The sequence below is a fragment of the Aethalodelphis obliquidens genome, unplaced genomic scaffold, assembly GCF_003676395.1.
Source record: "Aethalodelphis obliquidens isolate GAN/ISIS:26980383/991018 unplaced genomic scaffold, ASM367639v1 scaffold12, whole genome shotgun sequence".
Lineage (NCBI taxonomy): Eukaryota > Metazoa > Chordata > Mammalia > Artiodactyla > Delphinidae > Aethalodelphis > Aethalodelphis obliquidens.
This window is the reverse complement of record NW_020837956.1, coordinates 19,924,569-19,995,878: the sequence shown is the minus strand read 5'-3', so window position 1 is coordinate 19,995,878 and position 71,310 is coordinate 19,924,569. Positions and strand designations below refer to the sequence as shown.

Genomic DNA, 71,310 nt, shown 5'->3' with positions numbered 1-71,310 from the left:
TCATTAATGGTTACACAGCTCTAAAACTGTACCATGTGGGTGGCTTTGTGAGTGTTACAACTTGCGGGTGGAGATTGCTGTTAAGAATTTTGGAATTAAGGAGCAGGCCAGCTGCATCTTAAATTAAAATCAGATCCCTGGATGTGAGCCGAAATTGCATTTGTATCCTGGCCTCCTGAAAGGGGGAGAGAGAGAAGAACCCGGCATGAACAAGTTTCCTGGAACACCACTGGAAAGCAAAAGGGACGTTGTAAAGATGAGGATGAGACTGGAATTACAATTTCTAGGAGACAGCATGGTTCAGAACTGGCTGTTCCAAGTGGAGAACGACTGTGTGAGTCACTAAATGGAGGAAATCTCTGAGACTCCCTTGCGGAATCGGAATTGGCTGGTCAGGCTAGTTCAGGGCCAGCAACCTGCTTGCCCACCAGCCACTGCCTTGGGGACCAAATATCTGGGAAGCACAGGGTTGAACTGCTTTCCACTGGGAAGATGCACAGGGAGCCCTATGCTGGGGGGAAGAGGAAATGTTTAAGAAGGGGTTGGAACGTGCTACAGAAAGAGGACGAGGATAAACAGACACCAGAGCAGGGAGATGCCACCACCCACCCAAGTGAGCATTTCCAAGGCCCCACCCAGAGCAGTGTTGGCAAGAGAGCATTTCTGGGCGGACGGGTCACCTTCACTTCTCTGAAATAAGCATATGGCAGGGTAGATAGCAACTGGGATGGGTACATCAAATTCATAACCTTACAGCTGGGACTTGGGGAACATTGACATCTCCCCAAATGATTGCAGTGTGCTTTCTGTCTGGGACCCAAAGAGCAAGGCACAAGGGTTCATGCACACCCTCCCTGAGTTCCTGGGCCAATGATATGCAGCCAAAAACGAGTAAACCACAGGGTATTGGCCCTCAATGTTACTCTGAGGTACCACTGAATGTGAGTGCCCGTGAGCTGAGGAAGAAAGAAAAGACACTCCAGCAGCCAGCAAGAAGCAGGACTGAAAAGTGGCGCTCAGGTCTGATGTCCAGGCTGGCGTGGCTCCACCCTTTGAGGACAGATCCCTGATGTTCCAGGTCTCAGCGGGTGTGGATAAGCAGGTTCCCCTGCCCAGGGCTCTCAAGTACTGAGTATAAGTCTCTAATTTGCTTTCCATGTGGCAAGATAAGGAGTGAGAACAATGTACTCCCATCATTCACCTTCAGATATTTCACCATGAGATTGGAAATGGCTTTGCATTAGTTGTCTGTCGCTGTGTAACAATGTGGCCCAATACTTAGTAGCTTAAGACAATAATGATTTATTATCTCTTGTGGGTACCAGGGCTCAGATATTCAGGCCAAGCACTGTGAGGAGGGCTTGTCTCTGCTCCACCAACTCTGGGGCTTTAGCTGGAAGGAGTGAAGGCTGGGGCTGGAATGATGGGAAGGCTCATCCACTCACACAGTTGACTGTTGAGGCTGACCACAGGCTGAAGGCCTAGCTGGGCTGTTGGCCAGAAAACCAACATGTAGCCTCTTCATGTGCTTTGGGCTTCCTCAGAATATGGTGTCTGGGTCCAAGAACAAGGGTTCCAAGAGAGCCAGGCAGATGCTGTATCCTCTTTATGCCCTAACCTTGGAAATCACATAGTATCACTTCTGTCACATTTGTTGTTGTTGTTGTTGTTGTTAGATTTTGTTGTTGTTGTTAGAATTGAGTCACTAAGTCTAACCTGTACTTAAGGGGAGGTTTAGATTCCCTCTTTTGGAGAGAGGAGTTTCAAAGAATTTGTGGACCTATTTAAAAACCCACATAGGCCTCGTAGTTACATAGATTATGACAAATAGGGATTGAAAGGCTGCTTGCTCTCCACAGTTCCTTTTCCTTACCATAACTAAGGTGTTGAAGCTTGAGGGGACTAGGAATTGAAAGGTATCATTAAGACTTTTGCTGTCCAATCCCACTACTGGGCATATACCCTGAGAAAACCATAATTCAAAAAGAACCATGTACCACAATATTCACTGTAGCTCTATTTACAATAGCCAAGACATGGAAGCAACCTAAGCGTCCATCGACAGATGAATGGATAAAGAAGATGTGGCACATATATACAATGGAATATTACTCAGCCATAAAAAGAAATGAAATTGAGTTATTTGCAGTGAGGTAGATGGACCTAGAGTCTGTCATACAGAGTGAAGTAAGTCAGAAAGAGAAAAACAAATACCGTATGCTGACATATATATATGGAATCTAAAAAAAAAAAAAAAGTTTCTGAAAAACCTAGGGGCAGGACGGGAATAAACATGCCGATGTATAGAATGGACTTGAGGACACGGGGAGGGGGAAGGGTAAGCTGGGATGAAGTGAGAGAGTAGCATTGACATATACACACTACCAAATGTAAAATAGCTAGTGGGAAGCAGCCACATAGCACAGGGAGATCAGCTCGGTGCTTTGTGACCGCCTAGAGGGATGGGATAGGGAGGGTGGGAGGGAGACACAAGAGGGAGGAGATGTGGGGATATATGTACATGTATAGCTGATTCACTCTGTTATAAAGCAGAAACTAACACACCATTGTAAAGCAATTATACTCCAATAAAGATGTTAAAAAAAAAAGATTTTTACTGCCATGGTGCCATTCCAACCCCAGCCTAGTATGTGAGAAGGAGGTAAAATGGACTCATTCAGCTCTAGCCAGCAGTGCCCAAAGAATCCCCAGAGAGGAATTCAATATGGTCCTAAGAAGATTATGATGTAAGAAAGGGAGGTTCTAGCCTGTAAACAGGGGGCGTTAATAGGAGGCATTATTAGACATTGGACATCCCCTTGGGAAGGTCCACAAAAGAAATCAGCAGAGGGGAAGGGGAACTGGACAAAACCTATTAGCATGTGAGTAGGAATCTCTCTAATGTCGTGGGTTTGACCCTGGCCTCTGCAACATGCTAGCTATTTAAATTACAACTGCCTTAACCTAGCTACTTAGCTTGTATGAGCTTTGGTTTCCTCAGCTGTAAAATGTGAGTGAGAGCAGCACCCATCTCGTAGGGTTTGCGTGAGAATTAAATACAGGTAACCTACAGTGCCTGGCACCTGGCACATCACTGTCATGTTGTTGTTGTCCTGTCTCCAGCCTTTCCCCTCCCACCTCTAAAGAAGACTCAGTTTCTTCCTCTTTCTGAAGCTGAGGGGTCTTGTCTTGCCAGGGAAGTTTCTGTGAGAGGAGGGAAGGACCATGAGGAAGGGAAGAGGAACCGGGACTCAACGCTGAGGGACAAGTTTTTCATGGAATTTTGAAGAATGAAATGCAGGATAGTTCAGGGGTGTGAGCCAAGAGAATAGGAGAGAGAAAAAAAAACAGGGTTTTCTAAGACAGATCCTTCATGTGGTTCAAAAAATATGAATATGAACTTGAGTTCGTTTTTAATTACCTTTTGGTTGTCGTGGCTATTTCTTTGATCAGGACATTGCTCAGAATCTAGACCGTGTGGAGACAGTTTTGTAGGTGTTTGTTACACATTTTGAACTAAAACTAAGACTCAGAACTATAGATATAGCTTGACTCTATTTGTGTATGCTTTTGCATAGAAAACTTCTGGAAGAAATACAAGCCACCATTAACAGTAGTTTTCTTTGGGCTGAGAGAGAGACTATTACTTATTTTGTACTCTTTTGTTCTACTAACTTTTTCTTTAACATGGGCAGATATCACTTTCTGGATCTACTTGACACAAATTAGGTGTTTGTTTTTATAAATAGCCATTTATTAAATACCCATTAAATATCTGTGTTAGAAATTTTATATGTGTTATATCTGATCTTCATAACAACTTTACAAGATTGATTCCATTATTTCCTGTTTTATAGATGAGAAAATTAAAGCTTGAAAGATGAAGTGAATGTTTTAGTTAGGAGATACACACACACACACACACACACACACACACACACACATATATGCATATATATATAGAGAGAGAGAGCCAGAGAGAGAGAATTTTTGGCTCACATGATTGTGGGGCTGGCAAGTCCAAAGTCCATAAGGCAGGCCAGCAGGCTGTCAGCGTGGGTAAGAGCTCATGCTGCAATCTTGAGTCTGAATTCGGCAGGGCAGCAGGCTGGAAACTCAGGCAGGGTTTCTATATTGCAGTTTTGGGGATAATTTCTTCTGGAAACCTCAGTCTTTGCACTTGAGGCCTTCAACCAATTGGATGATATGTTTATATTAAGTTGAGTAGTGATAACACACTACAAAATGTCAACCAATTGGATGATATGTTTATATTAAGTTGAGTAGTGATAACACACTACAAAATGTCACTTTTTTTTTTAACAAAAGCAAGGAGGTGATTCTCACGAGAGTTGGGACACTGCTGCCTTTAGGAAGGAGTGAAGAATTGTTACCAGAAAGGACAGGAGGGGGTAATATTCTGAAGTGCAGGTAATATTGTTTCTTGACCTGGAGGTGGTCGCACAGATGGTCATTTATTCATGAAAGTCTTCATAACATTTTTGTTTCATATACTCTTATGTACATGGCTATGTTTTACAACTTTAAAAAAGTTTTCAACAATCAACTTAGTTGTTGCTCTCATTTATTTATTTTATTTATTTATTTATTTTTGGCTGCGTTGGGTCTTCGTTGCTGCGCACGGGCTTTCTCTAGTTGCAGCGAGCGGGGGCTGCTCTTCGTTGCATTGCGCGGGCTTCTCATTGCGGTGGCTTCTCTTGTTGCAGAGCATGGGCTCTAGGCACGCAGGCTTCAGTAGTTGTGGCATGTGGGCTCAGTAGTTGTGGCTTGCAGGCTCCAGAGCGCGGCTCAGCAGTTGTGGCGCACGGGCTTAGTTGCTCCGCGGCGTGTGGGATCTTCCCGGACGAGGGCTTGAACCCGTGCCCCCTGCATTGGCAGGCAGATTCTTAAACATTGCACCACCAGGGAAGCCCCAGTTCTTGCTCTCTTGATGCAACTGAAGACTGGAGATGCTGGGAAGGACTCCCCCCGCCCACCAGGCAGAGTGCTTCAGCTTGGAGGGCCAGCTCCCAGGTCGGGCTCTGCTGCCTCTCCCTGCAAGGACCACCTCCTTCACCTGCCTCTCAGCCCATTTAGGGCTCCTGGAAATTGCCCCTCCCGCATTTCAGGGCTCCTGATCAAGAGGAGACACATCTCATTGTGGAAAATTTGTTCTGTTTCACTTAAGAAACAGCATTTTCTTCCCGTGTCTGATGTGTTGATTAGATTTCAGACAGGATTAGCAGGGTTGATGGCATTAAGTAAAAAGTCATCTCCTTTGGAAACAGCCCAGGAAGTCTGGATTCCATTTTTAAAAGTGTTGGATCCCATTAAGATGAAATATTGAGAACCGTGTGGATTCCGATTTGATGGGAGAAGTCAGAACTCCAAGTACTGGCAGGCCCGTGTGAACACCTCTGGGGCAGAGGGAGGAGGGTGGGAAATGAGGATAACATAATTTGTCAGTAAGAGCAGAGAATTCTCGGCAACTCTCTTCCTCAAGAACAAGTGATCAACACATCAAATATGACCCATCTGCCACCTGCTGAATGAATTACGGTACACCTGTACCATGAAATAATGTGCGTCACTGAAAATTTCAAATTAGAGTTATTATTAAATGAGAAAAGCAAAATATTTTAGCTTTTAAAGCATCTAAAATATGATCCTATCATATAAAACCATGACAAACAACCTCCCCATTTATGACATGAGTACTTATGTACATGAATATGTGCCTCTATATGAGTCTACATATATGGAGAAAAATATGGAAAGAAACATACAAGATTGTTAATATCCGTTACCCCTGGCAGGATTTGGGTTTGTGGTAGGTGCTGAAGAGGGTGGGGGAGAGAGGAAAGTTGGAACCAAACAAAAGGGAACCATAACAAAAAAGAGCCAACGAGTCTGATGTGATCACATTTATGTGTTTATGTAAAAATGAATAAGGGGGAGGGTGTTAAACTATGTGGTGCATCTCTACTGCCTCTAGCCCTGCCCTGGGCGTTGTAAATAACAGAGGAAGGCTCTGTCCACTAGAAGCTTACACCCCCTTTGGGGAAACAAGGCATAAACACTTGCAGCACTTGGAGTCAACATAATCTGACACTCTGATCTCTGTCTCCTGTGTTCTTGCTTATTTAACAAGCATTTCCGGAGCCCACACTAGGCGCTAGTCATGGTCACTGCCCTAGGGAACATACCTAGTTGTGGAAAATGCAATATAATTAGAGATGGATACATAGAGGCGCTGAGTAAATATTCATTGCATTGGGTTAAAATAGCTATAATTTGGACATAGGTGCTATATAAGATTTTTGTCATTATAGTCAAATCAAGATCTAAAGGGACCTTACTACCTATCCAGTCTGACTTCCTTATAATTACATATGTGGAAACCGAGGCAAGTAGATGAGAATAGTCACTTGTAATGTACAGCAGAGCTGGGATGCCAACCCACAGCTCAAGGACCACTCTTATTTCTTTCTGCCGTAGTATGAAGTCTTCAAGCAGAACTGAGAACAAATAATGCCTGAATGAAGCATTTGACATTTTAGTCATGTTTCAGATGAGGCAGCTGATATAATGGGGAAAACATTGTGCTATAGGTTGAATTCTGTCCCCCCAAAAGATATGTTCAAGTCTTAACCTCTGAAACCTGCGAACATGAGCTTATTTGGAAATAGGGTCTTCAGATGTAATCAAGTTACATCTGATGAGGTCATACAGGATTAGGGTGGTCCCTAAGTCCAAAGTGACTGGTATCCTTATAAGTAGAGGGAAAAAACATAAAGGAAGTTTAAATACCTATTACAGAGTGAAAGAAGTCAATCTGGAAACCCTACATACTGTATGAGATTCTGGAAAAGGCAAAATGATGAAGACAGTGAAAAGATCAGTGGTTGCCAGGGGTTAGAGGGGAGGGATGAATAGTCAGAGCACAGAGGATTTTAGGGCAGTGAAAATACTCTGTGTGATATCATAATGATGGTTACATGTCTATACAGTTTTTCCGAACCCACAGAGTGTACAACACTGGGACTTCCCTGGTGGTCCAGTGATTAAGACTCTGTGCTTCTACTGCAGGGAGTGCTGGTTCGATCCCTGGTCGGGGAACTAAGATCCTGCATGCTGCATGGTGCAGCCAAAAAGACCCCCAAAAAAACAAACAAAAAAACACAGAGTGTACAACACCAAGAGTGAACCCTAATGTAAACTATGGACTCTGGGTGAACATGAGGTGTCAGTGCAGGTTCGTTGATTGTAACAAATATATCACACTGGTGGGGTACGTTGATATGGGGGAATTTTGTGTATGTGGGGAGCCATAGGGTATACAGGAACCCACTGTACTTTCCACTCAATTTTGCTAAAACTGCTCTAAAACGTATAGTGAACCTAAAACTGCTCTAAAACGTATTGTCTATTTAAGAAAAAAAAAAAGAGAGACACCAGTGCTCATCTCTTGATAGATTGAAAAATGCCTCTCACAGATCTCCTGCCTCTGGTCACCACCATTTCCTGGTAGCAGTGGCCAGTGGGTGGGATTACAGTGAGGCCAGGTGTAGGAAAAGAAATATGCTGGCTGCCTTCAGCACTTGTTAGCTTGCAAACAGAGAGCTTTCCCTCCTTGTTTGACCAGGGGCCAGGAGGGGGCGCTCCTTAGCAGGCTCATACACCACTGCAATGCTCCCGTTGAAATAGGAGCGTGATCTTATTTTTAGCAGATCTGTGTGTCAATGTCACCCTGAAATGAAAGTGCCTGGATGGTGGCAGGACATCATGCTGGGGGCTAAGGGGCCAGTAATTCCAGGGCTGTGACTGTGGGACTGGATGACAAAGTATGACCCAGAGTTGAGGGAGGGGAAATGTCACAGTGCCTTCCATCCCCCCGACAATAGCCTGTGTCTTGAAGGTGGTGAAACCAGGAGGAGGGAGGCAGCTGTGGCAGAGAGGGGGTTGCCTCCCCCCTCCTTTCCCTCCTCCTTATCATTTTGGAGCTGTGCTAAGCACTTCACATGCATTTCTTTATTTCTTTCTTTTTTTTTTTTGTCTTGCTATTTTCTTTCTTTAAAATTTATTTTATTGAAGTATAGTTGATTTACAATTCTATGTTAATTTCTACTGTACAGCAAAGTCAGTTACACATATACATTTATGTATTGATATATATGTATGCATTCTTTTATTCTTTTTCATATTCTTTCCCATTATGGTTTATCACAGGATACTGAATATAGTTCCCTGTGCTATACAGTAGGACGTTGTTTTTTAATCCATTCTGTATATAATAGTTTGCATTTGCTAATCCCAAACTCCCAATCCATCCCTCCCCCACCCCCCTCCTCCTTGGCAATCTCCAGTCTGTTCTCTATTTCTGCTTCACATGCATTTCTTTGTCTCTGATTTAGTGTCTAAAGGTGACCCCTCTCCTTTTATGAGCTGTGGGCCCCTGAGCCTATCACTTAACTCTCTGAAGCTCAGTTCCCACGTTTGAAGTGGGGACATTAGCACCTGCGGGGGGTTACTGAGGGTGTGGGGTAGTGGAGACAACCCAGGCTTTGAGTCAGGCGGCCCAGGGGCAGTTCCTGAAGTTCTGCTCACCAGGTCCCTTCTTCTCCTTGCACTAACAAACAGAGATGATCATACCCCCTGCATAGGATTTAGGGGAGAATTTAAGGAACTTAATGAAAACCTACCACTTGAATGTCTGCCCTGTACCAGCCATTACACCAGGGCTCCAACACACACTCATTTAGCATGACACCTGATGATAGCATATGAGAGATTAAGCTGTTCCCATTTCACAGATGAGGACACCGAGGGCAGAGAGGTTAGGTCTCAGAGCTCGGACCTAAAGCCAGGCCTGGGGTGCACTTTCTAAGATAAGTGTCTGTACAGCAGACACTGACCCTTAGCTCACAGGGCTGACGTAGGAATCAAATAACAAGGCATTTGTAAACAACGCAATGAAAACAGTGCTTTGTAAATATAGGCAGCTTAAAACAAAAAAGTACTTCTATTTTTTAACTTGACATTTAAAACTTGGAGAACATCACAAATGTTATATTCTTGTGGATAGTCTTATTTAGACTAAAATTGCAAAAAGTGTTCACCAACTGAAAATATTTTTACAGCTCCCCCAAACTGTTTACTAACAAGCATCCACAGGTTTGTTTTTATGGTACTGATGTAGTTTTGAATGTCAAATGGCAGTCTGCTGGGATGGAGAATCAAAATAGGGCTTTTTGTTAAAAAAAAAAAAAATAGGACATCATTTAGCCCAAGTGGAAGATACTCAATAAAAAATTTTAAAGTACACTTTTTTTCCCTGGTGGCTGTCACATACAGTCTTTCTCTCTCTCCCTTCCTCTCTCTCTGTCTGTACTGCATTCCCTCAACTTTGCCTCCTCTGAGCTTCTGCGCTGGCTCTTGGTTTCGTTTCTTCTGTTCTCTCTTCACTGGGTGTTGACTGCTGTTAGTGACTAGTTGTGCTGCGGACGGAGCTCCCTAGGATGGACGCGAGGGCTGCAGGCAAGGTCCCCTGGGCAGGGCCAGCTTTATAGACATGTGGCCAGTGCAGTCACACAAGGCCCCGCACTCCTAAAGGGTCCCTCCACTCTTGGTTTAATGCTCTGCAGTTGCTGTCTTGAAATTCTTAATAATTCTCTCTTTGAATTTGTGTTTTTGAGTGAAGTCTGATGGGACAGTGGAGCCTGGTCTCATTCATGGTCCCTCCCCTTGCCGCCTCCCGGGGACCCTCTTCCCTGCCCCCTGGGGCTCCAGGCCCTGCCTGCCTGCCCCTCCCCACCCCTCTCCTGCAGCCACTGCCATTCTCTGCCCAGGGGTGACCAGGTCTCACTGGAGGGACAGACCCATGGACCTGATTACAGGTATGGGGAAGGTCATGGTCAGGCACATGCCCTGCTCCCACCCTGCCACATCTCAGGGTGGGGTTGCCAGCAGCCGTCCTCCTTCAGGGCTGGCATAGGTGGCCTGGCTAGAACCTCCTGCCGACCCCTGATGGAGGTACAAGTGCATCTGGGTGTGAGGATTGCAATCCCTTGAGGTCACCTGGCCTCTGTGGCTTGAGGTGGTAGCCCTTCAGCTGTGGGAGGGGAGAATGACTTTCCTAACCCAGCAGGGACCCTGAACTTTTATTTTGCATGGGGTCCCCAAATTATGCAGCTGACCCTTCCTCGGGGGTCTCTCTTCCAGTACTTCAGTGGGCACCAAGGTCCCAGGTCTTGTTTCATTCTTTTCCTGCCTCCTGGATTCCTCCTCCCCACCGTCCTTCACCTGTTTCCTCCCGTTCTTTCAGAACTCAGTTTAGATGCCATCTCGGTGGGCCCCCCCGCCCCGCCATTCCCAGCCCTCGTTGGTGTCGCTTTCCTTTCTCTGCCTGTGGCACCCAGTGCAGCCTCTGCCATCAACTCTGGCTCTAGGCCTTGTACCCTTGACCTCTTTGGACCTCAGTTTCCTCTTTATAATGGGGGAGGGAGGGTTGGCGAGCTCTTGGAGGCCCCTTCCAGCTCTGCCTTCCAGTCCGTGATTCCACAAGTGTGGGTCTCGACCCCCAGCAGGAGTGTGAGCAACGTGCAGAACGAGACCTACCCTTCCCCTTGTCTGTGCCTCAGTTCCCACCCCTGTGCTCAGCACATCGCAAACACCTGACAAATGTGCATTGAACTGGATTGTGAAAGTCTGTAAAACACTCAGTTCCTTGGAACAAAGGCACAGCAGGCCTTTCGGACTCTCCTGCAAAGGGATCTCTTCAGGCATGTGACCTGGTGTGGCTTCAGGCTTTCAGATCCATCTCATGTCCATCCAGCTGCTCCCAGTGGGCTGAGGCCATCATAGTGCAAAGCCTGGGTCAGCCTAGAGGTGGCCTTTCCTGGCTGTGTGTCCAGCAGAGGCCACTGCTGCCCCAATGTGGGTGCCCTGTGTGAGCTTCCCTGATGGGCTGGTAACTGTCTACTCAAGCAGGGTGTACCCTTGACCTTTTGCCCCAGCCTGAGAGTCAGCTGCCCTTTGCCCCTGGCAGCCAACTGGCAGCCACTTGGCCAGAGACCAAGGGGGACGATAGCTTGACGACAGGCAGCTGGCCTGGGAGTCCAGCCTTCAGATGTCAGCCCATTCCAGGGGGAGGAGCACAGGTGATGGGAAAAAAGCAAGAGAAAATCACCTCCTCCAAAGGGCATCGATGTCAGAGATATAGTACAGATTTGAACACATGGGGTGGGGAAAGGAAGACCAACTCTACTCCCTCGGACTTCTCAAACTTTAGAGTGCAGAGGAAACACTTGGACAGAGTATTTAAAATTCAGATTCCCAACCTCACACATGAGAGAGTCTGACTCAGTAGGTCTGGGGTAGGCCCTGGAATCTGCATTTGTATACTGTCATGGAAGAAGGTGGGCTTTGGAGAGTCTTGGGATCAAAGCCCAGCTCTGGGGTTTAACTTTGTGTCCCTGCACCCCTCACTTTATCCACTGGAGTTTGATCAGAGAAGCAGAGCCACGATGAGTGATACCAAGTAAAGACATTTGGGGGAGAATTAGGCATCACACAGTTGCGGATCTGGTTAAGCAGTCTACATAAAGTCATTGTTTCTGCATCCAGTGTTGGGCCTGAAGTCCCCTGGGCCAGCAGTTGGGAAGGAAAGATAAATGTGAAGTAGGGGAGAAAAGGACAAACTGGAACCTACAAAAATGAACTGGGCCCCTCAGGGAGAAACTGCAACTTGCATTTGTCTTGCTTCCTTTCAGTGACACAGGTGACTTGCAGGGTTAGTTGGTGACCCACAGAGCCACACACACAGCTGGCCCAGGATTTGGAGAAGCAGATGGAGAAGACTGGGCTGGAGCAAGAGGGACAGTGGACTCACAGCTGCCACACACCAACAAGGTGAGCCAGGAGCCCAGCATCAGCCTGCGTGGCGGGTACTGGTTGGATGGGGTTTAAGGAGTGCCCTTTATACAAACAGATTTCCCTCTCCTAAAATATATTTTTAAAATTTGACAAGAAAACCTGAAAATATAGAAAGGATTAAACAAGGAAATAAATAAATAAACCCATAATTAAATAATCCACAGCTACTGTTAACATTTAGGGTTTTGTCTTTTACATATTATTCTATTATATATTATATACACACACACATCTGTATTACATATAGTTTCACAATTATAATTAATTTGTGTATGCAGTTCTGAATCCCACTTTTTTCTCTTAACATGATTCTTGTATTTGCCCAGTGATTAAAGTTCTTGGAAAACATCACTTTTATTTATTTTCTTTTTAAGATTTTTTTTTTGATGTGGACCATTTTTAAACTTTGATTGAATTTGTCACAATATTGCTTCTGCTTTATGTTTTGGTTTTTTGGCCACGAGGCATGTGGGATTTTAGCTCCCCGACCAGGGATCGAACCTGCACTCCCTGCATTGGAAGGCAAAGTCTTAACCACTGGACCGCCAGGGAAGTCCCCTGAAAACATCACTTTTTTTTTTTTTTTTGAAAACATCACTTTTAATGGATATCATTGTCCATCATAAAGCTGTAGCATAATTGTTCAACAATTTCCCTATTGTTGAACATTTATGCTATTTTCTGTATCTTTAGTGGCAATGTCATGAACATCTATATACACCTTAGTTCCTATCCCAGAATATGTCCTCAGGAAGATGGAATTACTGGTTAAAGAGCACCAACATTTAATGCTTTACCCCACAAAGAAACCATAACCCAAACATATAGAAAAAATATACAAAGAAGGTGTTTCTTCCTACTCTCAACCCTCAAGCCAGGAATGCATCCAATTTTGACCGTTTGCCTAGTACTCAGTCAGGAATGAAGAGTGGTTCAGTGATACCCAGCTCTGATTCTTGAGTGATTAAGGCGTGAGCCCAGGCAGCAATGAGCACCCTGTTCAGGGTGCCAGGGGACTCTGGCTCGCGGCCCCTCAGCACTGAATCGCTGGACTGACATGTGTTCTCCCCACCGTGGAGAGGAGATGCAGGGTGGAGAGGGGACGCAGGGTGGAGAGGGGATGCGGAGCAGAGGAACCATTCTAGCCCTGGCCCCCCAGCATCCTCCCTCACTGGAGCCCTTCAGGCTGGGAGTGCCGGCAGAAGGCCCAAGAATCGATGGTCCTGAGGTCAGTGTATCTGAGGTTTGCTCTTGGCCAGAATTCAGAGTAGGGAAAAGAAAACTGCATCTGGGTCAAGGTGAGCCTGTCTGGTTGGAGGTCCCAAGGCTACACAGAGGACAAGAGTGATCAGAGCATTGAGCCAGGTGTGGCATTGAAGGAGAGCAAAGATGCTGGTTCACACAGGAACCCCGCCGGAGGAGCCCTTCCATCTGAGATAGTAGCCCTCCCTGCGGGTGGTCAGCCACACAGTCTTAAACCTCCACGACTTACATCTTAGTGCCAAGGCCATCCCTTCATTTTAAAAGGAAGAAGGAAGAAAACTAGTACTCAGTGGGGATTTGCTGAGTGCCAGGCACTTTAAAACACAAGAGAGGCCTATTAATCCCCATTGTTACAAATGAGCACACCAAGGCCAAGAGAAACAAAAGGCCTTGCTTAAGGTGACGGGGCCAATTAATTAAGGGCTAGGGCCAGAACTGGGTGCTTCTCAATCCCTGGGTACAGAGGCAGGTACAGTAGGGAGAAGACCACTGAGCTTGGGTATTCATCCAAGCTCTGCTGTGTATTAATTCTTTGAACATAGAGATGGTACTCATGCCTTCTGAGCTTCAGCTTTTCTCTGCTGTAAAATGGGAGACTGCTTGCTTTGTAGGGTTCCTGTTCAGAGTAACAGGGATGATGCTTGAAAAGGACCTGGTATCATGCTTGGCCCACAGGAGGAGCTCACTAAAGCCAGTTGTAACATTCACTACTTTTGCTTCTGTCCCACCTCTTCTGGGAGCCCTGATGGGGAAGCCCATCCAGGTATGGATGGATCACAGGGATTTCTGGGAGACTTAAGTCTCTGGAACGAATCCCCTCACTCCCTGACCACCCCACCGGCCCCCATCATGTTCGACCCCAGCGCAGAACGCTGGCAGCTTGATTACTTTGCAACACTCTGGCTTTTCTCTCAGAGCAGAAAGAAGGCTCCGGACTCTACATCACTTTCATGCTCCCCAGATAGACCTGGTCCCCAGACAGAGGAAGGACAAGGCTCAGAGCTGGGGGTGGGGGTGGGGAGGAGGTAACTGGAGCATTACCTGTACGAAGTGTCCAACGTCCAGGTGATATTTTATCCTGCTCCTTGTGAGGGTCTCCAGTGAGCAGAGGACTGTTAGTGGCCTGCGCTCTTGGTGCCTAGGCCTTTGCAGACCCACCTCAAGTTTTCCTGGGGGTTTGGCTAAGCGCTCCCACCTCAGCCCTTTAAAGGCTCTGGGCTGAACTCAGCCACCTCTGACAGGACCACGAAGGACCAGCCGAGCACTCGATGGCTGCTTCCCAGCCCGCCTGGGAAACATTTCATTTTCTATTTGCAGAATCACAGATGTTGACTTTTGATCTCTTCCTCTCTCCCTCTGGGCCTCAAATCAGTAATGACAACTATTTCATTTCTTTTTAATTTTTTTTTCTTTTCCCTATAAAGAGAAAATGTCATGAGGGCTCAGAAAGGCTGTTAAAATATTGTAAGAGTTTATTACACACTGGCTACTGGGGTGAGAAAGAAAAGATCTAGCCCTCTCCATGTAAAGCCAGTGGCAATCATCAGAAGGGGGCTGAGTGGGGCACCTTTAAAGGCAATGTTTTTAACCTTCCGTGTATTTGTACACCATCCAGGGATCTTGTTATGGTGCAGATTCAGATTCAGTAGGTCTAACGAGCTCCTGGATGAGGGAGGTCCACACTGCTGGTTCCGGACCACACTCAGAGAAAGACGTTGAGGTTCTGCCTGTCTCTATCCTGCTCCAGTCCTGAAGTGCTGTGATCTCTAAAACCCTCCCTGCCATCTCCATGCAGCTGGGGCTGTGTAGGTAGTGCTGGCCAAGCTTCTCTCAGCAGACACTTTAATATAATTAAAACCCACACTAGATTCTTATCACTTCTGTTCTGTTTAAACGGAGGATATTCAGATATATACACATTTCCAGCGGTGTCTTTGTTTTTTGGGTTTTTTTTTTTTTGCCACACCGTGAGACATATGGAATCTTAGTTCCCCGACCAGGGATCAAACCTTTGCCCCCTGCAGTGGAAATGCGGAGTCCTAACCACTGGACCGCCAGGGAAGTCCCCAAAGAAGGTGTCTTTGGACCAGAATCTGTCCCAATAGGTCACACAAAGACTCATATTGGGGGTGGGGGTCTTCCTTCTCTCACTCCTTTCCATCCTTTGGGTTATTTGTCATTTTTTCAAATGAAATTCAGCTCAACCATTATGATATCATGCTGAACCTTTTGCCACTCCACAAATGGGCAAGTCTCTGAATACCCAGTGAAAATTACCTTTTTTCTTCTATATTTGCTAGTTACTTATTTAAAAATTCATGTTCTATGTATTTAGAGCACATAGGCTCAACTTTAAGAAAATGTATTATATGACTGAAACATAATGCAGTGGATAATTAGGGTGCATTAGAAAGTGACCTCAGTTTCATAAAAGGATTCACTGCAGCATGCCTTCAAGTGATGAGCTCTTTTCTGGTCATTTAACTATGAAAATCTTGCTCTCAGAGATTCTGATTTAACTGGTCTAAGGAGGGACTAGAGCTCTAATTTTTTTTTTAAAGCTCCTAGGGTGATTCTAATGCACATCCAGGTTTGAGAGCTACTAGACTAAATGATGTCAAGCTTCCAACTTTAAACTGTTCAGATGACTTGCTGTTCATTTAAATTCAACACACATTTTTTGTACACCTGTCGTGTGCCAGGCACTATGTGAGGCTTCAGACACATGAAGTCCTGGTTCCTACATTCAAGGCTCCCACAGACTAGCAGGGGAGATAAAGCATTCAGAATTAATTTTTTCTGGAGACCCCACAAATAGTGAGTCAGGGAAACGGTGTCTGTATTGTACAAATAAAAGGCAAGGAAGGAATGGGCAAACCTGCCTGTATCTCCTCCACATCATCACTATCCCTCTCCCTTCCCTCCAAAGGGAATAGAAGATGGATTAAGTAGGAGAACAATGAGCTGCAGGGCAGACGCTTGGCAATCAGATTTGGGTTCTGGGGAGAATGGGAGGGCTCTGGGAGGCTGAGGTGTGTAGCCATCCAGACTGAGTGATTTCTTTTTTTTTTTTTTTTTTTTAATTTTTTGGCTGCATGGGTGTTCATTGCTGCGCGTGGGCTTTCTCTAGTTGCGGCGAGCAGGGGCTACTCTTTGTTGTGGTGCGTGGGCTTCTCATTGCGGTGGCTTCTCTTGTTGAGGAGCACGGGCTCTAGGCACACTGGCTTCAGTAGTTGTGGCATGCGGCTCAGTAGTTGTGGCTCGCGGGCTCTAGAGCGCAGGCTCAGTAGTTGTGGCGCACAGGCTTGGTTGCTCTGAGGCATGTGGGATCTTCCCGGACCAGGGCTCGAACCCATGTCCCCTGCATTGGCAGGTGGATTCTTAACCACTGCGCCACCAGGGAAGTCCCCAGACTGGGTGATTTCTTAATGCAGGAATGCAAAAACCTGCCCGCAAGTGGCAAAGAGTATGAGATGATTCTCAGCAGCTCCTCTGCCAAAACTGTCAAGAAATTCAAGTTGCCTTCTCCACCTCCTTTTCCGAACATGTCCCCAGCCTCCCGGTTTGGGTGCTCTTCTCCCCAGATGGCCTTCCCTGGTCCCCTCACTGCTCTAGGTCCCTCACCCCATCCAGGCTTACCTGTCCCCAAATAACCTCTCACCAATGGTAGTTCTGACCCCTGTGCTGCAGGCATCAGTGAGTGGGGCTGGCTTCCACATGGAGCTACGAATGGCCAAAAGACCCACTCAAAAACACTTGCATTGTAAAGTAGGGACTCTGTTCTTCCAAATGTCACTCCAACGTGGGAGAATTCAAGAATGAGATGTTTTAATAAAGGCAGAACCAGGCAGCCCCCAGCTTATACTAATCCACCGAAGAGCAGAGCAAATGGATTTTGGCAGAAAGTACCATATGCCCCAAGCATTCCCCTTGACCTTACTTCTGGGCCTCACTTCTGGGTCAAGTGGGATGCTCTCCCACAAGGGAGAGAGAACTTGCTCCCAGGCCAAGTTGGCCAAAGGGGAAATGAGCTGCTTCTCAAGACGCTCAGCTTCTGCATTTTGTGAGGATATGGGGTGAGGTTTGGGGGCAGGACTATTTGAACAATGAATAGGGTGTTGGCTACTTTTAATGTGCGTTACAGGGAGCCTCTAAAAACCACTTTGTGACCTGCCTTTAGCTGCCTTCCAGCTCTATGAATCTTTGAACTATTTGAACTGAATTTAGGAGGTCTCCTGCAAGTGGAGGAGTCCTGGAAATCCTGCAAAGCCATGAGTACGAACAAATATTAACTGGGACTCTCCTCAGACCCCACTCTGTGACCCTCAAGTATTTCCTATCACTCAATCCTCACGGTCATTCCAAGGGGTAGATATTATACCCATTTTACAAATAAGGAAACTGAGGCTCAAAGAAGCTGAAAGATTTGCCCAATATCCCACAAAAAACAAGCAGTTTCGAGCCGAGGTTTCCTAACTTTTAGTCTGATGCTCATTGTATGATATTATGATTTGTATTCTGTTCAGACACAGTAAGAGCTGGAAAAATCCCAGAGTATTTATTCAAGAAAGAAAGTGATCTCAAAGAAGAAGAAATGGATTTGGTGGAATTGAATGGATGGGTTAGCTCAGGGCAATCTCGTGAGTTGCCAGCAGAGGGCAGAAGCCTGCCATTCTATATAGGTGCTTACATCCTTTAAAGCCCACGGAGGTCTGGGAGTAAGAATTTTTCACCGAGAGGGAACCCAAAGAAAGAGTAGGAAAGCGCCGGTGTGGACCGCTGTGGTTTCAGGTGGCATGCATCTGGGAGCCAGGGGTATGGAAAGAAAAGCATTCTCCTCTTCTGGGTCCCCTGCACCCAGAAGGCAAGAGGCCCACAGCAGCACAAGACACTGAAACATGCACGGATTCGAATACAAACAATCCAAGATTTGGGTCCTGAATCCCCCAGTGTCTATCTTCTGTCACTCTCCCTGTTTGTGCCTGCGTCTGCATCCATGAAAAGAAGGTAATAACAACTGCCTCGTAGGATGATCAGCTAAAGTACTTTGCAAATTATAAAATGTGCTGGCAGGTTAGTGGAGCTGGGTTTGAATGAAGGCTGCTCTAGTGTCTCTCACTAGCACGTGAGCTGTTGACAAGGAGGCCAGGTTGACACCTGTGCTGGGAGGCCAGGGGAGGGGGTGTGGAGCTGGGGATGTGGAGGTGGTAGGCAGAGGAGGGGATGCCACTGCCCCCATTCTCTGATCAGGGTCACTCTGACCTCAGGACACTCCACTCCAGTTGACATGCTTCACATGGGCTGCCTGTCCTCCGGGGTCCTGTGTCCTCAGAGGAGAGCCCCAAACCTCCCCGGCAGCACCTGAGAGGCCTGATTTTCAGTGATGTGGCCCAGCTCCCTCAGCCCCAGGGATGGTGGGCAGAGTCCCTTCCCAGCCAGACAGCTCAGAACTGAAATGCTGCTGGTGAGGCTAAGTGCGAGAGACCAAGGACCCCGTTGCTGCTCACCCCCAACCCGGCACTCGTCACAGTAACAACATTTTACAGTTCTTCCCAGGAGCACAACTTCCCATCTCATTTGTGATTTTGTTCACCAGGCCAACAGTCCTGAGAGGGAGGTAGGACAGATACAGTTTTAACTCCAATTTTTTAAGAGAAAGAGACTCTCAGCCAGCTTAACAATTTGTCCAAAGTCAAGCAGTAGTTAAAAAACAACAACAAGAACAACAATGACAAAACCCCAACCAATTCAGAACCTGGTCTTATGGCCTTAAAGACACCACCTTGTACTAATTTTTCTATCAAGAGAGATCTTCTATCTCTCTCCATCTGCTTTCTCTCTTTTTAAACTCCCGGTATAGACATATAAGGTCATCATTCTCAACTTATGTACATTATCATCGTCAAGCTAAGCGAAGACCTTCTTTTGTTTTGTTTGATTTAATTTTATTTCCTTTTCCTATCATCCCCAATTTGTGTTCCCACTCAACACCTCTTCTTACCCCCTAAATGGGCACCCCCTCTGATTTGGTTGGTTGGTTCTTTCACTGATTGATTGATTTATTTATTCATTCATTTGTAGGCTTGAGCCAGATACATTTCTGACCAATAATGTGTTTATGATGCTATTAACAAGCATTTTTTTGTTATTGTCGTTCACAACTCATGGACCCTAATTTTGATTCCTTTTTTTCTACACTTCTAGTCATTTCCCATTTATGTTTATATGCTTTACTCATCCCCTACTCCTGCATCCCTAAGTATATTACCTGCTACTTGTGCCTACTTAATTTGTTTTATTCTTATTGGCTTCTGATTTGTTTTATATTATTCTAGACTTTTTATCATCTTGGACGTGTTTCCCTCCTCGTTTTGTATTATTTGTTTATTTACTGTACATGCTTCTGAGTCCTTCATCCAGGTTGGTGACAGTGATGTACACAATCAACACATTAGTCAGTCCTCACCGTCACCTAAAGTCCGAGTAAGCTCCTTATGAGGCTGACAGTAAATCACTGAACTCTTGCTTTGATCTTTTACAAGTTTTACGTACTCTTTAATAGTTGGATGCTGAAGCAGTGGTGTCCCATAGAACTTTCCACGATAATGGAAATGTTCTATACTTTTGTACTGTCCAGTATGGTAGCCGCTAGCGACGTGTGGCTATTTGAGCAGCTGCAATGTGGCTTGTGTGACTGAGGAGCTAAAATTTAATTTTAATTAATTTAAATTAAAATTTAAATAGCTTCATATGGCTACCTATTGGAAAGCACAGATCTATTGCATTACTACTCAAAATGTAGTCCCTAGACCAGCAGCATTGCCATCTGGAAGCTGGGAGCTTGTTAGAGATGCAGAATTTCAGGTACACCAACTTCTACTGAATTAGATCTGCATTTTAACAAGGTTCCCCATATGATTTCTATGCACACTGAAGTTTCTGCCCTCCTCCCCAGATTTACTGAGATATAATTGACATATAATCGTGTAAGTTCAAGGTGTACAATGATGTTGACTTGATATACTTGTATATTGTGAAATGATTACCACCATAGTGCTAGCTAACACCTGCATCACATCACATAATTACCATCTCTTTTTCTGTGGTGAGAACATTTAAGTTCTACTCTCGGCAACTTTCAAGTATAAATACAGTATTATTAACTATAATCACCATACTGTATATTAGATTCCCAGAACTATTTCATCTTATAACTGGAATTCTGTACCCTTTGACAAATATTTCCCCATTTCCCCCACCTCCAGCCCCTGGCAATCACCATTATAGTCTATTTCCATGAGTTCAGCTTTTTAGATTTCACGTATAAGTGATATTATACAGTATTTGTCTTTCTCTGTCTGACTTGTTCCACTTAGCATAATGCCCTCAAGGTCCATCCATGTTGTCACAAATGGCAGGATGTCCCTCTTTCTCATGGCTGAATAACATTCATATATATATAAAACATATGAATGGATAGAGAAGATGTGAGATTATGTCTATATCTATATCTGTATCTCACATCTTCTTTACCCATTCATCCATTGGCAGACACTTAGGTTGTTTTCAATCTTGGCTATCCTGAATAAAATGCTGCAAAGAACATGGGAGTCCAGATTTCTTTTAGAAATCCTGTTTCCATTTCCTTTGGATATATATCTAGAAGTGGGGTTGCTGGACCATATGGTAGTTCTATTTTTAATTTTTTTGAGGAACTGCCATACTGTTTTCCATAGTGGCTGCACCAGTTAACATTCCCACCCACAGTGCAGAAGGGTTCCCTTTTCTTTACATCCTTGCCAGCATTTGTTATCTCTTGCCTTTTGGAGGACAGTCATTCTAACAGGTGTGAGGTAATATATCATTGTGCTTTCGATTTGAATTTCCCTGATGATTAGTGATGCTGAGTGCCTTTTTACCTGTTGGCAATTTGTATGTCTTCTCTAGAAAGATGTCTCTTTAAAAAAAAAATCAGAGCATTTGTTTGTTTGCTATTGAGTTATATGAGCTCTTTATATATTTTGGATTTTAACCCCTTATCAGATATATGATTTGCAAATATTCTCTCCCATTCTGTAGGTTTGATTTTTTTGTTTAATTTTTTTCTCTTTAAAGGTATTATGCTTCTTTTGTAAGAATGATACTCAAATACATCATGGCTTGTTTTGTTTTTGCTATTTTGAAAAAAACTATATGTTTTTCATATATTTTCTATTTTAATATACTTTTTATAGGTGATATATCAATAGAAGAAAGATATTTGTGATATCTTCATTGAGCAAACGCTGAGCTTTCTTATTAGTGCTAATAATTTTTTTATTATGTTGAGTTGTCAGTGTGGTTGGTCAGAGATCTCTCTCTTTCCTTCCTATAGCTCTTATTTATTTTTCTGATTTTTATTGCTTTAGCTAAGTCTCTAGTACTATGCTGAGCCATAGCAGTGATAACAGGCACCCTTGATTGTGGGGATGAATCTAAACTTTCTCCATGTAATATATATGTTGTAGACACTTAATATATAGCCTTCATCAAGTTGAGAAAATAAACATTTATTCTAGATTTTTTGGAGACTTTTTAAAAAAATTCAAAAGTGTTTATTTTATACAAATCGTTTTCACAATAAAAGTTCAAATGTTTTTTAAAACATTTCTTGAGATAATCATGAGATTTTTCTTCTTCTGTTCATTAATGGTAAAAATTACATTAATAGTTTTTTCTCACATTAAACTTTCGTGTATTCTAAAAATAAACCTTACTTGGTCATAACTTTTTAAATACACTGTTGGATACAGTTAGGTAATATTTTATGTAGAATTTCATATCAATATTCAAACATGAAATAGCCTTATAGTTTTTTGTTTCTTTTTTTTTTACCATCCTTATCTGACTTTGTAATGAAGGTTAGACCAGTCTTATAACAAAGGCGAAACTGATTTCTATTTTCTGGAACAGTTTGTATATGTCAGGGTATTATCTCATCCTTATGATTAGGTGGAACTTATCTGTAAAACCATCTGAGCCTAGGGCTTTTCAGGAAGAGGGGAGGTCTTTGATTACACTGTAATTCTTTATTGAATACTTGACAATTCAGTTTGCTGTTTATTACTGTTGCAACTTTGGAATTTCATATTTTTCCAGAATTGTATCAATTTTAATGTCTCCAAATTTCAATTTTTCATAATATTGTTAGTCTAAAACTTTTTGTGCTGGTGCTTCTTTCAATATTAATTGCATGTTTACATATCTTTTTTCTTCTTCTAACTTTGTCATATACTATTTGTATATTTCACAACCTTTTCAAGAAACCAGCTTAATGTCTTGTTGTTTCTGCACTCTGTCTCTCTGATTTCTGACATTATGTTATGTTTTCCTTTCCTCCCCTCCTTCTGCTCCTCCTCCTTCTCCTCCTCCTCCTCCTCCTCCCTCATCCTTCTCCTCTTCCTCCTTCTAGGTTTATTCTGGAGCTTTTTTCTAGCTTCCTGCATTGAAAAATTGGCTCTAAGAATGTTTCAAAAGGGGTTTGGAGTAAGCCCTCTGAAGCCTTATATACTTGATACTACTTTTATTTTACTTGCATTTAAATGATGTTTTGGCTGGATATAAAATTCTAGGCTTGAAGTCATTTTCCACCAACACTAAAAATATTACTTCATTGCTTTCTTGTATGCATTTTTGTTATTGAGGTTTCATATCATTCTGATTCTTTTTCCTTTTTCATTGATCTACTTTTTCTTTATAAATATTTTGAGAATTTTCCTTGTTGTTAATGTTCTTAACTTTTACTACAATATTTCTAGGTGTGAGTTCCTTTTTTTATCTATCTTGTTTAACACTGAATCCTTTCAACAGAAGTTTTATATTTTCTTTATTTCTACAACATTCTCAATTACGATACCTTCAAATATAGCCTCCTGCCTTAATTCATTTTCCCATTCTGGCTCCAAAGTCTGTGATACTAACCACTTCACTATCCTCCCGCTCTTGAAAAGAGAGTCAAGATTTTGTTGCCCTCGTCTGCTTAGGCACTGCCTCCTTCCCCCACGCTAAAAGGCCATGATAGGGGCCTATTTTGCCTCTGTATTCTTAGTGTGTCAGTGCTCACTGTGTGTTGAATGAATGAATTAAGAGAATGGAGGAGTGGCGGTGACCACAGGGCTAGAGCAGGAGGTGCTGTTGCAGCCGGGGCAGCAACCAAGCCTCATGACAGTACTGTGTGCCCACACCCAGGTGTATGACCTCTACAGGGTGGCAGCTCCTTAGCAGACCCCTCCCTGTGGGAGGAAACACCTAGGGCAGCCAGCCCAGCCCAGTCATGTTCTAAGATAATGACCTGGGGTGAGTGCCTGCCATAGCTTTGACCAGCTCTCCATTTGGCTCAAAGCTGCCTTCTGGCAGCTGTGGGGCTCCCGATGTGAGGCCGGTCTGACTCCTTCCTGTCCAGCTGTGGAACCAATGGCAAGTTGCCCTCCTCTTTGACCCTCAGTGTTCTCTTCCATATCTTGGGGAAAATGTTACTGTCCTTTCCAGCTTGCAGGGGTGTAAGGGGCAGCAAAAAAATATTTAAGTGCTTGTAAACAGGGTGCTGCTCTCATCAGGGACAAACCACAGTGCATGTAAAACTCTCTGACTCTGGAGTCTGCGTTCAGAAGGGAAATCCCACATGGGGACATGTGGGCCTTGATCTAACCCTGCTTCCTTGGAGGGGGTCAAGACTCCCCACAGGTCTGTGGCTCTTCAGATCATTTGAAAGAAACCTCTGGGAGCTAGAGCCAACTCCAGTTGGGTGATTCCATCCACCCTTCACCCTCCCCTCCCACACCCTCACTCACAACCCTATACTATATTACCTCACTCCATCCCCCCACCATTCCCTGCTCTGGTTTCATTGAGGCTCCATTCTGACCTTCCCTGCTTGTAAGAGGGTCCCAACGCCCAGAGCATTTCCCTTCCCCTCTGCCCAGCAGAACTTCTTTTGCTATGTATATAACTTATGTCCTGCTCTTAGCTAGGCCTAAGCTGAGGAATTCAATCTAAGTGTTCCTTGGATGATATGGGCTTACTCCTCATAAATTATATATATATATATATTTTTTTTCTTTCAGTAGGGCACCCAAAGTCTTAACACAAAAGTAAAGTACCAGGTCTCTTGGCAGCCTGGTGGCAGGAAGAGGGGAGGGGTTGTTCCAAGACCTTCAAATAACCCATTTAGGCAGTAATGTGGACTCTTGAGAATATGCCCTTGGTGTCCAAGGCACAGACATTTTTCTGAATGAAATTCTCTCTTTTGGACCCAGGCTATCAGCTCTTTAGAACCACCCCCCTTACTTTCAGCTTCTCTTTTTTTTTTTTTTTTTTTGCGGTACGCCAGCCTCTCACTGTTGTGGCCTCTCCCGTTGTGGAGCACAGGCTCCGGACGCGCAGGCTCAGCGGCCATGGTTCACGGGCCCAGCCGCTCCGCGGCATGTGGGATCTTCCCAGACCAGGGCACGAACCCGTGTCCCCTGCATCGGCAGGCGGACTCTCAACCACTGCGCCACCAGGGAAGCCCTCAGCTTCTCTTAATGGCCACTCCCAGCAATCTTTGAAACTTTATTGATTCATACTATTTTCTACCATCTCCTCAGTTTTATTTTTTAAGTAGATCTGATACCCTTTCAATATTCTTGCTTTTCTGATCTTCTTTCATAAAAGTCTTTCTTTTCTATAGCTTTATTTTAAGAGGTTTCAAGCATGAGGTAAGAAATTAGATTTGATTTTCTTGGGCACCATCCAGCCCTGAACTCAAAGATTCTGTGAAATTTGCAACATGGTTAACACTAAACTAGCACCACTGAGGACCACTAATGATTAAACCTGCAATAATGTGGCTGGTGCCCTTCTACCTAATGAGAAGATACAACACTAACCAGTAAGTTCTCTGTCTGGTGTTAAGATTACTGAGTTACTCTGACATTATCTAGTTTGAACATTCAAACTAGCCACATTCCTGGTGTGCCATAGTAATCCTATCTTAGTAATGACAATAATAGATAACACACAATATACCAGGCACTTTACATACATTAACTTATTTATTTCTCATACTAATGCTGTGAGATAATTAATATTTTCATCCCTACATTACAGAAGGGAAAACTGAGGCAGAGTAAGGTTAAGTAATTTGCCCAAAATTGGAGTTGGTAAATGATAGAGCTGGGATTCAAACTCAGCAGAATGGCCTCTTTCCCATACTACCTCCTGAAGATCAGAAAAGATTATTGTGCACCCCCCTATATGTAATTATGCTGTCATATCTCCTCATAGGAGACTATTGGAACCCTTTTCTTTACCCCTTGTCGTTATGATATGTGTCCAGGTTTTACCTTTTGCACACTGGAAAAAGTTGGAAGAATTAGGAGATCTTTGAAGCAGATAAGAAATACAAGTAAAGGGCTTCCGTGGTGGCACAGTGGTTAAGAATCGCCTGCCAATGCAGGGGACACAGGTTTGAGCCCTGGTCCGGGAATGTCCCACATGCTGCGGAGCAACTAAACCTGTGTGCCACAACTACTGAGCCTGTGCTCTAGAGCCTGAGAGCCACAACTGCTGAGCCTGTGTGCCTAGAGCCCGTGCTCCACAAGAGAAGCCACCGCAATGAGAAGCCCATGCACCGCAACCAAGAGTAGCCCCCGCTCACTGCAACTAGAGAAATCCCGCGTGCAACAACGAAGACCCAACGCAGCCATAAATTAAAATAAGTAAATAAATTTTTTAAAAAAGAAATACACGTAAAAATACTGAAGCTGCAATAAGAAATAGGAAGTAAGCAATGCTTGAGTAAAAGTGAGAAGGGTTGGAGAGGGGAGCAGAGGAGGAAATGAGGAGTCTTATGGAGGGTTTGGAAATCATAATCACATGTCATACAAAATGAAATGAATAAATAGGAACATTCAAAATCATAAAGATGTCAAATTCATCTATGGAATTTTAATCAAAGTCCAACAGGGTGTTTTGTTTTGTTTGGAACTAGACAATCTGATCCCAAAAGTGATTTGGAAGAGGAAAGGGCCAAGAATAACTGAGAAGCAATTTTGAAAAAGTACAAGGTAGAAGAGCTTACCCTACCAGATATCAAGACTTATCATCAAAATATTTAGTAATGAAGACAATATCATTTGGGCAAAAGGATAGACCAATGGAGCAGAATAGAGAGCCCAGCCACTGGCCCACCTGTACTTAGAAAGAATATAAGGCAGAGATGTCACAAATCAGTGTGGATCTATTTAGTAAACGAGTCTAAGGAGCAACTGTTTTCATATGGAAAATACAAAATTAGATTTCTATCCTAAATCAACCCCAGGTAGATTAAAGAATTCTTCAATAAAAACGAAAAGCAAAAGTTTAAGATACAAGATGAAACTATAGAAAAATTCTTCATGACTTTAAGATAAAGAAGGATTTCTCTAAGAAATGCGCACACACAAATAGAAACCAGAAAAAATGCATAATTTTGACTACATTAAAATTAACTTCTACACAACAAAAGGCCACTATAACAAAGTGAAAAACAAGCCATAGCCTGGGAGAAGATATTTTCAGTGACTATAACATGTAAAGAAATCTCTAAAATTAATTAGAAAAAGATAAACAACACATGGGGGGAAATGGGCAAAGAATATAAACTATCGATTTGCAGAAGAGGAACCCCAGAAGGTCAATAAAAATACAGAGAGATGCTTGCTTTCACTATTAATCAAAGAAATACCAATTAAAACAGTAATGTTATACCATACACACCCACCAGCTCAGCAAAAATTTATGTTAGACAATGCCAAGTGCTGGCAAAGGTCTGTTATGTCATGGAGCCTCATTCACTGCTGGTGGGATTGTAAATTGATACAAGTACTCTGGAGAGCAATTTGGCTGTTACTAGTAAAGCTGTAGGTGGTCGTGTCCAGAAATCCCACTCCTAGGCGTACAGTCTTGTATATATGCACAAGGAGACATGTATTAAGATGTATGCTGCCACATGGAAACAACCTAAAAGTCCATGAGACTGGATGACTAAATTGTATTATAGTTATACAATGGAATACAGTACAGTGTGTGTCAGCATAGATGAAAATCTCATAATTGTAATGCAGGGGAGAAATGCACATTGCAGAAGATTATGATTATTTATACACACACATATACATATATAGTTTAAAAGCTGGCACAGCATAATAATACTTTATAATGTTTATGGATACATAAAAATGCAATAAATATAATAAAAAATATAAAAACATGCACGAGGATGTTGAATTCAAAACAGTGCTTCACTCTGGGAAATGAGAGAGGAGAATGGAGTGGGGAAGAGGACAGAGGGAAACTCAGCTGTGTCTCTAATATTTACTTTCTTTGAAGTAAAAAGACCTGAAGCAAATAAGACAATATGCTAATATTTTCGAAAGCTGATGTGGCCATCATTAATGCTGTCCACCAAATATTTCTGGCTCTCTGCTTTCCAGGCCCATGGTAAGATTGCATTTTCCATTCACTTTGAAGTTAGGGGTAGCCTGGAGACTTTGGCCAATGAACTGAAGTGGAAGTGACTTACATTTCTGGTGTCAGTGCACAAAAGTGTTGGCCAACATGGCAGCCCAGAGATAAAGTTTCTCTCCTCCCCAGGCCCTAAGCAGACATGATATTTCCAGATAACCTGTGGAGTACAGGTGGATGAGTGAGAGATGAACCTTTATTGCTCTTGGCCACTGAAATTTGGGGATGTTTGTTACCACAGCACAACCAACTCTGTCCTGACTGATATAGCTGTGAAGTGTGTCCATAGGTGTTCACTGTGTTAGTCTCTGATTTTATCTACATGTTGAAATATTACAAATACATTTTTTAAAGTTTTTAAATTGGACTGGATTAATCATATTTCTCAGTTCACGGCACATTGTCTTTATTGGTCTGCATAATGCCCTTCTCTTATTCTATTAATTCTCATTTTCTTAGTAAGTACCTCAGACTTGGGATGGAGGCAATGTTGAATGACAGGACATCTTGATGTATTGACAAAGGGAATGAATGATGGGCTCGCACTCCTAGCACGAGTCCAGATTTCCTCCAGTGCTCTCTGGTCAGATTGTGGGAGCCAGACTTTCCAATTAGAAAGTCTCAGCTCTTCTCCAGAGAAATGTAAACACGAATTGTGATGAATGCAATGGTCCCAATTGTTGCTGACTCTTTGTATGGTTTTAGAAAAATCATTTCACCCTTTGTTCCTAATTCTCTGATGTGTTGGAAAGTGCTAACCTTGCCCCCAGAGAGTTCCTTCCCTACCCACTTAGAGCCAGCACCTGCCCTCCATCCCCACCAACCAGCAACTGTTTCCCCAGACGCAGGTCACCTGTGAGAGAAATGCTAAGAAAACTTTCCACACCTTGTGGCTCCCAGGTTCCTTTTGCAGGGCTGCCTGCAGAACCCTCAGGGAGTGAAAACCCCAGAAAGAGAAGGAGGAAGGGGGCAGAGAGCTGGGAGAAGGAAGAAAAACTTGTGCTTCTGGCCAGTTCTGTTCTGTACTGTGGAGCGAAACACAAGCAGTGCCTGGAAGTCACCGTGAAATTTGATGCCTTTGAGAAGTTCCGTGGAAAGAATGACATCATGACCAACCACTCCCCCCCACCCCACCTTTTTTCCAGTGGGAGTGAGAAATAAATAGACTGACACATTTTCCAGTCAGGGAGCGATTCTGGAGAGCAAGTTTACCTTGGCTCAGGAGCTCAGGTGGGGCTGTGAGAAACCTTATCTGTGCTTGCCCTGTAAACAAGGGGCCCTCCATCTCCCCGGAGCCTTGGCCACTGAGCAGGTGACCGCGGCAGGCAGGTGAGCAGGGCAAGCCACGGGCTGGCCAGAGCTACCACAGAGCCAGCCTGGCCCCAAGCAGGCTGTGTTAGGTAAATATTGCCTAGATTTGACTGACAGACTCATTTACTGACTGTGCCTGCCAAGAGAAATGCCATCAAATCCACCAGATTCAAAGGTAAAACAGACGTCCCTTAATTCGATGTTTCTCAAACTGTAATGTGCATATGGTCACCTGGGGATCTCCTTAAAATGCAGCTTCTGATTCAGCAGGTTGGGGCAGGGCTGAGAAATTGCATTTCTAACAAGCTGCCGGGTGATACTGATGGTGCTGGTCTATGGAGCACACTGTGAGCTGGCAAAGCCTCAATGTTGAGATGGCCGTGTGCATTTTACACGGTCGAAATAGTTACCATTTAAGGAGCCCCGTCTGACTCTGTGACAGGTGCTGTACCAGGTGTCTTCTGTCACTGAGCTCTTTTACTCTTCATACCAGCTCTGCAAGGTAGGCATTATTATCCCTGCCCCTTCCTTGGCAGACAAGGAACTTGAGGCTAAGAGAGGTTAATTCCTGCTCTGTAAGTGTCATTTCCAAAAGCTTTCATTGCTATCTTCCTTCCCCTTCCCCGCGATCTGAAATAACCCAAAGACAAAGGATAATACACACCCTGTGTAGGGCTGGGCGTTGTCTGCTTGTGGTGATCGGCCCACTTGACATCCGAGAATGAATAATTCCTTTTGTACAGAATCATCAGGGCCAAGCACAGGACTTCAGGAATCCTGGAGTGAATGTTTGGCCCAGTAAGCCCTGGCCACAGTAGAGATAGTCACTCAGAAAGGTGGACACGTCTGGTTTTCAAATCCCTATTGTACTGATGTGTTCACCCCTAGGAAATGCGGTTTAAGATTCTAAATACCAGGAGGAGATGCTTTGATGTGTCAGCTTGGAAAGAATGCCTCTTAAGGGCCATTTAGGACTGCAGGAGGGAAAAAAAATGCCCCAGCTTGTGTAAACACCAGCGTGAAGGCAGTTGTAATTGACTGACCCACCTGGAGATATTTAAATACCTCCAAGAACTGTGATGTGCCCTTGCAAAACCCAGACAACTTCCGGGTATGAACTTGCATCACATCTGCATCTCAACCAGCAAGGCAATCCAGCTAGCTGGTCCTGGCCACACACAGGGCAAAGTGGGAAAAATATGATACTCTCCCCCAGACCCTTGGAAGACCTGAATTCTGGTGACCACTTAGGAAGTCGGACTGCTCTAGGACTCCATTAGCATTTGAACCTCATCCATAGTGGTTCCAAGATGTGACCATGATTTGTACTGCAGGGTGGGGAAGGCCAGGTTCAGGTCCTCCTGGAAGCCATTACAACTCCATTCTTGTTACACAGAAGAAAATACTCAGAGCAGCAAGTCCCAAGACAAATTGAAGGCCTCCAAAAAGTCACATTTAATTTTGTTATTTACATATTACATCATCCTACAAAGTATTTGAGGGAGTTTACGGAAACCACATAAAAGAGAGCAAACTTTAAAAAAAAATAAGGAGAGGGAATATGGGAGGAAGGGAAAATAAAAGAAGAGGATTAAGCCTGGTGTGGTCAATACCTTATCAAATATTTTAAGGTCCCACGCACTTGGACTAAGTTATCTTAAATCGAGCTCTGACTTCCTAACCTACAAAGCAAAAAAGAAAAGCATGGACAGCATTCACTACACCTATGCTATAAAAATGAAGCAGCTGCTTCAGAGAAGCACAGCTATTCCTGGTGCTGAGGTTCCCCATGGGGCTTCATGAGGGAGAACCAGAAGACACAGTGGAATGTCATCAAGAGTGTCCTCAACACCAGCTCTATGGGAAGTCCCACGGGTTGTTTCATGGGGATGTTTCCTCTAATTCGCCCAGTGCAGGCTGACGGCCATGCCAATGCCTAGTCCATCGAGAGCAATTGTGAAAGATTCCAGAATGACCCCTGCGGAGCTGGCTTCGTCCCAGGATAAAAATCAGAGGCAAGGAACTGCTCTGGTAATCTGACAGTCTGATTTCTAAGCACTCCTCACGCCTGCCTCTCTGCGAATCTGAATTTAGTCTGCTCTCCAGGCCTTGTGCCCACCTCACTTAATTTTGGGGTGTGCGTCCTGAGCACTCCCAGCAAATCTGCAGACAATGAAGGTGAAGACGGGGCACAACCTGTAGCCCATCCCCGAGCTGGGAGCAACGGTCTGCCCGCCATGACTTGCTGGGCACAGAGCAGTCTCTTTTCCTGGGAAAGCACAGGCTGAGGAGCCAGAGGACCAGTGCTGGTCCTGAGTTCACGCTCACTGACTGTCACAACTGAGGAAAGTCAACTCCTCTCTCTGGGCCTTACTTCTGTTGCCTGCAAAAGGGAGAAGATGGGCTGGCATCTAATCTGTCCGTTCCAGGAGGATTCCCCAAGCTGTGGTCCTCCGTGATGCACGGCAAATGGAAGAGAGGCAAGAAAGCAGAGTTGCAAGCTTTGGGGTCTGTGATAGAAATGGAAATGTGCCACCTGGATCCGCTTCAGGGGAGCACCTGCTGCCCAGCTGCTGGGAGTGGGGTCAGCAGACTGCATCCAGCTCCCAGCTCCTTCAAGGTCAGCCTCGGCTGAAGAGGGCCTCCTCTGCCAAGATCAGGCCTTCCCCAGGACAGCCCACACTGCAGATGCAGGAGAACAAAGGCCCAGGCATTTTGTCCCAATGCGGGACACTCTGACAGGTAATATTTCCCCCACAGCTCCCCATAGGATTGGCTGAGATTTGTTGAGCCTGCATTAGACTTCCTTCTCGGCCCAAGCCTGCTTCTTCCCCTTCCTTTCATCAGTGTTGGCCCCAAACCCTGTCTCCACAGCTGCCTCTGAAGAACCTAGTCTGCAACAGCTTCAAAGCACCCACGGCACAGAGACTTGCCAGACCTGACCTTCAGAACAGAAGCCTTAGCCACCAGGGATCCCAGAGTGAGAGAAACAACTAGTGTGGATGGTGTGACAACACTTATAGCCACAGCCGCAACTCAACAGGCAGTCATCACGTGGACGCCCCACCCATCTAAAACTGACATGATCCTCTTCTCCCCAAATCAGTCCCTTCTGGGCTTTGTTTTCCCAGCGGATGGTGGCAGTTTTCCAGTCACCCAAGCTCAAGACTTTTCCAATTCCTTCTCCCTTCTGCTCTCACATCCAAACAATTACCGAGTTCTAAAGCCTCCATCTCTGCATGGCCTCTCACCTTGTCATCTGCACCTCCCATGGACACAACCTCTCTCTTGGGCCATCACAGCAGGTCCCCTTCTGACCTCCCTTGCTCCAGCTCGCCCCTCCTTACTTACCGTCAGATGGTTATACCTGTGCAGGCTCCTGTCACGGTGATGGCCCCCACTGCCCCCCGTCATCGCTCTATGGAAGGAAGAGAATGTCAGAGATACTGGAATCACACCAGTCCTTCACACCTGTTTCCCCTGTAGTCACTGGGAGGTATTTGTTGCTGCTTGTGACAAACACTTATACACAAAGTGGTACAACAACATGAATTGGATAAGTTTCTGTTTCTATTTGGATTGAGGTCAGTGTGATTTCCCTACCTTAGACCCAGAAAACAGAGCACTTGTTCAACTGCGGAGGTGCCCCTGGCATGTAAGTGTATGTGCCTGTGTGGACATGTGGAGGTCCCAAGAACAAAAAAAGAGCTGGGTGACTTGCTGACATTCAATACCAGGGTATTTCTTAATGTTCCTTGTTGAACAAATAGCTTTCATCTGCTCGTGTCCCCATGTGCAGAAGGGCAGGCTGTGAAGGCGGGATGCCGTCTGCCTGCCAATTAAGGCTGGTGGAACCTCCCTGGGCTTTGATGGAAATGCAGCAGTTCACACACCGTGTGCTTCTAGCCAAGGCATTGGCAAGTGCAAGACTAGTGCAAATACTCTGAGAAATGTGCTGGGAAGAGGGAGAGATGGGTTATCAACCATTATATTTGGCATCATCCTCTTCTAAGAGAACTGGCTTGGCCTCTCTCAGAAAACAAGAAAGGGTTGCTACCTTTGCTATGTTTTCCTGTTAAGCAACAAAATGAAATAATTGATGTGGGTTTCACTATCCCTTCTTTTCACTGTTCATCTTCAAGCAGATCCAGTAGAGAATAATTTAACACTGTACCTTTCTGCCAAGGAAGCCGAGTGTCTGCCCCGACTGCACCCTTATGTGTGACGAGCTGAGGGCAGGGAATATAAGGTCCATTTTACAGAGGAGCAAACTGAGGCCAGACAAGTAAAGAGACCTGTTCATTCTCTTATTAAGAATGTCAGACAACATCATATATGGTGTGTAATTCATTAGTCTTTATATATTCTTCTTTTTAAGTGAGGAAATTAGTAAGAACTGGGGAACATTAGGGTCCTGGAGGTGGAGGCAATAACAGGAGAATAACCCTGGGGAACATGTGTGGAGGAGACCTCCTCCAGTGAGGAACAGGAAGTGAAGTGGGTCAGGGCTTTCAGTTGGGTTCTCCAACTACCCCTAAATAAAAAAAAGCCTGTGGCTAGGGGCGGGGGCCGCCCGCCCCCAGCCTCCTGAAAGACTGGAATGCTCTAGCTTTTTTCAATAGTAACATCGGGGCATTAAAGAGTGAAGTTAGAAAACAGCCTCAGGAGGGTCTCCTTCCCTATTTCTGGTTTTCCTTTCTTTTTCTTTTCTTTTTTTTTTAATTTATTTATTTTTGGCTACACTGGGTCCTGGTTGCTGTGTGCAGGCTTTCTCTAGTTGTGGCGAGTAGAGTCTACTCTTTGTTGCGGTGCGCGGGCTTCTCATTGTGGTGGCTTCTTTTGTTATGGAGCACAGGGTCTAGGTGCGCGGGCTTCAGTAGCTGTGGCACGCGGGCTCAGTAGTTGTGGCTTGCGGGTCTAGAGCGCAGGCTCAGTAGTTGTGGCGCACGGGCTTAGTTGCTCCGCAGCATGTGGGATGTTCCTGAACCAGGGCTCAAACCCGTGTCTCCTGCATTGGCAGGTGGATTCTTAACCATTGCGCCACCAGGGAAGCCCTGATTTTCCTTTCTTAAGAGGATGCCAGGGCTTCCCTGGTGGCGCAGTGGTTGAGAGTCCGCCTGCCGATGCAGGGGACGCGGGTTCGTGCCCCGGTCCGGGAAGATCCCACATGCCGCGGAGCGGCTGGGCCCGTGAGCCGTGGCCGCTGAGCCTGCGCGTCCGGAGCCTGTGCTCTGCAACGGGAGAGGCCACAACAGTGAGAGGCCCGCGTACCGCAAAAAAAAAAAAAAGAGGATGCCAGGGTGATGAGGAAGGAGACAGCCAGGTGCTCTCTCAGAAGGCAGGTGGAGATGCAAGGCAAGGGTCCTGCAGTTCAGGCTTTGATGTCAGGGTCAGGGGTGGAGGACGTGGGGGCCAGCTGCCCCACTGTCCTCAGTAGCTGGTGAGCAGTACTGTCCCCGGCTCTGCCCGAGCCCATGTGCCACGCCGTCCACTCGCAAGGCTTAGAAACCCTTCATGGAAGCCTCTGACGCCCCAGGGCCTCATCAAGCATGTGAAAGGGCATTTGGCCTTCCTCGCCATCACGACCTGTCATCAGCTTTGCTCACACTGGTGCAGGACTTCAGCAGTGATGTCAAGGCCACCTCTCCTGGTGCACACGTGGACTGCTTGGCCTGGCCTGGGCAAGGGTGCTGGGTGCCTGGGGTCCACTTGGAGAAGTATCCTTTGGTCTAAAACTCCGTCCCTTCTTAGTACAAAGGAAGGAAGAAAATGATCTGCCCAGACTTTTTATACCCCTCCCCATTGATCACTGGCGTTAATCTGCTCCAATGCTGTCGTCAGATTCGAGCTGGGGTCAAAGATTCCCATCAGATCCCTCCAGAAGGGCTGTGACCGACTAGGAAAGTCATTTTCTATTGTGCCCATGGTTGCACCCACGAGCCCTTCTGAGGGGTTCACTTCCTTCTCTGTCCTCTCAGGGCATGGTTTCCCCTCAGCCTCCAACCATCAACCATACTCCAGGCTCCGGGACCACAGAGATCTTCCCTCTCACCCACTCAGCCTGCCTGAAATGGCACTATTAGTTGGAGACCCTGGAGGTACTGTGAGCATGTCATTCTCACAATAGTGTGAATTTGGCAGATCAAGTTCACTTGCTTGGCAGCTGCCTGACATTAGGGCGTTGAAGAGTGGACTTTTCTTTGGAAAAGAAAAAAAGATGGCTTTGGAGTTTGGAAGGCCAATATGTAGGAGGGAGCATGGGTTTCTTGAGATCAGTGGGTGCCTGAGGCGGGTCAGAAAAAAGGTGTGAAACAAGAGGAGATGGAAAGGGGAAGTCTCAGAAGACACGATTCACATAAATTCAATCTGACCTACTTAACACTTCTGCTTAGGCCCCACCCAACTGGAGGAGAAATGCTGATGTTAACTCAAATAATGTAGAGGTGAGGAAAACTGGACTGGTTTGGCTAACAGAAGTTCCAGACATTTTTCCTGCCAGAAATTTGGTGCACAGCCCATGCGGCTGAGCACAAGGCCCTTTCCTAACAAATAAGTATTGCATTTCACATGCAGACTTGGAGCCTAGGGGCCTCCAGTGTCCCCCCCCCCCCACAAGCTCTAGATTCTTTTGCTCACTCCTGGTTCCCAACACACCCTGGCACTTTCTCACCCCTGGGTCTTTGCTTATGCTGTTCTTGTTGCTAGCATCGCCTTTCTCTGGCTTTTACCCATCCTTTGAGGCCAGCTCAGTAGCATCCTTTCCCTTTCGCTTCTCCTGATACCATTTATTTATTCAACAACTATTTCTTGAGTGCCTACCATGTGCCAGGCACCCTTCCAGGTGGTAAAGGTACAGCAGTAAACAAAACAGACTCAATCCTTGCCCTTGTAGAATTTATATTCTGGTAGTCAGCACCCTTCTCCCCAGGACAAGAGTAATCACGACACCCCCCATGCTCACATCTCTATCACAACAGCTGTCAGATGGTCCTAGAGGGGCTGGCATCTCCCAATCTCCCCAGTGACGGACACCATGCCAAGCACCAGAGGCAACCCCTGATTTCTTTATAAAGGGAACTCAGGGATGGAAAATCTGGTAGGAAGGGTAGAGGCTAGGGCTTTTTTGTTTTTGTTTTGTTTTGTTTTTTGGAGGAGGACAACACATTTAGTTTTATTTCAATCAAATCACAGAGGCTCGGGTTTTTATATGCAAACGGTACTTACATAGCACACGTGCTGTTTTTATTCGGCTTTACAATTATTTAGGGGATCGCTAAAACAATTTAGTGATTCGTCTTAGAGCTGTGTTGGCCCATCAGACCCCCTATTATCACATAGTGTGTGTGTCTATTTGAGATGGTTTTGGGGGTGATGGAGATGGGAGAGAACTAAAGACCTCCTAAAATAATTCCTTGGAACTCCACCATCTGGCATGTAGTAGGTGCTTAATACCTCCTTAATTCTACCTGTTGGTAGAATTGTTGTTGAAAGGTCAGGAAGGTGTAATATGGACCCAGCTATCTGATCCCAAGGCTGGGCACCATGTGGGTGTGAAGTACACGGGGGACTCCAGTGAGCTGGTGTTAGCTTGGGTTACAGAGTTGGCAGAGGCCTTCAGAAGGAGCTGCTCAGCGTGCATAATTCACTGCTTGTTCCTCCAAGGAGGAACAGTGGGTGTGAAATCAAGAGGGACACAGCTGGCCCTGGAGGAAGCTAGCTGACATCCTGTATATTTGAAAAGAAAACTGAAAGTGCTTTTCTTCACAAGAAACTATTGTAAGTGTTTTTCTCTTTTTTCCTAACCCCCCAGGAGCCATGGAGTTTCTCTGGTCCAGAGGTGTGGGTGAAATGGCGGGGGATAGGGTGGTATGAAGGGAATTTGGATTGTTCTGTGGTCTGTGCTCTTTGTCTAATTCGAGGAAGGTATCAGCCTGCTGGAGTCCACCCCGAGGAGCCCTCTGCTATATGATCTGTGTCCTGGTGATAGTAACCTCTTTTCTGGCTGTTAAAGTACATTCCTGTGTAGATGTGGAAAGAGAGAAAGCACGCTAGGGCCAGAGCCAGGACAGGAATGTGAGTATTTCCTTAATTGGACACGAGAGCCTTGAACTGGTTCCAATTTTAGTGTTTTCTTTTAAGAGCCTGGACCCTAAAGATTCCATAGAGTTTTCTTTCTCTGAAAAAATCCCTTTGGTTCAAAGCCCCCTTGATAGAAATAAAGAATAAGCCAGGGCTGAAATCTCTTTGATATTTGGGAAGGCAAGAGTTCATGGGCTGCCAGATCCCAGGCTTCTTTTGGGGGTGAGAACGTTCTGGGTAGAACGGTGGAGGCTCCTAGTGAGATGCACAGGGCAAGAGCATCCACGGGCTTCATACTGGGCTGCAGGGCTCTGATGATAGGATGCTCGCCCTTGAGCATTTATTAAAGCAACTTCTCTCAGCCTTATTAGTGCCCTGAGAGCTAAAAAGAGACGCTATTGCCTGCCTTATTGCTTTAGGAGTCTGAGACAGAGAGTTTACACAACTTGCTGAGGACTTAGAGCAAAGTCAGTGGAAGGCTAGAGGATTCTGTCTGGTGGGTTTGGGTTGCTCTGTGTCATGGACTGCTAATTCCTTAACGGCCGAGGTGGGAGAGCGTGCCCACACTCTCAGGCCCGCTCATTCATCGTGTGCCCAGAACCCAGCTGAACGCTTGCTGGGAGGCACCGAAAACTCCATGGGGTGTGAGGGGAGCTGCTAGGACTCTGGCACCACAGCAGTGCCCACCAGGCAGAGCTTCACTGCTTGCCTCTGATGTCTGCCCCACAAAAGCTGGAAACTTCAGTCAAGGGGCTCCAGGGGAAAATGGGGCAGTCTGTGGTTGAAATAAGTGAAAAACTGAAGCAGATGCAATCATGTCTGCCGAACCCCTTCTTTCCTCCCCCTCCACATCTTAAAAACAAGCCGTGCATCTGCTCAGTGCTTTCCAACTTACCAAGTGTTTTCATAACATTATCTCATTTCATCCTCACATCAACCCACACACATTCTTGCCTTTCAGATTTCTTATATACTCAAATGAATTTCACTGAAAAATTGGCTAGAAACTCCCTTTCTCCCACTCACTTTTTTTTTTTTTTTTAACCCCAAGCCTTTGACTGATAGTTTGAGAAATTCCTAGATTCCCAGGGTGGGAAATTTTATTCTGCCAGCCCTACTACCCCACTGGATGGTCACAAAGTAGTCCTGATCTTTGCTATTGGAATCAACACCTGTGTATTCAGTTTATAGATTAGCTGTTAAAACAAACAAAGCCACAGAGGGGAGGATAAATGTCGCATTGTGGGGAAAATATAGGCTTTAGAACCAACAAGCCCCAGAGTCAAATTTTAGTTGAGCCATTTGAGAGTCACGTTACTTAACCTCTCAGAACCTCTTTTTCCAGCTCTAAAATGGGGCAATAGTGCCTCTGTCTTAAAGTTGTTTGTGAGGCATAAGTGTTCTAACAGATGTGAATGTATCTCAACAAACTTACTTTGTGAAGTCCCTTCTAGCTGACCCAAGAACCAGCTTCACCACTACTAGGCAAATTGCGAGCAATACTGCCTTTTTGCAAAGGCAGAAGGGACATAAAGTGTGGGAATATGTTGCTAAATGAATGTGGATGGAGACTTTTTTACTCAATGAGTAATTAGAGACGTGTCCTGCATACATGGCATAGTGGTGTCTGAGATATAAAGCTCAGTACCTTTATTCTTTTTTTTAACTCTTATTTTAGGTGAGAGTGAGAAGGAGCTGGGAAACTGGATTTATGTAATGTTGGAAAGCATTACAACTTGGATTTTTCAAGTTGTAAAGTTCTCATTACACTTGGATTTTTATCGAAGCAGAATTGCAATTCAACTTTCTAGTTCCTGGGGACAAAGGTAGGAGAAGGGACTACGGAAACGTATTTAGTTCCCTGGTCTGCACATAGTAAATGCTCAATAAATGGTGGTGGTGGACTCAGGGGGTTTCAAGAGACCGGGTCGTGTGTTTGACTTCTGTTGCTGACTTCCTGGCAAGTGCAATGCAAGGCGTGGGGTTGTCGTGGAAAGAACATTTGACCAGCAGTTTGAAGGCCTGCGTTCAGGTTCCATCAATACCACTTAATAGCCTGGCGACCTTGAACATGCCACTTAATCTTCGATGTCTTCTCACCTGTAAAATGAGGAGACTGGACTCGGTGATTTGGAAAGTCTCTTTCAGCTCTAAGTTTCTGCAGCTCAGTGCAACTTCATTCGTTTGTGTTTCTGTTTCTTCATTTATTCAAAGAAAGCAGAGATAGAAACCTATCTCATGGGGTATCGGGAAGAAATGGTCAGTCTGCAGGTTAAAATAACCTGTGTCTTTAGAGAGATGAAGGAAACACAGTGCCCCACAGCAATGTAGTAGAGTGGCGGTATGATCCTTGGAAACCCCCTTCATTTATTTCAGCTTCTGTTGGCATATTTGTAAAGTTGTGCTATGGTAATCTTTCTACATTCTTTTGAAAGTTGAGATCATGGAAATGTTTTGAAAACCTGCCAGGTGCTATAGAGAGTATTCGGATTGAGAAATGTTATATTTGTTATAGTTGTATAAAAGTTTAGCCCTATGCTTCCCATGTTTTCAAATGAATGAATGTGTCATGGGGACCCAGAGGGGAAACAGAAACTATAGATTTGGGGTCCCAACTCAAGGCTTACTTTCAACTGCATCCTACTGACGGAGGTGAAATTTAGCTAAAATTGGCATTAATACAAATTTTCCCCAAGAGGAGCATAAGATAATTACCTCAGTGTTCTCCAACGTAGGAAATTTTTCCAGAGGCCCGATAGGCCAGATATCTGCTGATGGAGGCCTTACTTCCCATCCTCTTCTCAAAAATGAGGCCATTTTGACACTAAGGGGTGTGTGTGTGTGGGTAGCTTTCTGAGTTTTGAAAGTTTCACAAAGCAATAATCACAAAGATGTAATGCACGGCTGTTGGTGTAAAAGTGGTGAGACAGTCTTTCATGCCAGGCCTTGCCACGGGTTGCTACTGGGGAGAGATGGCAGAAGGCATCAGTTCTGCTCACCCAGGCTCTAGCTCAGGCATTCTCCTCTAAGTGCCCCAGAAAGTCCAGCCTGGAAACCAGTTCTCCAAGCACTGGCTTCTCCTTTGGTGGAGTAGATGACATGTCACACCCACCCTTTGAGAAGCTTCCCCACCCTACACCCAAGGCACAAACAGAGTCCCCTGGCGGCAGTAACCTCACACCTGGAATCCCCACCCCACCATGGCACCTGTCCACAGAAGCATCATCGCCCTCCATCAGGACAGTACCTCCAGAGGAGCAGAATGGAGGTGGTACTTAGAAGCACAAATCAATTTCTGATTTATCTTGTGGGGAGGGAGTGGAGATGGGGGTGACGAGAAGCTCCTGAATTTCTCTGGTTGGAGGGAGCAACTAGGGGGCTGATCTTTTTTATTTTATTTTATTTTATTTTATTTTTTGGCTGCGTTGGGTCTTTGTTGCTGCACTCAGGCTTTTTCTAGCTGTGGCGAGTGGGGGCTACTCTTCGTTGTGGTGCGCGGGCTTCTCATTGCGGTAGCTTCTCTTGTTGCGGAGCACGGGCTCTAGAACTCAGGCTCAGCAGTTGTGGCACACAGGCTTAGCTGCTCCGCGGCATGTGGGATCTTCCCGGATCAGGGCTTGAACCGGTGTCCCCTGCATTGGCAGGTGGATTCTTAACCACTGCGCCACCGGGGAAGTCCCTAGGGGGCTGATCTTGAAGCTGCATTTTCATTGGAAGTTCACTGTTTTTATTCAGGTTGTATATATGAATGACTAAAAATAGCAAAGTTAGTTTTAATTTAATTATTCTTGTCAATTCTTAGCGATTATTTTTATTTGGGTTGGCTTGAGAGGGCTGATCAAATTATGAGTGCCTCCTCATGGCCCTGCCACTGTTAAACCCTCACCATTAATCCTATCCTCCTTTACCTGAGATAAACCTGATGTTTCTACTTTTAAGCGCATATATATGGATTCAATACATTCACTATCTTTCAAAGAGCTGACTTCAGTGCACACTTCATTTTGCCTAGTTTTGGATACCGTCCTCCCCCTGTCACCCCTCCTCCCCCCTCCACACACACATAGACTTCCTCTGTCCCCAGTACACACTTAAGTCAGGGTTATAAAGCCATTTTACAGGAGTCTCTGTGGCAGAGGTGTGAAGCAACGCACTCCAGCCACAGAGGGGCAGACTCCCATCCCTGCTCTGGGGGCTGCGCAGCCTGACCGCACGGAGGGACTCCCGGCGTTGCAATTCCCGGGCAGTGTGGGAGGGGTTCGGCTGAAGCTCTTTGTTTCTTCTTCTTGGAGGAGATCTGGGAGCCAAGGCTGGTGGGATGTGCTTGTGCGGCGTCCTCCAGCACCCCCGTTCCCCCGCCACGGCTCGGGTGTGTATGTGTCCAATGGAAAAACCCTACGACGACACCACATCCTTTCGCGCACCCTCCACGGCTCTCAGGGCTGCAGACCAGTCCCTTGCAAGCTAACGTGACCGCCGCGGGCACTCGGTCCCGCAGCTCCGCGTCCCCTCCCACCTTCCCACTGCCTCTTTTTTAGCTGTGCTCTCATTTGCACGCATCTTCCCAGGGATAGAAGAGACGCGTCTCGGGCGCAGCAATCCAGGTGCCACGGGCGAGGATGTCAGGGGAAGGCCTAGTTTGGGGGATGTACGCTGAAGAGGGATCCCGAGGTGTGGGCCGGGGACGGCGAGTGGGTACAAAAGAGGGCACTGGTTGAGGGATGGCGCCCGCCCCCGCGCCGAGCGGGCACGTCCGGAGCGGGCCCCGGCGCCCTCCTCACACCACGGTCCTCTGCCCCCAAGTACCCCCCCACCCGGCCCCAGAGGTGTGTGCAGGGAGAGGGGCGCGGGGCGCCAACGCCCGCGGGATTGTAGGTCTGAAGTAGCGTTGACATTGAACTCCGGTCCCCTTGCGTGCGTGTGTGTGCGCGCGCGCGTGGCCACGCGCGTGTTTGAGTGTGTGAGTCGTGGGGTGGGGGCCGGGCTAGAAGCTGCAGCAAACCACTGCCCTCGGGGAGCAGAGCCGAGCGCGCCCCCGAGCCGCCGCCAGCGGGAGCTGCGAGCGCCGAAGCCATTCATGATTTTGGTGACGTTATTCCAGGAGTGGGCGAGGGGGGGCGGGGCCTCCCGGAGCCGAGCCCCGCCCCCGCCCCTATAAATACGGCTTCCTGGGCTCTTTGTGGGGCCGCGAGCTCGGTGGAGAGCCGAGAGCTCCGTCTGCTTTGCCGACGCTGCTGGCAGTGGGGCTGTCTCCGGGAGGCGGACCGGCGAACAACCAGTGCCCACACTCGGCAGCCTGCCGCGCCTGTCTGCGCCCGTGACATCCTTACCCGAGACGCAGTGACCGTGTTTAAATCACAAGGGCGTGGGTCAGGCTCCCCTAGGACTTCATGTCTGTATATTTCCCCATTCACTGGTGAGTATCCTGCGCCCTCGGCGGGCATCCGTCTCGCGGCCGTGGCTGCGGGGCCCGGGCGCCTGCTCGTGCCTGCTCTGTGCGAGGGCAGTGGGAGTCAACGTCAAGGTTGCAAAGGTGGGGGTGGGGAGGTGGCGCTGAGAGCATCCAGACAAAGGAAGTGAACTCGAAGCTCTCACTTAAGTTACGGCTGGGAGGGTGTGCGTACGGCCGTAGTGGGGTCGGGGGAGAACCAGGGGTCACGGCTGAACCCGGCTAATAAAAGCCCCTTCGCGGAGGGCTGCGGGAGGCGCGCGCCCTGCCTGGCGTAGGGGCTCCTGCTCTCCCCGGGCCCCTCCCCTTTTCCTTTTTGTTTGCATGCAAGTCTTGGCGTCGAGGCCGGCGGCAGCGGGGCTGAGCTGGTGCAGCGGCGGCTTTTGCAGAGCTCCGAGGGGTGAGGGAAAACGCTCTCCCCACACGTAACCCGACTGAAGCCACAGGCAGCAGCACAGTTCCTCGCTGCACCCTCTCGATCCCTTTTCTCTCCATAGACCCTAAACCCGACGCGCCTTGATGGGGGCCCGGGTTGGGGAGGAGCCGCCCTCACCGGGCCCGCCGGGAAGGAGCCCGGGCCGGGTGGGGGGAGGCGGAGGTTGCACCCGACCGGGTATCGGGGCTGGGAGGGATGCGCCCCGGGCGCCCGCCTCGTTGAAGAGCGAGGCCCACGGCCGCTGGGACTTGCGCACCGTCTGCTGCTTCCTTCCTGCTCTGGGGAAGAGGAAGAGCTGTCGGGGGGCGAGCGCTGGCGGCCTGGAGCTCGCTTCCAGGTGCGGGCGTGGAGAGCCCGGCCCCGCAGGCTCCATGTCCGCGCAGTCCTGCTCAGCTCAGATACCGGAAAGTTCATGCTTCTTGCTTCAACTTTTCGGCCCCGCGCCACAGCCGGGAGCGAGGAGCGAACGCCCGGACACCAGGCTAAGAGCCTGGCGAGAGCCCGGTGGGCGCTCTTCTGGCCCGTTACGTTGCGGGTGGGCAGTAGCCTCTCCGTAACCCAGGGGGAAACTGACTTTGGAGTCCTAGCTCCTGACCCTAAACTTGCCCGGAAGCCTAGCATCTTCTTTTAGTCTCCCCTCCCCCAATCCAGCCCGTCTCTGTTTAGAGAGGAGACTGAACTCTCAAAACAAAGTAAAAATTTCCTCACCCCGGAGGCTTGCGTACCTCTCTCCTCTGAGCTCTCCTTCCCTCCCACCTCCAGGTACCATACGGGTGAGACTTGGAAGGCAGTGGAGGCTGTGTGCCCCTGGCCACTCAAAACTTGCCAAAATGGTGTTCAGACTCATCAGGGTTATTGTCCCCTGAGAGATTAAGGTTTGGTATTATTTTACAGTTGATTGGCATTTCATAGTTTGCAATGCTTTCCCCCCCAGAGATTAGTCCTTTACCATAGCTGTGAGATATGCATTATTAGCATCATGGTAACAGACTAACAGCGCATCTGCAGCTCAGAGAGGTTATACGACCTGTTCAAGATCACACAGCACTTGAGTGGCATAGCTTGGACCAGAACCTATTGCTTCTGTTTCCAACTCCTGTGCCATTTCTACTCTATGTAGTAGCTGTAAAATGAAGAAGAGTTTGGTACCCCTGTTTCCTTAGATACAGTCTTTCTAAGGCCTACCCTACATTTTTTTTTTTTTTTAACCATGTGTAAAGGCATGATGGTGAAAATATTGCCTGTTGGGTAGGGAGTACACTGACTTTGGTATGTGCTATTTGGCATTACACATTCGGGACCCTGTACGTGCCCATGGCTTGTGTGAGGATAATGGAACATTTGTATCCTGCTTACAGAGTACAAAGCACTTTCACATGTCAGCCATTGGTGGGCCAGCTTGGCCCCTCTGGAAATTTCCTTTGCAGTCAGAGTCCGGGCATCCTTAAGGCTTTTAATCCAGGGGATGTTTTTCAAGCTGTGAGCTTGCAGCTGCTGTGGCTGGGGCTAGAGAAGGAGGTTGGATGGCAGATGTGAAGCTTTCAGAAAGCTGACCCTTTGGGGCTTTAAGTGGGACATTTTGCAAAAAGGAACACCAGAGACACAGAGAGAAATTTAGGAAGGCAGCATTATCGAACTTGGTTTCTCTGAGGTTGACCTGTTATCATTATGTAATGATAATATTCAGTTCCCCTAGAGACGGGTTGAATTGGTTTTAATATAGATAGACGGCCTCAGCTACTTACTGTTTTTTTTTTTTTTTCTAGTTCTGTCACTTAAAAGAAAATCCAGAGTCGCTCTGTGCCAGTAGGGACTAGTACAGGAGAGGAGGCAAGAGGAGGTTTGCCAGAGCGGTTTTCAGACAATGAGCTTTGTTGGTGGAGGTTGAGAGCTCTGATGCTCTAGGCTTGTAAGGTGCTTCCTCGGGGCATGAGCTCGTTTTTCAGCGAGTTCTGTTTTGAACACCTCTCATCCTGCTTCCAGGCAGTCCTCTAATTTAACAGCAGAAGGCACTGAGAGTAGGCATGTGAAAGTGCGTGTGTTTGTTGACTTTTGCTCTGGGTTTCTTGGCAGCCCTGACTATCTGAGATCAGCCGAGATGACTGAGGTGATGATGAACACCCCATCCATGGAGGAAATAGGCCTCAGCCCCCGAAAGGATGGCCTTTCCTATCAGGTAAGTTCAGTACTGGCTTCCTTCTGGTTCCTTAGAGCCTAGTGTCTTTTGCTGGGGCTGGAGGCAGACTTGGTTCTGTATCCCAGTGCTGTTTGTAAGAGCTATGCGCCCTTGAGAAAGTCCCCTAATGCCAGTAAGCCTCGGTTTCTTAATCTGTAAAATGGGGCAACAAGAGTCCTTACTTCACAGAATTGTGGTGAGGATTCAACATGATGAGATGACATGGATAAGGCATTCACAGTACCTGGGAGGCAGTAAGCGTTCAGGAAGCATGAGCTGATGTTATTAATTAGTCATCCTGGCTGCTGTGGACTCTCCTCTTCGTGGTGGCAAAGGGGGAAGTGATAATGTGCAGTCAGTTCAGATCAGAACTTCCCTCCCCACCCAAGCCTTGGGCAGTAGCAACATTGCTGTGAGGGGCAGCTTATGGGGAAGGGTAGTCTGGTGGAGGCATTGCTGTGTCAAATGCTGCTTTCTTCCTCTGGTTGATGGTTGACCAACTGATTCCAACAGGGTTAATGTTCAAACTACTTAGAGTTGAAGAGACCTTTCCCAGAAGGGTAGCTGTCTCAGGGATGTTATTGCCAGGAGCCAGCGTAGAGATTATGCTGTGTGGTGGATCCAGAGTATATAAGGACCAAAAAAGTGGTCTAAGTAACACCTTCAGATTCTCAGCCCATTCAGATTCTGGCCTGCCATTCACTTTCCACTGCCCACAGCCCGCTGCAGAGACCTCCAGATAGCGCCGAAGCAGTGAACTGTTTTCAGATTTCCAAGAAGAGTGCCTACGTTATTACCTTCAGGGGAGGAAAGAGTCTGTTCTTAAGGGAAGATCTCGGAGCTAGGGAAATTGTGTAGGATGGCTGGCTGGGGAAGATGAATGAAGTGTGATGGGCTCATTCAGCAGATATTAACTGAATGTGGCTATGGGCCATGCACTTTACAAATGTTACTCATTCACTCTTGACCGTGGGCACTGAGATGGGAATTTTTGTTCTGTTTCACAGATGAGGAAACAGGCTCAGACTGAGTGGATGACTTGAGTCTCGAACTCCAAAACCTTGCTCTTCTGATGTATCATGTGTCTGTGCCTTGAGGTTGGCTCTTGGCTAGAATCTAGACTTGTTCTGCCTTAGAACCATTCCAGGGGCATTTGTTTTGTGAAGGAAGAGAAAATAGAAAGCTGGGTGGGTGTGATGGAGGGAGGGTGATCAAAGAGAGCTGAGATGAAAGCTAAGGTTGGGTAAGGTAATTTGGCAGGTGACAGCAAGAGTCACCTCAGACACACTTGGGAGGTTAGAGAAGGCCCCTTTGTTGTGTGTCAAAATGGCCAAGGCCCTTTTGCTGGCTGGAAATAAGTATTCAGGTAGGCTGAGGGGATTCAGGGGGAGGGGGAAAATACCCTTTCCTGGTTGGTTTTGTACCTTCCACCCTCAGAGTGGGTCTGAGAGAGACAATTGAAAGCCCCACAGCCTGTGGGAGGGTAGAAGTTTCCTGACCTACCAGCTGGGGTGTTTTTGGATACCAGTTTCCAAGCCACTGAATCAGACTGAATCTCTTTGTGGTTACAGGTGAGGTGTTTTTTGGTTTTTTTGTTTTTTCAGTTCTGGGTTTTAGATTTCCATCACAAAACCTTTCCAAACACAGTCATCAGTATGTCTGTGTGTGCTTTTTGATATTCTCCTTTTGAACGTGTTCCAGGATAAAGGACCAGGTCCTACAGGGCAGTTTTCTTGACCTTCAGCTCATTCCGCTGGATCTGAGGGTAAGAACAGGTCATGACCCTAGAAGGGGCTGCAGTGCTGGGTGAGGACAGCTGAATTGGGGCTGCCACGGCAGGAGGAAAATAAAATCACCTCTGGGTTCCTAAGATAACTCAATGCTGCCTAAGAAAAGGGCCCTCAAATCTTCCTTTGTGGTGCTAGACTTAGGGCCCAGTTTTCACAGCCTCTCAGGAAATCTGCCCTGCTACCTGAGTGGGGACTACTGCACAGTTCCAAAATATCTTACCTAGAACTTCAAAGCACTCTGTCACAAGATTTCAGAAAGGTCTTCTGGTTGCCTGGTGAAAAGAAAGGGGAGAGGTGGTGATCGTCAAGCAGGCAGTATTTATTGGACACTTGCTGTACGTAACATGCTATGCTGGGCATTGTAGGAAGGGTCCAGGGCTCACGTGGGAAACTAGCATGTACATAACTGGAACACAGGTCATCTGGTGGAGCAATATGAAGGCTACGGTCAGTCCAGGGATGTGTGGCAATCTAAAGGCTTGGGAGAAGGAGGTCAGACTGGGCTGGGCCTTGAAAGAGGCTTTGAGAGGACACTTCCACCTCTAATTTTGTTGCACCTTCAGATACCCCTTGGCTTGCCCCTGTTTCAGCCAGGCGCAGCGCTGTGCAGCGAACTCATCTGCCAATTGTCATGAGACCGGTATTTTCTGGGCCCACTCAAAGCCAGTGCCATCCAATTAAACACATTCCCACCAGAGCTCTGGGGATTGGCTGGGGCTGCACTTGGCTGGAGCCTGTCCATTGTACATGCTCAGGCTAGGCTTGGCTCTGGGGGCAGGAGATCTTTGAACTCTGTTCTTGGCATTCCTCCTGAGGGTAATAATAGTACATGGCTTTTACTGCGACCTGCTTTTCCAAGGAACTAAAAGTGGGAAGGAGACATCAATCCCAACTTGGCAGTTGAAATAGAATCTCAGACTTGTGGTTTGACCTTGAAACAAGGTCATAAAATAAATAGGCACACTGGAATTTGTCAGTTGTTCCCCCACCTTCCAGGTCTACCCAGAAGGAAGCTTTCCTGATTTCTCTGCCCCAGATGTGATCTCCTTCTTCTCCAGCACCTGTGGCATTTGTGCTTAAACGATGCTGCCGTGGTCCTGCCTGACCTTCTCCCTGCCCGTGTGTCCGAGGGCAGGGGATGACTTATTCCCTCTTTGTGCCCATCAGCCATCACCCCTCTTGCAGCCCTCCCCAACCCAAGGTGCCTGCTGGCCCTGGGCCTTCACAGAGCAGGGGCTAAATGGATGGTGGTGCTTTCAGTTAAATTGAGTCTCTTGGTTCTGAAGCTGCCCACGTTCACTTCTGCCTTAGAATTTTTAAAGGGCCTCCTCAGGGTCAGATAGATGTCTTTTTATCCCCTGAAAGATTCGGGTAAGCCCGTCTCTTGTGCTTAGGGAGTTAGCATGTATAAAAATCCACAGAGCCGGTGCCTTGTTTTGTCTTTAACATTTATTTGGAGAGTCAATTCAGTATGTGCAATGCACGTCAGCTCTCTCACTTGGCATGAATTATGACACCCCGTGGGGTGGGTGAGTGAATGGTTACTAGAAAGTAGAGGACATGTTGGGTGGGATGGGAGTGGCGGCCAGCTCACAGGGCTGAGTGGGAGGGTCTCCATGTGGACATTTCTGCCCCTGCTGGCTGCAGCTCGCTTCCCACACTGCATCTGTCAGCCTCCTGTTCTCTGGCCCCTGGGACGGGAACGTCTGCGCCTAATGCCTTCTTCCTTTCCCTAATTCAGGGGAGCAGGTCAGTGGCTGCCTTGCAGGCTCCCGCATCCCAGCTCTAGGGACTCTAAGAATGTGGCAATTCAGAATGCCTCTCTGACTGGGTCTCCTTCCGTGCTGGGCCTGAGTTGGCCTGGAGAAGGGACCTGGGCATTTGCCTGTGGACACTGATGCTGCCACCACAAGGGCTGTGCTGCCTAGCTTCCCCCAGCACAGTTTGCTGAGGCTTTTGCAGTTCTATCCCTCTTGCTAAGTTCTAGACAGAGATATGGCTCCCCAGTTTTCACTTAAGACTCTCCCATCTAAAGCAACTGGACCAAGATCTGATAACTTTTATCCTTCCCAAGGCCCTTTAAATTCCTCTCTGATCAGCATACATGTCCCTCCCTGGTCACCTTTTGTATTCCTCTTGCTGTTCTTGGTCTCATACTCCTACCATTTAACGGCCACCCACCAGTCAGATGAGGGGAGCCAGGGAGGATGCGCTGTAAGCCAGAGGCGCTAATTCTACATGTACCACAGTGCCCCGTGTTCTGGGCCTTCCTTAAGAGCTTCCCCTGCATTTCCCGACAGGAGGGAGGGATATCCTGGCGTTCGATAGGATAGGGAGAAGGGACAGTGGTGGGTGACCTTCTCCTGCCACAGCCCTGCCGTTAGCTTCTTGCAGTCTGAGCCTCGCTTTTAGCTCTGCATTAGGACGGGTCTAATGCATTGTGTTGGCTGAGAATAGCTCCTCCCCAGATAGAAGCTCTCTGCTTCTTCCATCTCCAAGGCCCAACAATAGACGACTCCTTTATCTCTCCCTCCTCGCTCTTTATCAGAAGCAGCAACTCCTCTCTCAAAGAATAGTCTCAGTTGAACCTCTAAAGTCAGGTAGCACTTCGGAAACACTTTCTCTTCACTCACCTCTCTGCTGAGCCTTTCTTTATGAGACCCCCGAGGCTGGCTCTCCTTGCTCCCACCCGTGTAAATGCAGGTGTTGAAATCAATGATGGGCTGGGGTTCCTGCGCCTGTCTCTATTCGCCTCCCTCAAGCCCCCGCTCACAAGGCCACTCCAGGCATAAGTCATCACCTCCCTTTGTCTCCTCCTCCTGGTGCCCTTGTCTCGTTGGATACTCCCAGCTGTGGTACCCCACATGTTCTTAAGAGTTTTGGAGGCCCAGCTGGGCAGGCGCACAGAAGTCCCATGGTCACCAGGAAAACATCTTTCACATCAGACTTAAAAAAGCCTCAGTTGTCCCTGAAGAAACATAAAGCTAAAATTCCAAAGCACTTGGCAGCAGATGTCCCCCCATGGACACGACATGCTCCTGGAATCCCAGTGAGTTTTCTTTTTCCTCTCCCTACCCTGTCCACCCTGCTCCCTGCTTGGTACAATTCATAAGAACATGAGGCAAACAGGCAGTTAGGGCCACAAGGTTCAGAGGCACAAGGAGTTCATGTCTTTGGGTGGCGTTGGGCCTGTGTCTGAACGTGCTGCCTCTTTTTTTTTTTTTTTTTTTTTGCTGTACGCGGGCCTCTCACTGTTGTGGCCTCTCCCGTTGCGGAGCACAGGCTCCGGACGCGCAGGCTCAGCGGCCATGGCTCACGGGCCCAGCCGCTCCGTGGCATGTGGGATCTTCCCGGACCAGGGCACGAACCCGTGTCCCCTGCATCGGCAGGCGGATTCTCAACGACTGCGCCACCAGGGAAGCCCCGTGTGGCCTCTTTTTGAGTCAGTGCCCAGGTCACGTCAGTTTCAGGTCACGTCTCCTTTGTATGAGGGATCCAGCACCTTCCTTCAGTGCCCAAGGCCTTGACACAAACATGGTGTTCAGTGTTTTGCAATGCCCCTGGGTGAGGGCCTGCAGAGGGCTGGAATTATTCCCATGGGGTTCCTCCCCAACACACACACTGTGGTCACAGCAGTGAGTCTGTAGCACTGCCAGGGAGAGAACAAGCTTTCTTCGCTCCCCTAGCCAACGTGACACACACTGGAGCCATACAACCTGGCCTTCTCTCAAAGGGCCTGTGTTAGGCCTGAGGCCTCTCAGGCGGTGGTGTGTTCATCCCTCTCCAGGCCCAGGGTCTGTGTCTTAGACGGCTTTGTTCCCACAATGCCGGGCACAGTGTCCTGCGAGTAGTTGCTTAATGGATGCTGTATGATTGATTGGACACTTCCTCTCTCCCTTTCCTGAACTGAGAATTATGCCTCCACCTCGGCTATCCCACAGCGCGGGTTTTTATAGAATCAGCATTTTCTCTATGGTGACCCAGTCTCCCGGGTCGGATAGAGAGGAGGATTGTACCATTAGGGAAATGGATGAGTTTGGGTGGCGAATCTTGTGACTGGAGCCAAGAGCTATTCCTGGGTGTCTAGTGAATGTCCTGAAATGATCTGTCAGGCCCGAGTCCTGAAATACTCCTCGGAGGATGAAGACAGGCCCTCATTCACACAGGGCCCAGAGTTGCCGGGGCTTTGTTCCTTTTCAGTCTCATAGACCCTGCGCCCCCCTCGGCTGTCTCTCGCCTCGCCACCTGCCCTTCCCTTGTCCCGGAGCCCAGCTCAGGAGGATTCTTGATCAGTCAATCAGCTCCTGTGTCTGCTCCCCACTCCTTGACTGGGGGAGGGCCCCTCGTTGCACAGACCTATCTTAGAAAAAAATTAATATTTGCCAAAAGTTTCTCCAGCCTGTTTTGACCTCAAGGGAAGTTTGGGAGCTCCCTCAGTCCCCTCACTGCTAGAATTAATTGCCTTACACAGTCAGAAGCCCCTTTTAGGTAAACTGTATAGAAGAGGCACCCAAGCATTTAGCTGAAGCGACATCGACTGCTTGCAACTCAGCCAGTAATTGTACTGGAGCCAATGGGAAGGAAGGTTCCAGATCTCTCATCCAAAGGAGAACTGCCCTGAGCAAAGAGGGAAGTCACAAACCTCAGTCCGGGGGGGGGGGGGGGGGGGTTGGTCTCTAGGTCTGACTTTCTCCTAACTTGAACCTGAAGGTGGTTGCCAGGCAGAATTAATTAGTATACCTTGAATTCATCTCCTGTCTTTACTTTGTAGAACTTGAAACACATGTCCACCCTGGATTTGAGAGCATCCTTGGTTTTCCCAAATTCCTAACCATTTTCTCCAGACACAGCCCTATGTGTCAGTTCTAATTTATCCGCAGGTGAGCATTAGCCCAAGGTGTGTGGGCAGCCCCAGGCTCAGCCGCTGATCCCCATGGGACAGAGCCTGAGATGCCTACAGAGGCTCACACGCACACACACACACACACACACACACACACTCGCATGCACTTACATGAACTCACACACACATGCGCACACACACACACGACCAAAAGGGCAGACAGCAGAATGTTAATAGCAGTTGTTTTAGATCAGAGTGCTGTAATTACAGGAAAATTTTCTTTTCCTTCCCCTTTTTTGAGTAATTTCATATTTTCACTGGCAAACTATGTATTTTATTATTCTTATGCTTACTTTTCAAATTTTTAAAGTAGCATAGGCCCATTATGGAATTTTTATTTTCTTCTTTAAACTTTTTTTTCCAGTCACCATAATCTCACCATGCATAAATCACAACTGTTAACATTTTAGCATCTTTTCCACAGAAGTTGTTTTTATATGGCCAAGATCACACAGGGTTGTGTTCTGCTTTTTTACTTAATGGTATGTAAGTCATCAGCATCACATCATCACAACTTATCTTTTTTTTAATAAATTAATTTATTCTATTTATTTTTATTTTTGGCTGAGTTGGGTCTTTGTAGCTGTGCACGGGCTTTTCTCTAGGTGCGGCGAGCGGGGGCTACTCTTCGTTGTGGTGTGCAGGCTTCTCATTGCGGTGGCTTCTCTTGTTGCGGAGCACGGGCTCTAGGCACGCGGGCTTCCGTAGTTGTGGCTCATGGGCTCAGTAGTTCTGGCTCATGAGCTGTAGAGCGCAGTCTCAGTAGTTGTGGCACACAGGCTTAGTTGCTCCACGGCATGTGGGATCTTCCTGGACCAGGGCTCGAACCCGTGTCCCTTGCATTGGCAGACGGATTCTTAACCACTGCACCACCAGGGAAGCCCAAAATTTATCTTAAAAATGCTTCAAAGCCAGCATTTTAATAACTGCACAAAGTTATAAAGTTACAACATGATTTTTTCACCATTCTCCGATTGTTGAATTATTTTTAAATTGTATATATTTTTCTCTTATAAATAATGTGATAATTTATATATAATTTTATATATAAATCTTTGTCCATAGTTTATACTATTTCCTTAGAGTCTTAGGAATAGAATTTCTGAGTCAAAAGGTGTAAGAGAGAGTGTGTGTGTGTGTGTGTGTGTGTGTGTGTGTGTGTGTGTGTGTTATAATTATAAAGGTGTTATTAATTCCTTTTAGAAATTTAGGAAAATATAGAGAAGTACAAACGAAATTTTAAATGCCCATATTCCTATCACTGAAATATTTTGGTATGTTTACTTCCAGTATTTTATATGCATTTTTATTAAAAAAATAAAATTGAGGTAAAACTGTATGTGCCAGAGTGAATCTTTTTCACTTCGTATAATATTGTGACTATGTTCCTGTCACTTGGTTTTCTTTGTAAAATGGCATTTCATTTTGTTATGTACCACTTATTGCTGAATATTTAGGTTGTGGCATATTTTGTTCTTACAGAGAACACTGCTTTGAATATCATTTTACACAAATCTCTGTGCAGGTCTGATTTGTTTCCTCAGAATAAATTCCTGGAAGTAGAATTGCTGAATCAAAGAGATTAAACATCATTAAGCCTCTTGATTATATATTACCTTAATAACAGAAGACAAATAAAAGAGTTTATCATAGTATAAGCTCCCAGCATTGAAAGCTCTACAAATAGAATCTCAGGGTTGTAAAATCTATACCGATGGGATGATGGAGGAGCTTTGTGGAGAGAGTCAGAAAGGTGTTTGGTTACTTTAAAGTGTTTGGGAGATGTTGTACATCTTCCCCTAGTTTGTTAACTGCTTATTTTGAGCAGAGATGATAACAGTTAATGATGTTTAGGCACCATTTAGCCAGCATTGCAAATTAGCCAGGGACATTCTTGTCCCATAGTGGGTATGTTGACATGCTCTGTGAATTACAAATGTATATGAGTTGGCGATCCCCCTACTTATCTCCTTTATTCTGTTAATGACATTGGAGCACCGTGTGACCTTGAGGAAGACCAGGGTAGTTGCCTTGGCTTGGATACCCACGAAGGTTGAACAGACGCACGTTTAGTCCCCTGAACCATCTTGGTTTTCCTGGGGTTCCAGGTCTGGCTTATGGAATGGTCATGGTTTTAGAAATATTGCTTCCCTGGCATCAAGGATAAACTGGGCTCTTAGAAGTAGATCTGAACATAATGGAAGTCTTGGGCCAGTGTTCAAGGGCCTTCCACCCAATAGCACCGCAAGGCTCCAGGTTCTTTGCGACAGGTAAACAGCCTAGGCCAATGTTCCAGTAGAGTCCAGTATGCCTGGCGGTTTACAAGGTTAATTTAGGTGTTACACAGACAAACTTTGAAAATGTTAGTGTATTTTATGGTTATTACCTATGACAAGTAATACTACTTTTCCATTTATGTAGTGATAGAATTTTATTTTATTTTTTAAATGTTTTAAACAAGTGAGTAAAGAAAAAATATAATTGAGCCATAGTGTGTATGTGGACAGGAAAGCGTAACCATGGTGGTGCCTGACTTCCTGGGACTGGCGTCACCGTTGTTACCATGAAGGAGTTTTTTTTCTTCAAGAGTTGAATCTGTCCTCTTGGACGGAAGCATTCTTAAAGATAAGCTAATACTAAATTATGATTTCTGTATTTCTTTGGTCATTTGCCCCCTTGGATATAGCAGTTAAAGCCATATCAGAAACGTTCTTGGCTGTTTTCCTTGGCACCCTAATATTGGAGGTTTTAATGCCAGATTACTTCTTAATCAGGTTCTATGTATACACCCCTTCATGTTTTAACAAAGTGTTAAAACCAAAGTGTTAAAACCTCAGCTGCCCCTGAGGTTCACAGAAACTTTCAAGGGATACGACAGCAGAGAGCATTTTGGAGAAATCAATTTCCACATCTTTAGCTTCCTTCTGTTCCTTTTCTAAAATTGCGTTTCCTGAAGACAGGCTTCACCAGTTTTCTTTTCCTACCTTTCCTATCAAGATTGCCCTCCACCCCCTTTGTAAGAGGACCTGCTTCTCACCTACGTGAATCTTTTAAGGTGCCTTCCCAGCGTATAGAAACCTTAGGAGAATCGAACAAATGGACCATTTAAAAATGTTACTGTCTAAGAAGCGTCATAAATCCCACCTATCTATAAAAAAACCAGTGAAAAATTACCTTTGCGTTTAATTATTATTTGTGGTATGTTTATTGATTACTTATATACTAATAGCTGCAATAAGCCAATCCAGAATTTTATTTTTTTAACTAACAAGGCTTAGGGTCATGGGACATAAAAACATTAAAAGCCAATTTACAAATACATCTTTTTATTGCAGAGAAGTATGAAAAAAGCTAATGACTAAAAACTTTCAAACATGAAAATACATTAATATAAAATTCTATGGAACAGTAGAATGGAAATACATTTTCAAGTAGAGAAAGGAATAAGATTTGACTTACGAGCTTGCTTATGAGTTTTTAAAATAGGTGATGGTAGATATCAAATTGCTATGGTGTTTATAAGCCATTGAGTACTTATTTAAAAGAGTGGCATAAAAATTTATTTTTAAATGGTAATATTTATAATATAGCAGAAGTTTTAGGTGTCGGTTTTAAAAGGTGTGAAAGGAGACAGTTTTTCAAAATTCTTTCAATTCTTTCAAAATTCTTTCAAGATTCTTTCAATCTCCAAGTTTGGAGATCGTGGATATAGATATTTTCCTTGGGATCAAAACTGAGATACAATAGCATCCCAGAGGGGGAGGGTACCTTTGAGACTGGGCCAGTCTCTATCAGATGTGAGAATGCACTCTACAGTAGCGTGGCACTGGGTCACTTACGTGTTCTTTGGACATTGCCAGTGATACGGAGCTCAGAACCTTTCAGCGCAGCGGGATTATGAAGTATGAATCTGGATAACTGGTTTCTAATCTTGGCTTTGCTACTGTCTATGTCATTTCAGGCGACTCCCAGCATCTCTTTGGACCTTGCCTTCCCCATCTGTAATGGAGAGAGTTGATTCTATCATTTTTGTTAGAAGTTGTATAATGCAGTGAAATCCTCCATTCTGATTTTAGATAGGCCCCCTGGAGTTAAAAAAAATCTGCTCTCTCTTAGACTTCATGTCAGCCTTTTAAGTATTTGAAGGCACCTCTTATGTTCCCCTCAAATCTTTTCCAGTTTTAAAACATATTATCCTTCAACCTTGATTTATGGAGTCATCTTTGTGAAGGTATTTTTTTCTCCAGGCCATTGGCTCTCAAATTTTTAAATCTCAGTTCCTTTTACTTTTTAAAAAATTATTTAGGACCCCCAGAGATATTTGTTTATGTGGGTTATATCTTTTGATATTAAAAGTTTAAAAATTTTATTATTTATTAATTCCTTTAAAATGACAATAAAACCATTACATGTTAATATAAGTAATGATTTTTAATAAAAATAAATATATTTTCCAAAACAAAAAAAAAGTTCAGCACAAAGAAAGGTTTCACATTTTTGCAAATCTGTTTGATATCTGGCTTAATAGAAGACAGCTAGAGTCTCACATCTGCTTCTGCTTCCAATCTGTTGTGATCGGTGTTGGTTGAAGTACATGAAGAAAATCTGGCCTATGCAGATATGTACTTAGAAAAGGGAGAAATATTTTAGTAGCCTTTTCATATATTTTTCTTTGATATTTTGGCAAAACTCAGTAAGTGGTAGTTTCTTAAAGGTTAGTGGTAATGTGGAATCTGAAACCTTATCAATGAACTTTCTGTACTCTTACATTAAAATTCATTAGCCTATCTTGCACTTTGAACGAATCTTTTACGCATGCTTGTTTTCATAACGTGCTGTACTGATCATTTGGAAAATATAGGTTTGCTGAGTTATGCAGATCTTCCAAAGTTAACACATTTTGTTACATAATATCAAAAAAAATCACATTAGTTAATATGTGGTCTCATCAGAAATTCTTCAAGTGATAGGAAACTGTCAAGATTATGGTGGCTGATACAAGTTTTACAAAATTCTAATTTTTGCTTGAGACCTCAGTTTTTATCATTGGTAACAAATACCATCAGTCATTTTTTTGAAATATCAGGCTCATTTTCTTTGAAATATTAGGCTCAGGTCTGCCAAATACCCAAGTCTGAATAAACATGGTTGTTGGTCAGTCATTCTTTCAACTAAAAATGGCGTCCCATGGAAAAAGCGGCTCACCACTCAATCCCATAAATGCTTTTCTGCGAGACAACCATTGTGCTCTGATGTGCACCAGAAGTGTTGTATAACGACTTTGCATTTCATCACAGAGTATGTTAAACAACATGTACTTAACAGTCAATATTTAATAAAAATTAATCTTTACTGCTTCATCAAGGACATGAAGTTTTTTTGTTTTTTTTTGTTTTTTTTGCTGTACGCGGGCCTCTCACTGTTGTGGCCTCTCCCATTGCGGAGCACAGGCTCCGGACGCGCAGGCTCAGCGGCCATGGCTCACGGGCCCAGCCGCTCCGCTCCGCGGCATGTGGGATCCTCCCGGACCGGGGCACGAACCCACGTCCCCTGTATCGGTAGGCAGACTCCCAACGACTGCGCCACCAGGGAAGCCCGAAGTTGTTTTTTGTTTTTTTTTAATTGCAAGTGGGAGGTGGTGACGAATACAATGACCACCAGCACAGTTTGCAGCTGCCGCCAGCATTAATTCTTGCTCAGGTGCCAGCAATTTCACCCACCGTTGCTTTTTATACCATTAGCGCAAGTATCAGCACAGGAAAAACGGCAAATAACATCTTAGTATTACTAAGAAAATATTTTAACTCCATGGACACTCTGTCCCTGAAAGGAGCTCAGGAATTAAGCTTTGAGAACCACTGCTCTAGACTGAACAGAATGTGTCTGATCAGACGCTAGCTGGGCATCACCTCCCTGTTAGTGCAGGTGGTGTAGATGGTCTCCATGAGATTAGCGGACCTCTAGGAACATAGCCCTGTTTGCTTCAGTGTTTTCACATCAATACTGCAGTTGCGATCAACTATAATCTCCAGGCCTCTTTTACTGGACCTACTATCAAGCAAGGCTTCCTGTTGGAGAGGGGAAGAAAAGTTTTTAACTTAAAGAAAGATATAAACTAGCTGATGAGCTCACTTTGGGAAAAGGTGAGTTGGGGGTGATGGATGTCATCCAAGTGGAGACTTTCACAGATGGTGGAAAGGGCAGTGAAGCCGTGGATTGGGGAATCCTCAGCCTAAGATGGACAGTGGAAGCCGGGAAGCTGCCTGAGTCCAGAGAAAAGCCTAGGCTGACACCAAGTCCAGGGAGGGCACAGGGAAGGTGAGGTTAGACAGGTCAGGTGAACCTGAGCAGGGTCATGAGAATCAGGAGAGAAGCAGCCTTGAAGCAGGCTGGCCTGGTAGTGTGCTGCAGAGGTCGTGGTGACTGAAGGCCAAGCAGGGCCCTGGGCCTGGGCTGTAAGCAAGTCCTCAGAGACTTGAGAGTGGTTTCCATCCAACGATGGTTTTGGAAGCCAGGTAATAGGGGAGCCCCAGACAAGAAGAGAATGGGAGGCTATGGGACCAGGATAAATATTCAAGATTTTTGTCTCCAAAACAAAGAATGAGGGAATGGTTGGAAATGGCAGCCCTGTCAGTCTGGGCTTTCTGAGAGAGGGTGTGTGGCTGTGGGACACCTGGGTGGCACCAGCAGGAGAGAGAGAGAGAGAGAGAGAGAGGCCATCCCCCAAGGCCCAGAGATGACTGGGAAGCATGTCTTCTTTTCAAAGGGCAATAATGAGATAGTCAGGGGGCATATTTGGATGGGGGTATTTGAAATCATCCTATGCCAGAAAGCTGCAGTGTTTTCTTACCACCCTGGAGAACTTTGAGAGATGTTCTGTAACATTACAAAAGCCCCATCAGCTCGCTGGGCCCGAATTATCTGCAGCAATTCGTGCTAATTAATTGGAATTTGGAACTCCTGACTTGCAGGATGGGTGTGTGTTGGAGAGATGTTTATGAAAGATGGTGTTTATCCAGAGGATTTCCTTTTCTTTTAAGTTTCAAGGCTGGAGGCTTAAGCATCTTTAATCCAAAGGAAGGAGATCCAACAGTTGTTAATAAAGCCCCAAATCTCTGCTCAAGTCTCCTGTAGGATTAGAGACACCAGAGAAGTGTAGGAGAGGGTGAGGTGGATAGTCTATAACCCCAGTCCAGGGGAGATTTGCGTGACGTGAGTCTCAAGGATGGAGAATGAGGTCATTAGCATCTGAGTGGAGGTGGAGGTGTTAGAATGTTCTTCCCCATCCTCTGAATCCAGGCAGTAGCCACTGTGCCCCTTTGCTATAATTCTTTCTGTTCTTGCCACCCACGTTTCACTCTGAAAAGTCAATAAAATGCAAATAATGATGATGATGATAAAATAGCAGGAGGCGAGGATTTCAAAGAACATATTTCTTGCCTTCACGTATTGTTAGGGGACAAAAAGCAGGGTGTACTTTTCTTTTGAATTAGCTGCCCCTCATTCACTCAGCCTTTGTCAGAGCAGGATGCTGGTAGAGATCTGCCCATTGTTAGAAACCAGCCCTTCCTAGGAACGAATAAACACACAAGGCCCATCCATTGTTATTCTCCAGGAAAAATAAGAAACCCAGGCGGCAGGCCCCTAGAGTAGGCTGGGGGAAGGAGGGGAGGGTGCGTAATGGGGAGACTTACGCTGCAGGGGCTTCCACTGAAAGGCCAGGATCTGGACAAGGCAGTGGCTTCCATTCCAGTTGGCCTAACCAATGCCCTGGGAAAAGAGAGGTACTGTAGGAGAAGTCCAGAGAACCTGGCCTAGACTTTGTGAGCACAAGCTCAGGAGTGCTGCTAATTTCCTCCTGTCCCAAGCCACAGCTACAGACGTTCCAGTGCCTTACTGTAAATGCTCCCTGGGGACCCCAGCTTTACCTAATAAGAACCATCATTAGGAATTTAAAGTTTATAGAACATACAGACATACCTGTATTTAATTCTCTCCAAAGCCTATAAGATGGGAATTAGTAGTAATCCCAATTTATAAATGAGGAAAGGGGGGCGATGGGCCTCCACATCTTTGAGCCTGTTGGCTTCCTTGCTGGCACTCAGGCTGAAGCATCGTGTAATCCTTTCAACAATACTGTAGAGTGGAAATTCCTTCCTCATCTTACTCACGAGGCAGCTGAGGCTCAGAGAAGTTAAAACGACTTGACCCCAGTCATAGAGATAATAAAGCACGGGGACAAGGGAAAAGCCAGATCTTTCAGACTCCTGGTCTACCTGTGGGAGTGGAGATTTTCCATCACACGTTTGAGGTTCATTTCTACCCCCTCCTCTGGAACCAGAGAGGGGAGAGACACACTGTGTGGTTTTGGATGCCGAGGCAGATCCCTCTTGGGGCCTTGGAGAGCCACCTGGTTATTCATCGCAGGCCCTCTGTCCCACCTGCCCTCTCCCCCGCACCCCAGCACGCCTCCTTCCTCTGTTCCACCCCAGCAAAGAGGAGCAGGATGGCCGAGCTCCCTGGGTCTCAGCTTGCAGAGCTGGTAATTAGCCCTTTGTATCTAGTTAACCACCTTTCATCTCCTCTACCTGCTGGTGTCCGCTTTCCCTATTAGCATCTCTCAGCTCTTTGCCGAGCCCTCCACCTTCTTTGTGGCCAGCTCGGGTTGTTTGTCAGGGGTGACGGCTGAGGGATGCACGCACACAGGGGAGGGCTGCTCCAACCAGAGTTGCTCATTTTCCGTCCTAGGTGCCAGGCATCTCTCTCCTCTCCCACCCCAGAGGCAGCCAGGTTTAGGTCACCTGGCTTAGAGGCAGACAGTCGATAGCTAGGCCCCCAAATTTCGGGCCTTTGGAGCCCTGGTATTACCTTTCAGTTCCCCTCCGTAGGTGAAATGGGAGCCGACTGACCGGTGACTTTTATACTTTCAACAAAAGCCTGCTGACTAATTCCGCATCTCCAGGGGCTCACCTTCAACCCCAGACTTCTCTGCTCTCAGGCCTCCCATGTCGGTCTATTAGCCAAGCATCCTGAGCTTTCCTGGACGGTCCTGCTTTCACTGTCCTCATATTTATCTATTTATTTGTGTAGCTATTTCAATTTATATTAACTTTACATATTTCATATAAATTTATATTAATAAAAATGAAAGGGAATTAAAAATTTTAGCCTCAAGTGCTTAAGAGACACATGTGGCTGGTGTTTGCCATTGGACAGCGCAGATAGAAAATATTTCTATTATTGCGGAAAGTTCTGTTGGACAGCTCTGATCTACAGGCAGAAATTCCAGTATATTGGCATCCAAACTACATCTCACAGACCATTTCTTCCTAGAAGGTCCTAAAGCTCCTTTGACCTTTTTTTTTAAAATTTATTTTATTTATTTAGTTTTGGCTGCGTTGGGTCTTCCCTGCTGCGTGTGGCCTTTCTTTAGTTGCGGCGAGCAGGGGCTACTCTTTATTGCAGTACGTGGGCTTCTCATTGCGGTGGCTTCTCTTGTTGCGGAACACAGGCTCTAGGCACGCGGACTTCAGTAGTTGTGGCACATGGGCTCAGTACTTGTGGCTCGCGAGCTCTAGAGCACAGGCTCAGTAGTTGTGGCACACGGGCTTAGTTGCTCCACAGCTTGTGAGATATTCCCGGACCAGGGCTCGAACCTGTGTCCCCTGCATTGGCAGGCGGATTCTTAAAACAACTGTGCCACCAGGGAAGCCCCTCCTTTGACCTTTTGAGTGAACTCATTTGAGTTCCCAAAATGTCAGATCCTGTTGGGATTGGAGGCCACCTGACAAAGGATGCCTTTGAAGAAGTGTCCGCTATAAAATTGACCATTACCAAGTTTTTTGTTTGTTTATTTGTTTGTTGTTGTTTTTGTGGTACGCGGGCCTCTCACTGTTGTGGCCTCTCCCATTGCGGAGCACAGGCTCCAGACGCGCAGGCTCAGCGGCCATGGCTCACGGGCCCAGCCACTCCGCAGCATGTGGGATCTTCCCAGACCGGGGCACGAACCCGTGTCCCCTGCATCGGCAGGCAGACTCTCAACCACTGCGCCACCAGGGAAGCCCGACCATTACCAAGTTTGAATGCCTGCTGTTCCCCACAGTGGGACATGCAGGGCCCGGGATGTTCTTGGTGCACGTGATCTCCAAGATGTCATTTGCAAAGGAGGGAACTTGGTGTCTATTAGTTTCATCCAAGCCATCAGCCCTGGCTGCCGAGTGTAACAGCTGGATGTGGAGTCCGGTGCTGGTGGACAGAGGAAGGGGCAAGGCTGAGAGAATCACAGCTGGGATGGATGCTTTGTGATCTGTTCTGCCCTGGAGGGTGAGGGTGGGAAATGCTTCTCAGAGCCTCCCCATCTTCCTTTCTGGACACCTTAGAGAGGAGCCTTTTGCTTCAGAGAGAAACGAAAAGGATTTTTTTCCCCTTCTCCAGTCCAAGGAGAAGGGACGCTTTGGGCTAAGAGGTTTAACCAGAAGCAGTTTCTTTTTGGAACAGGGGCAGTGCTTTATTCCTGGCCAGTTCCTGCAGGCAAACAGCATGCTGGGCTGGCCTGCTGCCCCAACTCTACCTGTCATGTGCTTGGCAAGTCTGACTTGAGTCCTTTTTTCCACTGCCTTCCCCACCCCGTCAAACTGCCGTTGCAACCTCTCATTTTTCTGCTGCCTAGATGATTAAAAAGCATGACTTAGTGGAAAAATCTTGACCTCCTTGGGGTCAGCCTCTTAGGCAGCTGTCAGAGATAAGATTGTACTGGCAAAATACTCAGCTTTGCTCTGCAAGGCTTTCTGTCTGGATGTGAGGAAATGAGAAGCTGGTTGGTTCTGGGTGCGTTTTGTTTGTCTTTGGAGAGAGCTACAATTTTCAGAGGCATAAATTGGTATTATCTGATAATACAATATAATCTCTGATGGGAGGGTTAGATTATTATAGTGATTTTTAAAAATGTAATTAACAGGCTTTGTAAAAGAAAAAAAGTTTTTTTTTCCATGGCGCCTGCTTTGAGCAATTCAGGGAGCAAAGTTCTCTGGCAAGTAAGCAGTATCAGAAGTTCAATGCTCAGACTTCCCCCAAGGACTTAAAAGACTTAATTGTGTGGCTCCTGGTATGAAAGGCATTGTTTAGAGTTATTTTAATTACTGTGTTAGTATTTCTGCCTCTTGCTTGGAGTTTGAAACTGCTGTTGGAGACTGCTCTCGCAGTCCTGTTGAAACTGCTCCAAAGAGGACATTCCGATTTGAGTTTAGCATATGTCTTCAAAGCATTTTATCATCTCTGTATTTGCCCAGGCTTTGCACCCACCTAGTGAGACCAGAAGGCCACTTCACTCTTCACTTCTTAAAAAGAGAAACTGAGGCCCAGGCGTTTGAGAGGTCTTGGTTAGGGTTGTACAAGTGATGTCAAGGTTGATGTGGCTTGACCCAAGTGTTGTCAAATGAGCGCCTCATTCGAAGTCCTGTGGGTCTGAGTTTGGGTCCCCGTTCAGCCGCTTCCTAGCTCTGTGGCCTTGAGTAAGTCACTTGCCCTCTCTGTGCTTCAGTTTCCTCATCTATAAAAAGTGATCACACCACTGCATACTTCAGAGGATTATTGTGAAGATTGAGATTCTGCTCAGCAAACGTGCCTGGCATATCTTCCATCATCAGCAGCCTCCTTATTTTAACACTTTTCCCCCTACTTTTAGTTAAAGATGCATTCCCGGCTTAGAACAAAATCATATGCTCTCCGCCCTTGTCGTCGTCCTCCTGCTTCTGCTGGCCTTGCCGCTGCCTGTCTCTCTGGCTCTTCCTCAGCGGGTGCGATCCTAGCTAGGAGCCGGGCGCCACCTCTCTCAGCCAGGGGGTCACAGCGCAAGCCCAGCCCTGGGCTTTAGGTCAGAGGGTAGAGGCAGGGGCCCAGGGCTGTCTTGGGCCAGGTGTCCATCCCCTCTTGATATTTCGCAGCTCTGTCCTTGAAGATTTAGAACAACTGTTTGGACGGGGCAGCTCATCTTCTGGACCTAGCTGCCCAGATGGTCATCCTGGGGCCTGAACTGCCAAACGGGCCATTAAAGCCTAGGGTCTTGGGCTTCCCTGGTGGCGCAGTGGTTGAGAATCCGCCTGCCAATGCAGGGGACACAGGTTCGAGCCCTGGTCTGGGAGGATCCCACATACCGCGGAGCAACTGGGCCCATGAGCCACAAGTACTGAGCCTGCGCGTCTGGAACCTGTGCTCCGCAACGAGAGGCCACGACAGTGAGAGGCCCGCGCACCGCAATGAAGAGTGGCCCCCGCTTGCCACAACTAGAGAAAGCCCTTGCACAGAAATGAAGACACAACACAGGCAAAAATTAATTAATTAATAAACTCCTACCCCCAACTTAATCAATCTTAATCAATCTTAAATTAATTAATAAACTCCTACCCCCAACTTAATCTTAATCAATCGTAATCAATCTTAAAAAAAAAAAAAAGGCCTAGCGTCTTGCCCACCCTCCCTGGTCAGTTTTCTGTGAAGTGGGCATGTTGACTCAGTGGCATCCATTCATTGTTCAAGAGGCACAGGTGTTGAAGACAGGAGATCTAGGTTTGAATCCTGGCTCTTCCTTGTGACCCTCAGAGCCCCAGGTCTCTCTGCTCCTGGGCAGCGGGGGAGCGGGGGAGGTGAGGCCTACCGGAGGTATCTGAAAAAGCTTTGTAAACTGTAGCATACTTTCCACTCGTGGGGGTTCCCCTCACTCATGCCCAAGGCTTGTGCTCGGAAGGGCACCTGTGTCCTCACCCACAGCAGGAGGCTCCGGCTCCCCAGAGGAGAAGTGAGGAGGGGCCCAAGTAAGCCACTTGACCTTCTCCCTGCTTGGCATGTGGGTCTGTGCGCAGAGCCCAGTCCAGGGGCAGACCTGCAGGGCTGGCTGCATCAGGAAGAGAAAGCCCGCAGGGGGGCGTCATCTTTCCCGCGCCTCCCTTCACCCCACTAGCCTGGCCCCTCCCTGCCTTGTTTTCCTCCTGGCCGCCATTACGATCCTGTTTATAAGCCCGTTAAGTCTTTAATGATGCCTGGTTGTGCAGCTGGCTTAAGACTTAATCCCCCAGCAATAGGGCTTTATTGGATAAATGGTTAATAATCACTCGTCTGCAGGGATTGGGGAGGTTGTGTTGAGGCCCCTGATTCCCGGAAGCCCCACGTGGCCCCTGACATGGTCAGGGACTTGATGGGGACAGCACTGCGTGGGGCTAGGTGCAATAAGATTGGGTACCCTCATAACACCCCAGAAGTTGGGAAAGCCTGAGTTTCTAGGAGAGCACTTCTGCTACCTCCAAGGAACAGAGCCAGGCACAGGGAACCCCCGGGATCTCTTCAAATGTGTGTCTCCACCCCCTCCAGGGTCTGCTTTCCTTTCTTTTGCCATTAACAAGCTGTGTGACCCTGAGCACGTGACCCCTCTGGGCCTCAGTTTCCTTATCTATCAAATGGAGAGGTTGGAAGAGATGGCCTTGCAGGTGCCGTGTGATTCTGTGAGCCCAAGCGTCCCAGACAGTCTCCTCTCTCCGGCTCTCTGGCGTGTCCCCGAGAGCTGTGTGTGGCAGGAGACCAGCAGCCCATTGGATTAAGTACTTAAGCTGCTGGGCAAAGAATTGGGTCAGCTGTAGTCACAGGGCAGTGTGCGCAAACGGAATCCGCAGAGCCTGGATTTTATAGCCTGGTTTGGGGTTTCTCCCAGCTCTGGTCAGGACACACAGTAGGCATCAGAAAAAGGAACCTCGTTGACAGGACTGTGGAAAGAGAAGTAGACTCTTTCAGGTGTAGAGCCGTCAAGGAGCCAGGTGTTGTTTACAGGGGAAAAAAGAGCCTGGGATTATGTTCCCATGTGCCTGTGTCTGGGGCCATGCCTTCAACCCTGATTTGACTTTGACTTTACAGCTACAGCGAGATCAGAACCCGTCTCCTTGAGAGGCACATGATATTGGCCACGGACTTGGGAGTCAGGCAGACCTGGGTTTGATCCCATTCTACCACTGCTCGTTTCCAGGCTGAATGGTTTGGGCAACCTCCTTCTCCAGGAATCTCCTGGGATTCTTTCAGGTGGCGTGAGCAGCACCTATGTTTCTGCCTGACCGTGTTGGGTCCAAATTATATATGTAAAGTACCTGGTAGGTGCCAATAATTATCCTGGGAGGAATTTAATGTTATAGCACCTGTTGTATGCATTGTACTTCTAGAGTAAAATGCTTGCTGCAAATGGAGATGTGACTCACTGTGGACATGATTTTGAGTTCTTTTATCTGAAAACAAGACCAAAAAGTACAAACGCAAATTTGGTGGCACTGCCATGAAAACTTTCAGCTTCAGGATTAGTCTGGGTTTCCCTTGTTGCCCCAGAGTTTGTTCCCTGGCTCCTGCCTGATGCTCTGCAGTATCCCACCTGCTGCTCCCCAGTATCCCAAGGGCGTAGCACGGTCTCTGGTGTATAGCGGGGGCTCGGTCCTGCACGTGTACCTGATGGGGTTCTCCGCTTTTATTTCAGATCTTCCCTGACCCGTCAGACTTCGACCGCTGCTGCAAACTGAAGGACCGTCTGCCCTCCATCGTGGTGGAGCCCACAGAGGGGGAGGTAGAGAGCGGGGAGCTCCGGTGGCCCCCCGAGGAGTTCTTGGTCCAGGAGGATGAACAGGACAACTGTGAAGAGACACCGAACGAAGACAAGGAGCAGTAGGGTCCACGCCGGCTCCCACAGGGTCACACCAGACAGCATCTGTACCTGAACTGTGTTCTTTCCCGCTACCATGGAAGGAGAGCATGAGCCACAATAGTTCTGAAAAAGTCAGACGATGGCTTCCGTTTTGCACCTGCAAATCACTGAGTTGGTTTTCTTTTCTTTTCTTTTCCTTTTTTGAGATGTCGGGCAGTGGAGCCCTCTGCGACAACACGCCGGACCTTTGAGAAAGGAAGCTGCTTAGAGCAGGGGTTGGGGGGTGCGGGGAGGCGGGCGTCTTGGAGATCTTTATCTGAACTCAAGCAGGCTGGGGGCAGCCGTGGGATTCCAGTGGGCTCTGGGGGTGGGCTGGGATGGGGGGATGTGCAAAGCTAGCAAGGAACATCTGGGGCAAGAAAACAAACAGGAGATGAAAGAGAAAATACACATTTTAAAGAAAACATTGAGCAGAGAAGTGCAGCCAGGAAGTACCTACCCAGCAAGCATTCGCTCTGGCTGCTGGGACATCAGACAACAAAGTCTTCATCTCTCTCTAGTTTTGCCCACTGCCAGCCTTTGTTTTTGTTTCAGGTGTGTTGGTCTGTAATGGGGAGGCAGGCAGAGGAGAGCAGTGGAGGCTGGCTACCTGCAAAGCCAGCTGGAGGTGATGCCGATGCCAGGAACGCCTCCCGTTTCCTTCTCCAGACCCTCCCCTCAGGCCCTAGCAGGTGCGTGTGCCCCCGTAATCTGGAGGTTTTTAAAGAGGCTGCAATGTTGAGCGCTCCCCTGATTTATCCTTTTTGCCTCCCAGCCCTTCTGGAAGTAGCGAGAGCCCTTCCCACCCTTGTTGGAGGGCCGATGTAGATGCTTGGACACCAAGGTCCATCCCCACCTGCCCCCCCACACACTTGCTCTCCCTTTGGGCAGAGGCACAGAGTGGTGGGCTCCCCCAGGCTGGCCCTTCCTTCTCCTCATCTCCACCCTCCCAGCCCTGGCACAGCGGTCAGGCCGGGTGGCTGCCAGCCCTGCCGCAGATTCCAGCCAGCCTGGCCAGCCACAGCACCCATTCCCGCGTGGGATCTTGGCCTCTTTTTCCGGTGGGAGCTGAATGGCGAATGGAGGATGCTTTTTCTGTTTCTTGTGGGGGAAGTGAGCTTTAACGCAGGTCCTGAGAGCTGGCAGAGCCTGGGAGTTATTGGATGGCAGTGACAGGCTCTCACGCAGCAGCCTGGGGATTGAATTTGAAACTAAAGGGTGTCATGAGGTCTTGGGCTTCTTCCGCGGTGTGTCTGGATGCAGGGGACAGGACGAGGGAGCATCGTCCCTCCTCACCTCCCACCTGACCCCTGCAAGGCAAGTTGCAAGAGAAGGCTAGCTTGGACTTAGAGCTTCTCGTCATAGTTAAGAACCATCTGGAGCTGCAGAGATTGCAGGACAAGCCCTTCAGACCGTCTCTATCTCAGAGCAGGACGGTGCAGCTAAGAGGTGTGCTCAAGACCCTCCCTGGGGCCGTACTCGGCCAGCGGAGGCACCCACCGTGTCCCCTCGGGGCTCCAGTCAGTCCAGCTTGATCCCAGCTGGGACATGCGTGTAGAGTTGTACTTAATACCTCAAGGTCAGTGTGGCTCTGGAGAACGCTGGTGCAGGAGGACCAGCGTGTGCTATTGTCACATCAGCAGGACTTGGTCCTGGGAAGCCAACGCTCACCCCCTCACCCCTCTGCCCCCAAGCTCTGTGTTGTCTGCTTGTGTTGCACACACTGATGGCAATAACTTCCTCCAGCTCCTCGAGCAAGTGGGAGAGGCCTGCAGCCTGCCCTGCGAGGGGGCTTCTCACTCTCGCTCTCCTTCTCCTTCTGGCTGCAGGGAGCCTTTCCAGTTACCCTCACACCCCCGCAGCTGCAGTTCTCATCCCGTGCCTCCCTGTGTGGATGGGGTCTTGCCTTGGAAAATCCCATGTTTCTGTGTCCCCCTCTCATCTGCTCCCCTGTATCATCTGTCCTGGTCTTGCCGTCTGATGGGAACGTGCTTGTAAACTGCATAACAAATCTACTTTGTGTATATGTGTGTTTATGGGGGTGGTTTATTATTTTTGCCGGTCACTAGACCCCTTTGTACGGTCACGTGCAGTCTGAGCAGGCCAGGGGCTGACAGCTTAAGTCAGGACCCTCAGCGGCGAGCCTCTTGGGGCGACCCAGCTGCTCTTGGACAAGTGGCTGAGCTCCTGTCTGGCCTCCTCTTTTTTTTTTTTAAGTAACTTGTGTGTATTTCTAACTGATGCTATTGAAACAAAACAAAGCAAAACAAAAAACCCCCTAGTATTTCAGTAAAAATGCCTGTTGTAAGATGAACCTCCTATAACTTCTATCTGTTCTTTTTTGAGGCTCAGGGAGAAACTAGCATTTTTTTTTCCAAACTACTTTTTGTCACTGTGACAGTTGTAAATAAAGTTTGAAAATGCTTTCCACTCTTGTCTGGTTTCTTTCTTTCTTGCTGCTCCATTGGAACAGACAAAGCACAGGAGATACTCTTGCAGGAGGCTGAGTTCAGTGGAGTCCCATGTGAGGGTCCTTACATATCTCACCTTCTGGCCCTTCTGGGGTGAGCCCATCCATGGTTTTTATCAGCTGGTTGAATGAAAGCAGCTTTTTTCTTCTATGCTAGAGGTTCTAACTCTGGATGTGCGTCAGAGTCACCAAGAGAGCTTTAAAAAAATACAAATAACCTGGATCCTACCCCCACAGACTTGCATTTCATTGGTCTGGGGTGAGGTCCAGGCATTAGCATTTTTTAGAATCACCTAGATTTAACACACAACCATGGTGGTGGTTGGTTTTTTTAAAAATTTTATTTATTTATTTTTAGCTCCATTGGGTCTTCATTGCTGCACGTGGGCTTTCTCTAGTTGTGGAGAGCGGGGACTACTCTTCGTTGCAGCGCACAGGCTTCCCATTGCGGTCGTTTCTCTTGTTGCAGAGCATGGGCTCTAGGCACGCGGGCTTCGGTAGTTGTGGCATGTGGGCTCAGTAGTTGTGGCTTGTGGGCTCTAGAGCGCAGGCTCAGTAGTTTGTGGCACACGGACTTAGTTGCTCCACGGCATGTGGAATCTTCCTGGACCAGGGCTCGAACCCGTGTCCCCTGCATTGGCAGGTGGATTTTTAACCACTGTGCCACTAGGGAAGTCTCACAGCCATGGTTTTAAACCGCCCTTCTAAGGGAAGAGAAACATCCAAACTATATTGTAAAGTTGTTGACAAAGACTGGGAGTGAATGAATGGGTGTGTATATAGCTCGAGAGAAATCCAGGAATCATTCAAACCATTGACTGAGTGCCTAGGACTTATCAGGCATTGTTAAAGAGTTTGGGTGAACAAAATAACAGTGGTCGCAGCTCTTACTGCACTGCTTTAGTGTAAAATTAAAGGAAAAACAGGTGCTCTAAGAGTAAGTGTCTGTTGGAAGGGTCAGGAGAGGCATCTGAAGAAGTGACAAGGGGTAGGAGAGGAAGCGGGTGAGGTGCATGGAGAGAGTACTTCCGGCAGAAAAGGCTTGGGATGAGCTTGACTGGAGGGAATGGGGAGGAGGAAACAGTGCAAGGAGGGATGCTTAGGCCTGGGTGAGGAGTTTGGGTTTTATTCTAAGTGCAGGGCCTAGGACAGTATCATTTACATTTTTACACAATCTGGCTTTATGGAGATGGGATTGGAGCGGGCAAGATGGAAGGCTAAGAGACCAGGAAGGGGGCTTCATGGAGGTCAGAGTGAGAGAAGGTGGTGCTTTGTGGAAAGGGCTTTTGGACATTTGTTGAACCTGAGGCTGGCTATTTTTGCCTTCACTCAGCCCGCATCTGGGCTCTTAACCATGGGCAGTATAAGTAATCAAGTGATCTGTGCTGAGCTCAATTGATACTAGTGGAAGATCAATCCATTTTAACATTAGCCTGTCAGACCATTAGATCTATGGATCTGCTGCCCTGAAGATAATGTTCAAGCCTTGATCATCCTCATCTTGGATTGCCCTCTGTGTCCCCCAGACAGCCTGAGGATAGAGTTTATTACAACACAGCCTCCTTGAACATAGCCCCACAGAAAACTGTCTTTATTCACAGATGATATCATTTATGTAGAAAAATCCTATGGAACCTACCCCAAAAATCTACTAGAGCTGACATGTGAATTCAGCGTGGTTGCAGGATCTAAGATCAATATACAAAAACCGACTATATTTCTGTGTACTAGCAATGAATAATTGGAAATTGAAATTTAAAATTCCACTTATATTAGCATCAAAACATAAACTATTTAGGGATAAATCTGACAAAAGATGTACAAAACCTATTCAATAAAAACTACAAAACACTACTGAGAGATATGAGATAAGACCTACGTAATCAGAGGGGTATACCTTTTTCATGGCTCTGAAGACACCATGTTGTTAAGATGTCAGTTCTCTCCAAATTGAGCTATAGATTCAACACAATCAAAATCCCAGCAAGTTGTTTTTTTTTTCAGAAATTGGCAATCTGATTCTAAAATTCCTGTGAAAATGCAAAGGACCTAGAATAGCCAAAACAACTTTAACAAAGAACAAAGTTAGAGAACCCAAATCTCAATTTCAAACTTTCTTACAAAGTTACAGTAATCAAAACATTTAGCGTTGGCATCAAATAGACAAAGAGATCCACGGAACAGAGTCCAGAAATGGCCCCAAACGTAAATGGATGATTGATCTTTGACAAAGGTGCCAAGGCAACTCAGTGGAGAAGGGACAGTCTTT

General features: G+C 46.6%; 1 protein-coding gene across 2 annotated transcripts; it reads left to right on the top strand.

The window, feature by feature from the left end:
• Nucleotides 1–11,771: 11,771 nt before the first annotated feature.
• On the top strand, nt 11,772–67,964 carry LBH (LBH regulator of Wnt signaling pathway). 2 transcript variants are annotated; one of them, XM_027113471.1, is made up of 3 exons: nt 11,772–11,910; nt 45,069–45,171; nt 66,368–67,964. In XM_027113471.1, the coding sequence occupies exons 1-3, from the start codon at nt 11,849–11,851 to the stop codon at nt 66,554–66,556; spliced, it is 354 nt and encodes a 117-aa protein (XP_026969272.1). In that variant the 5' UTR covers nt 11,772–11,848; the 3' UTR covers nt 66,557–67,964. The 2 variants fall into 2 exon arrangements, with proteins under 2 accessions (XP_026969272.1, XP_026969273.1); XM_027113472.1 differs by lacking the exon at nt 11,772–11,910 and adding an exon at nt 42,299–42,526.
• Nucleotides 67,965–71,310: the final 3,346 nt, after the last annotated feature.

Excerpts from the sequence above, each read along its gene's own strand:
- LBH (XM_027113471.1), top strand. The coding sequence starts at position 11,849 with ATGGAGAAGACTGGGCTGGAGCAAGAGGGACAGTGGACTCACAGCTGC. Across the intron at positions 11,911-45,068 it reads AGCTGCCACACACCAACAAG|CCCTGACTATCTGAGATCAG; the intron begins GTGAGCCAGGAG and ends GTTTCTTGGCAG. Across the intron at positions 45,172-66,367 it reads AGGATGGCCTTTCCTATCAG|ATCTTCCCTGACCCGTCAGA; the intron begins GTAAGTTCAGTA and ends CTTTTATTTCAG.